This window comes from Lathyrus oleraceus, chromosome 5 (genome assembly GCF_024323335.1).
Source record: "Lathyrus oleraceus cultivar Zhongwan6 chromosome 5, CAAS_Psat_ZW6_1.0, whole genome shotgun sequence".
NCBI classification, from domain to species: domain Eukaryota; kingdom Viridiplantae; phylum Streptophyta; class Magnoliopsida; order Fabales; family Fabaceae; genus Lathyrus; species Lathyrus oleraceus.
Window position 1 is genome coordinate 3,408,314 of NC_066583.1, and position 72,089 is coordinate 3,480,402.

A 72,089-nucleotide genomic window follows, 5' to 3' on the forward strand; every position below is an offset into this window, starting at 1 on the left:
TGTGGCCGGTGCATTACATAATCCAAAAGGCATTCTTCGGTAAACAAAGATGCCTAAAGGACACGTAAAAGCTGTCTTCTCATGATCTGCCGGGTTCACTGAAATTTGATTATACCCCGAATATCCGTCCAAGAAACAGTAGAAATTTTTGCCGGCGAGCCTCTCCAACATTTGATCCATGAAGGGTAGTGGGAAATGATCTTTCCTTGTGGCTTGGTTCAACCTTCTATAGTCGATACACATTCTCCACCCTGTCACTGTTCTCGTCGGAATCAACTCATTTTTGTCGTTTTTAATCACCGTCATTCCGCCTTTCTTGGGGACCACTTGTACCGGACTCACCCATGCACTATCAGATATAGGATAAATCATTCCGGCTTCTAAAAGTTTGACAACTTCTTTCCGAACCACCTCTTTCATTGATGGATTCAGACGCCTCTGAGGTTGCGCAACTGGTTTGAAATTTTCCTCCATCATTATCTTGTGCATGCAATAGGCCGGACTAATACCCTTCAAATCGGATAACACCCACCCTATCGCACCTTGATTCTTTTTCAATACTTGAATCAACTTATCTTCCTCTTGCGTGGACAATGTGTTGCTTATAATCACTGGTTTAGTACACTCATCTCCAAGAAACACATACTTCAAGTGTGACGGAAGCATTTTCAATTCTAACTTTTGCTCTTCAGTTTCCTTCTTTGCATCTAAATCTTCCACTAATTCTTCTTGATAGGCCAGCTCACCACAAGATTCTAGCTCGTGCAACATCGCTTCGATCTCTCGTTCCTCATCGTTGGTTAACACATTGTATGCTCCGATAAGGGATCTTTCAAGAGGGTTAGAAATATGGATTTGATTCACGACCTCCACTACTTCCTCTTCACTTGCATCGATTCGGAAAGAATCATGCTTGTCGGTTGGATGTTTCATTGCTTCGAAAAGGTTAAAAGCCACCTCTTCATCTTGCACTCTCACCTTCATTAGCCCATCATCTATGTCGATCATCATCCGAGCTGTCTTCATAAAAGGTCTTCCAAGAATTAGGGGTACATCGCGGTCCTCATCCATCTCCACTATTACAAAGTCCACCAGAAACAAAAATTTGTCCACTTTCACAAGCATGTCCTGGGCGATTCCGTATGGTGAGGTTGTAGACTTGTCTGCTAGTTGGAGGGTCATTCTTGTTGATTTAATCTCCACATTTCCCAATCGTTTGACAATGGAAAGGGGGATTAAATTTATACTAGAGCCCAAATCTATCAAACCATTCCCAACGTATGTGCTTCCAATGGTTACTGGTAGAACAACCCGGCCCGGGTCGGACTCCTTCCTTGGTAGAGTCTTCTGGATGATGGCGCTACACCGTGCATCAAGAAGTATGGTCTCATCTTCCACGTGTCTCCTTTTCTTGGTAAGAATGTCCTTCATAAATTTAGCATACCGTGGCATTTGTTCTAATGCATCAGCAAATGGAATGTTGATTTGGAGTTGCTTGAAGATGTCCAAGAACCGTGCATAATGCCTGGCATTTTCCTTCCTTGATGGAGCATGTGGGTAGGGTAGATGTTGAGTTGGAATGACGCTCACTCCCTTCTCAGATTTCTTCTTTTTCTTTGATTCAGCATCTTTTTTTTCTTCTGGATCAGTCTGCACATCAGTGGGCAAAACCTGCTCTTTTCGCGGCGCGAAGGTGGTTCGCGGCGCGAAGGTGGTTCGCGGCGCGAACTAAGCATTTCCAGAATCATTTTCCCTTTCACCAACTATATCTGTTTCTTCCAGCATCCCATCAGTGGTGTTCTCTTCTACAATTTCTTCACCTTTTTCACTTTCCAACGCTTTACCGCTCCTTGTGACGACTGCTTTGCAATGTTCCTTTGGATTCGGTTGAGTGTTAGCAGAGAAAGAGGGCCCTGCGTTTTGTTCCGACAGTTGCTTCGCGAGTTGGCCTACTTGATTTTCCAGATTTTTAATTGCCGCTTCGTTACTCTTCTGATTTGCCATGGAAGCTTGCATGAATTGTTGAAGAGTGTCTTCTAGCTTGGAATTTCCTCCTTGCGACTGCTGTCCCTGAGAGTTTGGCTGTTGGTAAGGACTTTGCTGCTGAAAATTCTGATTGTTGAACCTTGACGGTTGATACCCTTGATTGTTTCTTGGTTGATAGCCTTGATTGTTAGGCTGTTGTCTTTGATAGCCCTGATTTTGATTGTTCACATAACTCACTTCTTCTTGGGGTGGAGGACAAAAACCAGTAGGGTGATCCCCTTGACATAATTCGCAACATGCTACCTGATGCTGAACTTGAAACCCTTGAATCTCTTTTATTTGCTGTGGAAGCTTGGCCATTTGTTGAGTAAGAAGCTCCACTTGTTGAGAGAGTAGCTTGTTTTGAGCAAGGATGGCATCATTGGTATTCAACTCTAGAACTCCAGGCTTACGTTGCGAAGGGCTACGATCATGTTGGCCTTGATGATCATTTCGGGCCATCCGTTCAATAATGACTTTGGCTTCTTCCGCAGTTTTTGATATAAGCGACCCACCCGCGGTGGCGTCCAGAAGTGTCTTATGAGTTGATTGGAGACCATTTAAAAAAATATGGATTTGAGTGAGCTCATCAAAACCATGTCCCTTACATTTCCTCAACATTGATTTGAATCTTTCCCAAGCTTCATTTAGAGACTCGTTGCCTCCTTGAGTGAATACCACAATAGCCGTTTTGGCTTCCATGAATCGGGATTGAGGGAAGTACCTTTCCAAGAACTTTTCTTCTAACAAATTCCAATCCGTCATCACTCTTGATTCTTGATCAAGGTACCACTCTTTTGCCTTTCCCACTAAGGAGTGTGGGAACATCCTCTTGAATAATGTTTCTTCACCCGCTTCGTCTATTCCCGTAGAACCCGCAATCTCATAGAATTTGATGAGATGGGTATATGGATCTTCGTGATCCATTCCGGTGAATGGATTTGCATAGAGAAGTTGGAGGATTCCGGTCTTCATCTCCGTATTTCTTCCTCCACGGGCAAATTGAGCATTCCTTCTTGGACTATTAGCGGACATTTCGGTACGATTATCCTCCGCCATGTTTCCGTCACAAGCCTCTACAACCACTTCTTCAATTGGAACAAGTGCGGAAGTAGATGCTTCTTCTCTCCGGTTCCTCTCTTCGGCTAGTTTCCTTCTTCTTCGTGTCTTGCTATTGAGCTTCCGAAGTGTTCTTTCAATTTCAGGATCGAATTGAAGTTGCTCCTCGGTTACTTTTCCTCGCATACACTAGAATCTACAAAACTAACAAACCAAGTGAAACAAAAGAGGTATAGTAATAAGTGTAACACAACTTAAAAACAAAGAATTATTGCAATGCTTGTAATATCGACACCAATCCCCGGCAACGACGCCAATTTGTTGAGTAGTATATCTTCGGCAAATATTTTTATATCGTATCCACAGAGATTGGGTAATATTACCGCCGTTCTATAATTCAAATGTTATAAGTTTAGAAAGTAACAGGGTTGTTTTGTTTGGAAAAATATCTTGTTAATAAATGTTAACAAAAACTATGAAATGGTTTTAGTCAAATATAAAAGCTTGGCAAGATTGGAGTTCACTATTTCAAATGTTTATGATTCCTTATGATAAATAAATAGATTCAAGATTATTGATGATGTTCAAATATCCTCTCAAAGTCATTTATGTCTAAATGATATCGTGATAATCACTATATTGATCCTTAGACGATCTCTCCACCTAACTATCAATATAGCAATCTTTAATGTTCAATATCAAAGAATAGTAATGAATAAATCTATCTCTACAACTTATTCACTACTTGAAAATCTGTTTTATGTCTAAACTCGAGTAATCTCTCTCGACAACTACTCAAATCTGGTTTTCAACTTAAAGCAAAAACAGTGTTCAATACATCAACAATCTTTATCTCATATATAAATCAAAGTGAATACATAAACAGATGAGAATAGCTACTACCTCCAATCTTGACAAAAGGGAGTTTAGCTCCTCATCACCATTGTTACAAAGCAGAAAGTTTTTTGTAGAAAAACTCTGTTTTTCTCCTTTACAAAAGCTCTCTAGAACAATGTATGAATGATAATCAATAATGTTTCAATGCCCTAGGTTAATGTATTTTGTCTCTACCAAAAAAGGTTGACATTTCCCTAATTGGACTTTGTCATCTAAAGCAGAAAAGCAATTCCCAAGCAGACATCAAAATGGCAATTAACTTTTCCTGCACAGCAGCACTTTTGACCCTTGGTCAGCTTGCTGGATTCGCAGCCTTCGCGGCGCGAAGGAAGTTCGCGGCGCGAACTGTTGCTTCTCCAGCTTCCTTGTTTGGCAAGCTTCCTCCAAAATGTATTGTTGCAATCCAAGGTCTTGCTTATCCACAATTCTACAAAACTAACATAAAATGTGAAATAACTATTCAAAACAAAATAAATTAAACCTAATTGCATTTATACAAAATAGTGAAGATAAAAGTGTGTAATTAAATCAAAACTTGGTAAAAGGGACCAATAAAATGGTATAAAAAGTAGTACAAATTGGTCCCTAACAAACATCCGAATCAATCTTTCTTTAATACTGTTTTCCAAGCCTGCTCCTATTTTGACTTCTCTCTTGTCCACTTCAGTACCCAGGTTTACAATTTCGATTGACTCTTCATGCGGCTGTATAGTCCTTTCTTCTTGCAGTACCAGTCTGGCAAGTTCTCCAGGTACTTCACAATCTTCCTCACTTCCATCCTCGGCTTGGTAGATCGGATTTTCAAAGTCATAATGGACAGTAGTAGAACTATTATCAACAGGATTCAGAGTGGGTATGGATCTGCAATTCGTAACGTGAGTGTGTGTAAGAAAACATAGCTTTTTCGGAAGATGACAGGAAAGATAAAGAGCACAATATTTGAATGCAAAAAGTCCATTGATTTATTGAATGTGAATATGCTTATGAAAATGACAAAACCCTTAACAAATTAGCTATTGTGCCCCGGGCATAGACACAATGCTTTAAGAAGTTCAATTGTAAAAATTAAAAAAATGCAACACTAAAACAGACAATAACAATTACTCCTGACTAAAGGAAATCGGGATAGTGTCTTCAGCCTTCCAATTATTGAGTCCGTCACCAATTGTTGGGAAAATCCAGCTATCCAGGTCGCAATCACTATCAGCATCTTCTACAACATTAATCTGATCTTTGACCACCCTTTCAGAGTTAAATCCCAGACCAGACTTATCAGACTTGTATGGTACGTTGATCAGTTGACCCCAACCAGTACGACCACCATTTTCAACCACGGCTTGAGCGTCCTTCAGAGAAATCATGGCAGGAGGAGCATGAATAACCTTGGGCACAAGGGGAGTCGGCTTAAGGGCAGGACTGGGCGGAGGGACCACTTCAAATGACTGAGAAGGAGTCTCGACGAACTCGCCATCCCTCTCGACGTATCTGAAGGCCTGCACACTACTGACAATATACTCTTCTTCTCCATACACAATGACGATTTTACCCTCTATTGGATACTTCAGCTTTTGATGGAGAGATGAAGCTACAGCACTTGCCCCATGGATCCAAGGTCGTCCCAGCAAGCATGAATAGGCAGGACGGATGTTCATCACGTGAAAGGTAGTATTGAAGACTTGAGGTCCTATCTTGATAGGGAGAACCACTTCACCATGGACAACACTTTTCGCACCGTCGTACGCACGCACCACAGTATCACTAGGTTTCAATTCGATGCTCTTACAGTCAAGCTTATCGAGTACAGCTTTCGGTAGCACATTCAAAGAAGAGCCATTATCGATCAACACATGAGCCAAGGTGATCCCCTTACACTCAATGGAGACGTGCAGAGCTTTATTGTGATTCTTTCCTGCTGGTGTCAGATCAGCATCGGAAAAGCCTAAGCCATTGTCAACAGTCAGGTTGGCCACATAGTTTTCGAACTGATCGACAGATGTCTCCTGAGGTACATGGGCAGTCTTCAAGAGTTTTATCAACGCTTTGGCATGAGATTCAGAAGATAATAACAAGGATAACATCGAGATCTTAGACGGAGTATGCCCCAGCTGTTCTACCACATCAAAATCACTCTTGCGGATGATTTTCAGCATTTCTTCCATTTCTTGTTTGGCAACATCTTCAGTAGTAACTTCGACGGGTGTTCCTGACCGAGAAGGGTTGACTGGTTCCTTGCCTCGAGTTTCAGGGGCGGGAGGCGAGATTTCCGGAGAGAAGATCCTTCCACTTCGAGTAACTTTACTAGTCCCAACAATGTCATTAGGATTAGCAACATTACCAACTTGCTTTATGCCATGGATGTAAACATCACCTCCATAATTCCACGGAATGGCCTTGCTTGAGGAATACGGTACTGGGCCAGGTGCAGTAATGATCAGAGGAGCTACCTTGGGCTCAACAATAATCTTCACAGGTACTCTAGTAGCGGTTATCCTCACTGGAACTTTGGACCTAGCAATCACAGATATTTCTTTAGTAGGGTTTTCCATCTTAGGAACCTTTTCGAAGAGAATTGTGTGATCATCCATCAGCCATTGAATACCATTCCTCAACTTCAAGCACTCGTTGGGTCGGAGTACACAGCGATCGCAACTTTCAGTACAACCTGGAAATAAACCAGCTTGCAATAAATTCTTCTTGATGATCAGGAGAGGAGATGTTAAATCAACTACATTAGAAATGTGAGATTTGCCAGCCACAGCATTAACAGTCTTGTCATGGTTAGGCATAGGTGCCGTGATGACATTAGGAGTCTCTGGAGGCTCAAATTCAATTTCCCCCGCATCGATCATATCCTGAACCTTATTCTTCAATGACCAACAATCGTTTGTATCATGCCCGGGGCTATCAGAGTGATATGCACACCTGGCGTTGGGATTATAACGAGAAGAAGTAGTGTTGGGATTCGTAGGAGGATCTCTGAGGGTAATCAAATTTGCCTTTAGCATGCCTTGCAGTGCATGTGCTAAAGTCATATTGATCTTGGTAAACTGCCTTCTTGGCTTGTCTTGTCTGTGCTGGAAGTTTTGAGATGGCGGTGCTGCGATCGTAACTGCTCCAATGGTAAGGTCACGATTTTTCTTGTTACGACCCTTTTGACCGTACACAGCATTTGATTCGTTCCTCCCCTGGTAGGACCTCTTGGTGCTTGCAGAGGTAGTCGCCTGTATCTTTCCACTTCGAATGCCGCTTTCAACACGTTCACCTGTCAGTATAAGTTCAATGAAACCCAATGAAGAACTTCCCAGTAGATGGCTGTAGAACGGGCCAGTCAATGTACTCATGAACATGTCCACTAATTCTCGATCAGTCATGGGGGGTTTAACTCTGCCAGCCAAATCTCTCCATTTTTTAGAATACTCTTTGAAGCTTTCTTTGGATCCCATAGTCATATTCTGCAACTGTAGCCGAGTATGCGCTAGTTCAGAGTTATACTGGTACTGTTTGTAGAAAGCCGTCGCTAAATCAGTCCAGGTGTGGATGTTAGAGCTCTCAAGCTGATAATATCATTCCAACTGTGTGCCAGATAGACTCTCTTGGAAGAAATGGATCCATAGTTTCCTATCAGTGGTATGCGGCTGAATCTTTCTCACATAAGCTCTCAGATGCATCTGAGGACAAGACGCACCATCGTACTTAGTGAAAGTGGGGATCTTGAATTTGCGAGGAATGACCATATCAGAGACCAGTCCCAAGCTTTCGAAATCCAAACCGGGCGCCTTCTGACCCTCCATAGCTAGCATACGTTCTTCCAGCAACTTGTACTTGCCATCTCTTGGAGAGTACTGTTCCTTCTCATAATCTTCATCGTCATCCTCAGAGTTGAAGAGATCGACATCCTCTTCTCCTGAATCATTTTCTGTCTCCTCTTCTTGATCCTTCGGAAGTTTAATCTTGACTCCCGCAGCCTGTCCTTTAAGCCTTCTTCCCAGGTTAATGTAACTCACAGGTTTCTTGTCTTTCTTCTTCTCGAGCAAGAGAGCCTTCAGTTCTTCCTGCCCCTTGGATAAGCTCAGCATCATCTCCTGGAATTGAGCATTATGAGCCTGGAGATCTTTGACAGTTTGTTCGAGGTCCATTTTTCTGTTTGGAAGGGAGATCGTGAGAATATTGATCTTTTAGAATACCTGTTATGCAATGTTATGTTATGCTATGCAATGTATGAAATGTTTTCAAGGACTTTTGGAATTTAACTTTGCGTAAACCACCCAAAAAGAGAGGAACTTTTTATTAATAATTTCTTTAATCAATGTTCATTACAAAAAGGAAACATAAAAATACAATGAAAGCTCAAGTCTCCCAGGGACGGCTTCTTTTTGGGCGAAGATATGTATTGAGTCTTCGTTCCTCATTAAGCTGGCTGGTGAGCTCTAACACTTTCTTCCTTTCGGCAACAAACTGAGTCTCAAAAGTATCCCTTTCCTCTCTCAACTGGATCCAGGATCTCTTTAATTCTTCAACATCGGTAGGCATATCAGGATAATGAATGATCTGAGGAGTACCTCCTTCAACTTCTGGTTCAACAATCAGCGGTCCGACTGCAAGGTATGGCATGACAAGTTCACGAGCTCTGGCTCGTACCCATCTGAGATAAGGTTCCATAGGAATAGAATTTTTCTGTCCTAAAGTACTTCTTTTCACCATGCCCCAGGCTCGTACAAACCTTTGCCGAAGGCCTTGGGAATCGATGTCATAGTCAAACACACTGCCTTGGATGATTACTTCATGTGGACCATCTCTTCGAGCATAACCAAACTGGCGTAGGGCTAAAGCTGGGTTATAAGTAATACCTCCTCTTATCCCCAGGAGTGGCACATTGGGGAACTCGCCACAACGGTCAATGATGGTAACCTTTTCCTTGAACTGAGGACACCAACAGATGTCTGAATGGGAGAGCGACATTATCCTTTGAGACCATTTCAAATTCTGCTCGTTCTTCAAGACTGATTGAGGAAGGTGCGAAATAAACCACCTAGACAACAACGGTATGCAGCACATGAGGGTCCCTTGCCTTTTCATAGTACGAGTGTGGAGGGAATGCAAAATGTCTCCAAGCACGGTAGGCACAGAGTTATGAGTGAGAAATATCTTAATAGCATTCATGTCTATGAATTGGTCTGGATTAGGAAATAACACCAAACCATAGATTAGTAATGCTAGGACGTCTTCGAAAGCATGGACATTCATAATCTTTAAGAATTCTCGGGCCTTATTTATCAGAAACTTGGCAAGTAAACCCTTAACTCCACTTCTTGTTACCCAATTAGCTTCAATGTCGGACTTTGTCATGTGTAAAGCTGCGGAAACTTCTTCAGACTTCGGAATCTTTTCTAAACCACCGAAAGGTATTTGATCAAGGATAGGTATCCCAAGCAGTCTGGAGAATTCTTCTAATGTGGGTACCAACTGATAATCTGGGAATGTGAAGCAATGATGTTTAGGGTCGAAGAACTGGAATAGAACTCTCATCATATCTTCTTTGAAACCAGTGGTAACCAAATTGAGAAGAGAACCATGTTTCTGGATGAACTGAGCATGATCGGGAAGTTCTGACACTAAATTCTTGAGTTGAGGAGAGATTGCTACAAGATTAATCCGGACAGTCTTCCTGGGAGCCATAGCCTTACAAAACAGAGCAAAGTTAAATCCTTAAGTCCTTGAAATGGTTAGTACAATGTTATGATGTTATGATGTTAAGTAAATAACACGCACAAGCAAGTCACACAACAATCATTCCTAAGTTTTGAAGCTTGCATGAGTTCCATAGGTAAGTACCCTCCCCACTGAAGTTTGGTTGGTTCAACCTGTCCTAGAATAGTAACCGGGTTCTAGAAGGATCTCAAATCATCGACCTTTCTTTAAGTCTACTTCAGTGCAACACCAAGTGGTTGACCAAAGCTTCCCTAAAGTCCAATCTCAAAGAGTGTAGTATCGAGTATCAACCAACCTCAGTCGGAACCGAAGTCAGTTATCTCACTACTTTCTAATGGCTAGGATGAGTCAATTAGGGTTCTAAAGGTCTGGTTAATACTTTGATGACACCACGCGGAAGCCAAATTTTTCCTCAAGTAAACATGAGAAACATCAGGACATCCAAAGTGTCACATTAACCGTAGCCATCATTTTAACCATTCCAGTATACGCCGGATAGTCGCGATGATCTTTTGCTACTTACCTAAGGTACACTAGATCCGGGTGTAGGATCTTTCACTCAAGCATAAAATACCCAAGCAAACCCTTAAAAGTAAATCAGACAATTTGAAGAAGTGATCTTGTTTTTTTTTTTTTAAGGTAACCTCTCTTTAATATTTCCCCAGCAGAGTCGCCAGTTCTGTCATACGGTGAACTGACTTGGGGTGTTTTGCTTTTAATCGCAATGTCGCGGATAGCAAGAGTCGCCACCGACTTTTCTTTTATCCAATAAGGAAAGGTGGAAAAGAACAGGAAAGACCTTAATTAGACTTTGGGTTCGGGAGGTACATTATACAAAGGGAAGGTGTTAGCACCCTTTGTATCCATGGTTATCCATGGGCTCTTAATTGCTTGATCACTTATGTTTGTCTGGAAAAAAGTGGTTGTGCATTGTTTAGAAAGTGTTTTGAAAAGAGAATTTAACTTTGTAATGATTCTTGTATGAATGTATACAAAGTGGTTATCTCGTTTAGTTTTGAAAGTTGTTTAGAAAAATATAACTCGGTAATGATTCTAGCATGAATGTATACCAAGTGGTGATTTTCTAAAAGATGTTTTGAAAAGGTGTGAGGTGTGAAAAGTATTTCGATTTGTGAGTAAGCAATTAAGAGTTATACCTTCCTAGGGTCTTTATGGGCATTTCCTATCCTTATGAGGGTAAAACCGTCCTTATTATTGAGAAATAAGTGGTTTTATCCTTTGGATGTAAAAGGGTCATCGTAGGGTCATCGATTGGTCATTGAAAGCAACGGTTGTAAGGATACCTTAGCATTCGAAGGGACTATCATCATTTAACCGTAGGCTACACCGAAGGGTCATCGAGGGACAAAATCATATATTCGAAGGCAACATCCAAGGGGCTATGATGATTTAATCGAAGGGTCTTAGCTAAGTGTATCCCCACATTCGCGGGACATGACCATAATACCGTAATACCGTAAAGCAACAGGGAGAGGTCCAAGATCACATATTCAAAGGCCGTATTTTACAATCAATTAGGTAATTAGGAGGAATCCCCCCATTAAAATTAATACATTAAGATCAATTAAGCAATTTAGGGTGGATCTTTGCCATAAAATTAATACATTAAAATCAATTGAGTAATTCAGGGTGAATCTCCACAAAGGTATCCCACAAATAAAGTGGAATACCTAACAAGCAATCTTTTTCTGGGATATGTGAACCTTTACAAAACTCAACAAAACATGTCAGAACACCAAATCAGGGTGCAATCGAGGATTACACCACAAAAAAAATCACAACAGTAAATAGGGTCGGGTGAATGATGCATGGCTATGATGAAACATGAGTGAAAAATCAGAACAAAAAAATCAGCTACTGTCACGTTCGCTCCTGCCTCGCCTAGCGAAGGCTTAGCGAATACTCGCTGCATGCTCGCTTAGCGATGTGCTAGCGAGCGGCTGCGGATTCTGGTTTTGATATCAGTACAATTTCAACCAATTTTATGCCTTATGGCTTTCATTACAGCAATTATATGGTTAATCATTTAAGGTATTCAGGTACATACTAAAATTCACATGCCAAACTTAAGATATTTTCATAAATTTAATCATAATGCCATATGCAAATTAAGAACATAAGGCAGTAATAGCAATGTAAAACCTGTTTGCAACTGAATTGCGACTTCGAATCGGCAAAAATCGGATTGAATTGGGCAGAGGTAAACCTTGATGCCGCCGAGTTCCTTCAGGGTTTGCCTCCCGTGAGTGTTAGAGTCTGCTTGCTAGGGTTCTCCTTTCTCCGTTTTCGTTCTCCCTTTTTCGTGACTGAAGTGTCGGTATTTATAGTGATTGTGGTGACCTAATGGGCTCAGAATGAAGCCCAAAAATTCTGATGTTCGCAAGCTTCGCTAGGCGAGCGTGTAGCGAAGGTTCGCTAGGCGAAGGAGTTGCTCGCCTAGCGAGCAGGCCAGTTTGGGCCATTTTCTGGATTGGGTCTGTAGTGAGCTGGGCTTTTGTTCCTTTAAGGTCAGTGCCTTGCAGAATAAGTTGGAGTGCTTCGAGAAATGTTTTGCAAGATTAATGGGCAAATTTTGGGGTATGACACATATGCAAGCATATAATGACTCGTCTGAGCCTGATTGCATTATTGACATACATTTCATGCACTGTGACACATTTTGTGAAACCTGCCTTGATCAGGAAGTCGTATATTCTCATTCCAAGCCCGTGGGGCTTGCTTCAAACCGTATAGAATCTTCCTTAATTTGTACACCTTCTGCTCTTGCCCTTTGATTTTGAATCCTAGTGGTTGACATGCATACAAAATTTCATCCAATGGTTCATTCATAAATTATGACTTTACATCTAATTGATGTATCTTTTATCCTTTATATGATGCAATTGACACAACGATTCTGATGGTTTCCAACCTTGCGATAGGTGCATATACTTCGTTGAATTCAATGTTAGGATTTTGTAGAAAGCCTTTTGCGCCTAGTTTGGCTCATTATAAAGCCTCTTTAGTGGGTGTTAGAACATCTATGGTAGGTGGAGAAACCCTTAACCTCCTTAGGATTGGGTATTGTAGATCTAAATTATGATGTTGTGTTATCACTTTTGATTGTATGATGAATTAAGGTGAAATTTGTGTATTATATGGATGTATATGTTGTTTTAATATTGTTGATCATGATATGCCATTGATTGATGTTTTGAAAGTTTCTAACCTTGATTGTGTTCTTGATGATTTAAAGATGATGATGTGTGATGATGTGTTGTAACATGACATTGACTCTTGAAAACCATGAGTAAGATGATGAATTAGGAAGTTATAACCATATAAAAATGAGTTTTTATTGATGGGTTTTCGTGGTATGAGTTTTTGGTGCATTTGGGAGTGTTTAAATGGTCAAAAGGCTGATTTTTAGAAAATTTTGAAGTATGTGTCGATATATAAATGTCATGTGTCGACCTATGAAGGTCATGAGTCGACACGTGCAAGCGGCACATGAGTCAGAATGTACAGGCTTTAAAAAGCAGCACATGTGTCGACCTGTAAGTTGTATGTGTCGATACATAGGCAAAAAAATTCTTTTATGTGTCGATCTATGGATCGTATGTGTTGACACATAAACTACTTTTTTGCTTAAAAACTTACTTTTTCAGTACAAAACCTTTTATAACGTATTTCAAAGGGCTTATAGGCTTCTTAAGGCTAAGTTACACTCATAGTAGTCAATTGTCAACCGTAGAGGGGTTTAAGATGATTTGTTTGGTTAATTAGTGAATCATTACAAAGAATGTGATGATGTGCTATTACTCTTGGGTAAAGTGATATGAATGAATTTCGTGTAATAATGTGTGACAAGTTGTTGTTGTTTGTTGATGTTAATAACATTAAAACATGAATGCATGATTGCATGAAGAATTATGTGATACTTGAATGATGAGATATATGTATGGGAATTCTTTGTGGTGAACCTTGATGTGTTAATGCATGTTAATTGAGAGTCATGCATCATGGTGTACGGACTTCAGTCCAGTTTTTATGAGCCTCGATCCTATGGTGATTGATCGGGTGCGAGTAGCTAATTCCTATAATGGGGGATTAGTGAAGCGTCACCTAAGGTGATGGTAGAGACTTTGGTATGATACGGTTCCAAGAGGGAATCGATCATATGGTGTGGATCATGGAGTAATATAAACTTGAGTGTTCATATTTGGTACCCCTCATACATGTCGGGTCGGTGTCGAGTGCATTGCATAAGTGTTGCATTATATTGATTTGTTGATGATGTATTACTGGATGAGAATACTTGATGTGTTAGTGTTGAACCAAAGTGCTTCAGTCCTCATCACTGCTGGTAGTGTCTTCATCATCACTTGTATAAAAACCTTATTTATTTGCATATTCTTCACCTGTTCCATCACCTTTCAAACTTCCTTCTTCTTCAGACAAGGCTTTTATCAACAATTTAATCTTGCTTTTCCTCTCTGTACAACTTTTGATAGTTTCATACAAGGTCTTACAGGTATCTTTTAGCTCAGCAAGGATGCATGTTCTAGTAGTAGGCTGGAAGATGTTTGTCCAGATGTCAAGACAATGTATGGAACATGTTTCCCAGTGAACAACCTATAATGCAATGAGAGAGGAGGGTACCTTTTGCAAATGTTATCAGAACTGATTAAGATACTTGGGTGTTGACTCAGAATAACACCACAAATCAATGAGGGAAAATCTATTGGCATCTTCACATCATAAGAGGCAACATGCTTCATAGTTTGATCAAAGACATATGATCCAAGATCAAAAATTAACTTGGTCCCTACAATATAAATAAACTCACCTAGTCCTGTAGCAATGTTGGAAGTGTGATTGGTTGGAATCCAATTAGCAGCCCCAATTCTGTGAAGTACAACATACTTCACACTCAAGGAATTTGCGGACAACTTCCCTTTCCTTAGTCATTCATTTACTTGTTTAGTAGTAATTTCTCTGCAGATAACATTGTTAGAGACTTCTACTTCACCTTGTTCTTCTTCATTTCTGCCTAAAAACCTATATTATTTCAGGAGAAAAATTCACACATCTTCCTCTGACATATACTTTTCTAAATTCCTTGCTCCGTGATAATGTGAAACTATAATTTTGTGTATGTTTTTATTGTATTATGCTGGTTTTGTTACCCTGTTTCAGGTATTTGTCAATGCAGAACTCACGTGCGAGAAAGAGATGAAGAAAATAGAAGAAATAAAGAAGTGGGGAAGAAAAGAATAAAAAGGCTGAAATTGCAGGTCTTGGGCCTATGGCGTTCGCCATGGGCTTGTGGTGTTTGCCACGTCACTTGAAGTTTAAGTACCATGGCGTTCTTCATGGCCCTAGGGTGTTCACCACAGGCATGCATTGCAGTTTTTCAACAGCTGCATAAACGTGGTCAAAGACTCCCCTATATTTTCTCAACCACTTCTACTTTTAGGTTAATTTCAGCTCCTCTTACCAGTATAAGAAGGCAACTTCAAAGAAAAAAAGGCATCCAAGTTTTATCGTGTAATTTTAATTCTTAGGCTTAAGCATAAATACTTGAAAAGTGATAGTTATTCCACATCAGGAGGCTATTGCACCGTAGTTCTTAAGTTAACTTGTTTCTTTGATCAAGGATGCTGACATCATTTATATTTCTAGTTCGAAATTTATACTCGAAGAATTCTCCGCAGTTTAATCCAGTTTTTATTATTCATCAGGTTCTTTTAATTACACATTTCTTCAGTTTCCGCTTTCATTTGGCCTAATTACATAATATTATTTGTATGCTTGTAATCTGAATTTTGATCATGATTGTGTTTATGTTTAATAATTATAACTGTATGATTAAATTTCAAACCATGTCTTTCTAAAGTCTTTGACATCGGTATGTAAGGACCGTCATTCCGACGGGATTCGGTAATGATTAATGTTAACTTTTATAAGCTATTTTTCTGGCTGTGGTTTCCAATTCTAATTTAAAAAGGTTTTTGCACGAGAGTGAAAAGTCATTAAGGCTATTAAGAGCGAGATTTTGAGATTTTAACCGGATAATGGTTTCTAGGCATTAATCCTAAACACAGCGAGAGCGCTTTAGGATTAATTAGGATTTATCAATTTCCAAAAATTACTTTTAATTCAGGTGGGTGAGTGAGAGCAAAACATTTTGGATTAAGAGATAGCCCGAGTCAATAACACGAGAGTTTGGGGCAAAGTCTTTTAATTTGATATTTCCTACTGAAAAGTGATTTACCTTATTTTATGCTAATTATTTACCGAATCCTCGAAGAATGATGTAATCTACATACCGATGCCTCCTTATTAAATATTTTTATTATATTATTATTTTCCCATTAAATTTGATTTCTAGTTCCCCTTAATCTAAAAAAGAAAACAATCATTAGCTTTACTTTTACATAGTAACTTTAGATAACGATAGTTTGGTTTTTGGTCCTTTGGGTTCGATATCTTTTTAAAACTATGCAATATGACTGTGTACTTGCAGTTAGACATTTCGATAGACATACTAAGTCGCGATCACTCCGCTTGTTATCACATTCCTTAGACATGTTCACACTATATTCTTTAACAAGCATTTCATAACACTTGCCAAATCCAGTTACAATTTTCATTAATCCACACTCTTGAATCAGACTCATCACCTATTTGCATTCAAAGGCATCTTTGCCCAGTTCCTTTTCTAGTGCAAATCTTCTTTGATAAACAAATTTCCATTTTTCAACATTCTCCATAGAGTGAAAGGAAATGTTGTCAATTGGAATTTCAGGAATATTTGCTGGAATCTTCTTCCCAGATGCTTGCTTCTAACAGTAGAAACAATGTCCTGAACATTGTGCTCGACATCATGGTCAAAATCACATATACTCAGAAGGAACTTCCTTCCTCTTAAGGGATTTTTTTAGAAACAGGAGTAACAACCTTGATCCATCTTTTTGTAGGGCTAACACTAACTCTTTTCCTGAGAGATTTGGAGGGTGTGCTGGAGGATTCAATAGCTTGACCTTTTCTATTATTCAATCTTTTAGCTATTCCTGGAGCAAGTCTTTGGCCGATGGGTACATCATCAAAGTTCAGATCCTTTATATTTACTATGTTAGTGGATTGATCCTTTTTCTCAATAGAGTTTTCATCTTTGTCAGCCAGGTCACTAGTCATCCCTTCCGATCCCTCTTTGTCTTTCAATTTTTCAAAAGACAGAGTAGGTACATTCACATCAAATTTATCCAGGGGGTTTCAGTAGAGTTATCAGGTTGGGGCAAAGATGTGGAGATATTCGGCACGACATTAGTCTTGGATTCAATACCCAACACTTGATAGATTAGTACACAAATATTCTTGTCTACATCGTCTCTATATGCAACGATCATGCTGAATTTACTTAAGGTAGTAACAGACCTAGATCTATTACTGGTTTTAGAGGCTTCAACATCTTCCATAACATTTGGCATAACAGGAAAATCTTTAGAAACACTAACATTAGGTTCAACACTAATGAGATCAAGATACATACTAGTCATAGAATGAGGTTTCTTAACAGCGGTATAGGGTTTAAGAGTTTTTACAATACCTAGTGGGTATGGTTGGGGTTTCTTCCTTCGTCATCTCAGAACACATATCGCTCCACAAGCCAATCTCTGTTTGATTTCAGATAGACATGCTGCCATTGAGAATGCTTACAATAGCCATGATAACGGATGGCATAATCCTCCTTCTACCCATGTCTATTGCATTAGACATATCACATAAAACTTCATGCGTGCAATCAAAGACAAGAACCTTCGCAAAAAAGTGGTGAATGCATGGTATGCTCTAACCCAACAGTCATTTCAACATTACCATGAAGAAATTAGATTGTCTAATGCAGAAGCAGTGATGCGGGTGGATAAAATACAATTAGAGCAGTGGACAAGGGCATTTGACAGATGTTGTCGATAGGGCCACATGACAACAAATCTTGTGGAATGCATGAACGACGTATTCAAAGGCATTAGAAATCTACCGATAACCGCATTGGTCAGAATAACCTATTTTAGGTTGTCATCTACCTTCGCAACCAAATGGGAAAGGTGGAGTGCAATGTTAATGTCAGGTCAATTATTCAGTGAATGTTGTATGAAAGGGATGAAAGAGGAAATTATTAAAGCTACCACACACGCGGTTACAATCTTTGACCGTCATAGGCAAAATTTCAATGTACAGGAAACAATGGACCATAATGTGGGAATGCCAAATTTATCCTATGCTGTCAGACTAAACAGAAGTTGGTGCGATTGTGGAAAGTTCCAGGCCTTCCATATTCCTTTCCCCCATGTCATTGCGGCATGCGCACATACTCTCCATGACGCTTACAATCATCCATCTGATGTTTACAAGGCCAATATCGTCATGCATGTGTATAACAAAAGCTTCCCAGTGCTAGTAATGGAGGAATACTGTCCTCCATATGAAGGGGACATAGTTTGACACAACGACGAGATGTGAAGAAAGAAAAAAGAACGGCCAAACAACACGTGTATTAGAACAGAAATGGATAGGATTGATAAAATGATAAGATTATGTAGTATATGTCATCAACCCGGACGCAATAAGAAAAAAATGTCCCAATCTAGGAGCAACCTCTGCGTCATAATTTAGTACCTCCTTTCAATTTTTGTAACCTTAGATTTTTATATATTAATAACTTTTTGTTACAACAAGGTTAACAACAAACATCACTCCAACATAAGCACACTTAAAACCGAACAAATCTAAATAAACAACACAAACAACAAATATCGAAACAAATGAAAATACTTAACCACAATATTTAAAAACAACATTTATAACTGATTACAACAATCAAATTGATGTCATCTGGTTCAAACATCATTTTCCTAACATCCTTATCAGTTTTTACTCGCACCCAACCAAATACACCACCGAGTCTCTCAATACTTCTAATTTTTTTGCCTTCTAGTATTTTTCCATCTAACCAACGAACCAGACCCCTCTTTAGTTGCTCGAAACGACATATGTTTCAAAAGAGCATCTCCATCGGAGGCTTCTCTCTCGAATAAATCACTTTCCATAGCGGTGACGAAGACAAAACATGTTTGCAATATGATGCAAAGAAATATGGAAAAATGAATCACACAACACCTCTATTTATACAAAAAAAAAATTACACATTACACTAAGGCGTCAGACCAATTGACGCCTCCTCTCATTTAGTATACATGAGCACCAATTGGATTGACAACACCATGTGCAGTAGCCAATTCAATTGACGCTCCTCTTAAAAATTAAGGGTAAGCACCAATTGATCTGACACCTACGCCTTAACATTTTTTTTTTGAAATTGGAGTAATTTGGTAAATTATTTGAAAACTGGACTATTTTGGATTTTCTTTTTGAAAATATGGGGTATTTAAGTAAAATATTCAGATATTTAGGTTAATTTTCAAAAAGGTATCATAATTTTGTATTTCTTTATTTATTGAAATAAGAGAAGAAGAAAATGTGTAGTATAGTTATTTCCTTCGAGTTTCTATCTTGTATGAAACAAACAAGATAATACCCTAATCTCTTTCTTCTAATTTTACTTCCATTCACTTTCATCGTTAACCAAACAAATGATCAGGTAAGCGTCCGTGATCAAGATCATAACTTCAAAATCACATCATGTCACACACGTGAAACATAACCTCTTTCACGCCCCCAAATTGCTGCAATTAATTAGTTATTAATCTTCTTTTTTGCGCCATTTTTCTCGATCATGTTTATGCACCATTCTCTACCTTCGATCTAAACTCCAAAATCATCCCCAACCGTTCATCTTAAACTCAACCATAATTCATCTCTCTTATTCTGCGCATAAACAGGTTCGCATTTTTTTCTGTTGTTATTAATTTACTCTATCCATTTAATTTCAGTTTATTTGATTTGATTTGATTTCTATGTTGCATAAGGTATCAATGTTTCCAATTTATTGTTTTAAAATGATTTCTGATTCTTTTTTATGTGTGTGGCAAATTTAGGTTTTTTTTATAAGGAATTAGGGATTTGTGATGGATAATGAGGGAGAAAAGAAGATGTTGGATGTTGGGGTGAATGAAGAGAGTGTTGGGAACTATAATGAGTTGAAAAATTTGGAAGGAAATGAGGTTTTCGAGGAGGCTTTAGACCCGGTTAAACATTTCAATGATCAGGTTGATGCTATTGTTGGTCAAGGCGATGTTGCTGATACTGTTGCTGCATTGCCTTTGGTTTTTGTTGATGAAATTCATGATAACGCAGATGAACTTGATAACTTTCATGAGGCAATTGAGGGTGCTGATGCGCGCGTCGAAAATTTGAAGGATGAAAAGGAAGTTGAAGTGATTGCTAGTGATTTTAGTGGTGGAAAGGAAATTGCTGATTTAAACAAGGATGGAAGCATGGTTTTTCGGGAGGCTAGAGACTTGGTGAATGGAAACTCTGGTTTATTGAGTTGGAAGGATGAAAATGAGGATCTTGAATTCATGACTCCCAAACAAGATGGTGGTATGCTATTCCGAAACAGGAGCACAGACAAGGTGGATTATGATGTTGCTGAGTTTCATACGGAATATGGATCCCATGAGGATATGAGAAACCAGGGTGCTGATGCCGGGTATTTGAGAGAGGGTGGTTTGGATCTCAATCTCATGGATGACAAAATAGAGGAACAGTGTAATGCTTCCGGTGACCCTTATGGTGAAATTCAAAATGATTCAGCTCATGGGGATTTAGAACCTAATGGTGAAATATTTATAGAAATGAATGATGAGACCATTGACACTGATATTAACCACGGGGATACGGATGGCAAAGAAATGGGAATATCTGATACTCAGAAGACTGAATGCAAAGATTATGGTAATGATGAAATTAAGGATGATGATGTTGGATCAAGTGCGGAGCATCCGGAAATTGGTGATACAGGAGGGTTTTCTTCGGTTGTAGATGAAAGAAATGTGATTGAAACTCCTGGAAGCTCATCCCTATCAGAATTTTTTTTTGCTACTGAGATGCCGGCTGTGCAGACTACTGTAACTAATTCAGAAGAAGAAAGCACGAATGTTGACCAGTCTAAGGTTTCTAATGAAGAAAGTCAAGGAAATACTGAAAACTTATCGGTTGTTGGGGAACCCATAAAGATACTTGAGAATAATACGATAGAGAAACAAATGAATCAGATCACCCAAGTACAGAATAGTGAGTTTGTTTCCTCATCTGGAAAATCTGTTGCTAATAGCACCACTCTTGTTCATCCTGCTGGCCTCGGATCTGCAGCTCCATTATTGAAACCTGCTCCCCGAGTAGTGCAGCAGGCGCGGGCGAATTATACTGTATCTAATACGCCGTCCCAAAAAGTGGAAGATTCCTCAACTATGGAGGCCGAGGAGTACGACGAGACTCGAGAAAAACTTCAAATGATTAGGGTTAGGTTTTTGCGGTTAGCTAATAGGTTCGGGCAGACTCCCCACAATGTTGTTGTAGCACAAGTTTTGTATAGATTAGGGCTGGCTGAACAGCTCAGAGGGAGGAATGGGGGCCGTGTTGGCGCTTTTAGCTTTGATCGTGCAAGTGCAATGGCCGAGCAACTCGAATCAGCGGGTCAAGAACCACTTGATTTCTCTTGTACAATAATGGTTATTGGAAAGACAGGAGTTGGAAAAAGTGCAACTATCAATTCTATCTTTGATGAAGTTAAATTTAATACTGATGCTTTTAATATGGGAACAAAAAAGGTTCAGGATGTTGTGGGAACAGTACAGGGCATTAAAGTCCGAGTCATTGATACACCAGGACTTCTACCTTCCTGGTCAGACCAGCGACATAATGAGAAGATCTTGAACTCTGTTAAGCGTTTTATTAAAAAATCACCACCGGATATTGTGCTGTATCTTGATAGAATAGATACGCCGAGCCGGGATTTTAGTGATATGCCGCTTTTACGCACGATTACTGACATTTTTGGACCATCCATATGGTTCAATGCTATCGTGGGATTGACTCATGCAGCATCTGCACCACCTGATGGCCCTAATGGTACTCCTTCCAGTTATGACATGTTTGTCACACAGCGCTCTCATGTTGTGCAGCAAGCCATTCGTCAAGCAGCTGGTGATATGCGCCTCATGAATCCTGTATCGTTGGTGGAGAACCACTCTGCATGCAGAATTGATACATCCGGCCAAAGAGTGTTGCCTAATGGTCTGATTTGGAAACCACATCTGTTACTCTTATCTTTTGCATCAAAAGTTCTGGCTGAAGCAAATGCTCTTCTTAAGTTACAAGATAGTCCACCGGAAAAGCATTACACAGCTCGCACAAGAGGGCCACCATTACCATATCTTCTTTCATCCCTTCTGCAGTCAAGACCGCCGTTAAAGTTGCCCGAGGAGCAATTCAGTGACGACGACAGTCTCGATGACGTTCTTGATGAGCCATCAGATTCTGGTGATGAAACAGACCCTGATGACTTACCGCCATTTAAACCTTTGACAAAGGCCCAGATCAGAAACCTTTCTAGAGCTCAGAAGAAAGCATATCTGGATGAGATTGAGTACCGAGAAAAGCTTTTTATGAAGAAACAACTAAAAGATGAGAAAAAGCAACGAAAGATAAAGAAGAAAATGGCAGAATCATTAAAAGATATGCCAAGTGATTATAGTGAAAACGCCGAGGAAGAAAGTGGGGATGCAGCTTCTGTTCCTATTCCCATGCCAGATATGTCCTTGCCCGCTTCCTTTGATTCTGAGACTCCCACTCATCGGTATCGTTTTCTTGATTCATCCAACCAGTGGCTTGTAAGACCTGTCCTAGAAACTCATGGTTGGGATCATGATGTGGGTTATGAAGGTTTAAATGTAGAAAGATTGTTTGTTCTTAAAAACAAGTTGCCCTTGTCTTTTAGTGGTCAAGTTACCAAGGATAAAAAGGATGCTAATGTTCAGATGGAAATAGCCAGTTCAGCTAAGTATGGAGAAGGGAAAGCAACTTCATTAGGTTTTGATATGCAGACCGTTGGAAAAGACTTGGCTTATACATTACGTAGTGAGACAAAATTTTGTAATTTTAGGAGAAATAAAGCAACTGCAGGTCTCTCATTTACTCTCTTGGGTGATGCGTTGTCAGCTGGAGTTAAAGTCGAAGACAAGTTGATTGCTAATAAGCAATTTGAGGTTGTTATTGCTGGCGGTGCAATGACAGGGCGTGATGATGTTGCTTATGGTGGCAGTTTGGAGGCCCGCTTGAGAGATAAAAATTACCCTCTAGGTCGCTCTTTATCAACGCTTGGGCTTTCTGTCATGGATTGGCATGGAGATCTTGCTGTTGGGTGCAATTTACAGTCACAAATTCCCATTGGACGGAATACAAACCTTGTTGCGCGAGGCAATTTGAACAATCGCGGGTCTGGGCAGATAAGCATTCGGTTAAATAGTTCAGAACAGCTTCAAATTGCTTTGATTGGTCTCATCCCTCTACTTAAGAAGATTGTTGGTTATTCTCAGCAACTGCAGTTTGAACAATGATGGCGGTGTTAAATCATGGGAGCTGCAACACCTGCACAGTAATAGGTAATTAATTTAAGATAACATCTCTTCCCAGAAGCTTTGAAACAAGAATGATGCTAAATTTTGTTTTCTTGTTTTCTAGACCAAAAATGTTCTATTACTTGATCATAGCCATTGTAGTCTCCCTTGTTAGGTAGTATCTTTTGGTATTCTTTACATTATGCCGCAGGACTCCAAGTAATGCATTTTTTTTGACTTATATCTTCATGTATATGCATATAGATTTTTAAATTGACAGTGTTGTCTTTTGCCCTGTATATTGTCAGAAGCACTCTCTTCCATGTTTATTTTTGCTGTCTTGTGGTCTGATTTTTCTTTTGTACCTTAAGGGTATATGTCTGGATTGATGATTTTGGATGGCTAAGTCTGTATTTTAGTATATGTTTGAGATTTTAATAAGGGTAATGCTAACTTGTGCCCCAAGGGCACATGTTAAGCCATTCATAAATAGAAAGTTTATATTGAAAAAAGTAATAAAAATATTAATTATAAAATTTTAATAATGACCATGTACAAGTTCCAAGAAAATATTTCTACAATTAGTTCTTAACATGTGCCCCTAGGGCACAAGATAGCATTATCCTTTTAATAAAATGGAAAGAATAACATGATAGATAAATAGATAATTATATAACATTTCAATTGCATTTAATTTATGTTTAGACACATTTTATAGCTTCCTTAGTATACAAAAGAAAAACAAGTCCTCGAAACATACCCTTAGGATCCGTTTTTTGGTTCTCCGCACATTACTGTTCGTGCCTTCGTGGTTTATTTCTTCCTAGAGATTTCTCTTCTGATTTTCTATTTTAAGTGTTCTTTCCTCAATTTCCTCTATTTTTTAGTTAAAATTGATTATTCTTTTTCCTCTTTCCTAGTATATTTCAGGAACAATTTTCAAGGAGCATTTGATTCGGTGGTGCCCATGACAATTCAATTTTGGATGTTAGCAGGACATCCGATATAGGCATAATCGTTTACTTTTATTCAGGCAATGCAACACTTTTGAGATTTTCATTCTTTAATATATGCATGAGTAATGCAGTGATTCATGACATGAACTCTTTTTTTTTTCCGTCTATTTCAGAAGTATATTTTGTTGTAGACTTGTCGCATGGTGCTATGGTATGATAACAAAATTTCAGAATAGATTTAATCATAAGTTCTCATACATATTTGTCCTTGTCATGAATGGCAGATATATTACAATCAGCTAATGCATCAGAACTATATTCTCTTTCCATATTCTTTATGTTCATAAAAATGATGCCCTTTAAAACTTGTGGCCTTTCAATTTTGATACAGAATTATATTCTATGGTTTTATCAGTTAGTCTATTTGTCACGAATGTCAGATGCTGATTAACATATTTGTATTAAATTTTCTGTTTACACACACATACTCATAGTACTTGGAAGTTATGTTATTTTGTCTTTGTTGTATTGTAATATGAAGAGAAATAGCTACCGAGACGAGACTACATGAAAGACATGCAGATGCTGAGTTTTGGATTATTTCTCACTTGACCTTTTTGTCTTGTGCAGCAGGCCATAGCTTGAGCTACAAATGTTTAAATTGGCTGGTTTTGGTATCATTTGAAAGTTAAAAGATAGAGCTATTATTGAATCATCATCCAATTCCAACGAGTGCTATGTCAAAATAAGTCTCATATTATAGTGAACTTGCCATTATAATCCCATGAGATTCTCTCATTTAAGACTTGTAGTACCTCTTTGAAAAGTTGTTTCAGAGAGAGCTTTAAATATGGACCGGAGAGACACGAAATCAGGGGTCTATATAAGGAGGATACAACACCAGACAAAATATGAATTTTGGGAATCATTGTGTGAATGTGGAATAGTTTTCTCTTTTTTCTTTGTAGTTTTGTTTTTACCAGAGATTGGATGATTGTTGTTAAAGCTTGTACATGGATGGAAGACTAGAGTCAATCTAAGAGACTCAAGAATTTTTGTTTGAATTCTGGATTCACTATTCATAATTGTTCATTTATATGCACATCTTTTTATACCTCTTTTATATTCAATTGTTATTTCAAATCAGATGTATGGGTTGTTTTAATAATTGAATTCGCCCTTGTGTCCAGGCATATTTGCTCATTTTTAAGTATAAGGATGCTTGTGATACACTCAAGAAATAATATGGGGTGATGAAAACACGAAAAAGGTGAAACTACGGTCATTGAGGTAATATTGGGATTGCTGACCAATCAAATGAAACTATACGATCATATAGTTGTGGTTACCCAAGAATTCAAGAAAATGAAATTATGAGAAGATTATTAAACAACAGAAGGTTGATCACATAGTTGTGGTTATCGAAGAATTCAAGTACCTGTCTAAAATGAAGCTCGAGGAATCACAAGCCTTTTAGAGGCTTATGAGATGAGGTTGAAGTTGAGAAATCCTAACATAATAACTTTTGTAAGCAAAGTTCTTCAAGAAGATGAAAGGAATTACAAGCCTCATTAGAGGCTCATGAGATGAGGTTGAAGTTGAGAAATTCTAATATAATGAGTTTTGCAAGCAAAGTTTTTCAAGAAGATGAAAGATGATGCGTCGAAGATCAGCAAAGGAAATAAAAGTGAAAATATAAATTGAAGGGGAATGATGAAGGCACTAGGAAGAGCACAAAGAAGCAATGAGAGTCAAACAAGAATGGTGCCTATAATAACAAGAAAGTCAAGAAAAAGGTTGACATAAGATTTCCCACATTCGCCTTGTCAGCCCCTGTGCATGTCTTCTCTAAAATTTAACACGTTCGTTTTTATGATTCGTAATCATCAACTTTCTCAAAGTTGTCACCATTCACACATTGATAGATAAAAAACAATGTCTTGAAATCTTTTTTTCTTTTATTCCTTATGTGTTTTTCGTTGTGCATCTCTCGCACCTTCAACAAGAGGATTCACATTGTGCTTAACCACTTAAAGAACATCTTGATAACCAAACAACACTTTCATTTATTTGCATCAATTGTCATAATTATTCGCATCAAGGATGCGTAGGATTGTAGAGATTCTTTCATTGGAGACAAAATTCATGTTGCACATCAGGTGTTTGGTGGATCGAACCAGCCTTTTGATGCCAAATATTAGAACTTTGAATCATCCAACCAATAAAAAATGAAGTGATTGAGTGTGAAGAGGGAAATAGAGACTTAGAGAGAAAGAAAGAGAATTAGAGAGAGCATAATTGAGGGTTATAATTTTTATTACATTGATTCATAATATCTTCAATATATAAAAACTAAAATTCGGTTATCATTGTTTTAACAAAACTAAAACATAACCGTGGTAATCGAATATTATGAATGCGTAATCAATTACACTCTTGAAAAAAACTTTATATTTTTAAATTCTTTGACATTTCAACACAATGTAACCAATTACACTATTGATAATCGATTATAACCCTTGAAGTATTGATTTTTCCCGTACCAAGTAATATGTTTGTATGGTTTTGGTTGAATTTAGATGTAGAATTATTAAGGGTGTAATTGCAATTATTAGAAATTGTCATGGGGAACACTCCACCTATTAAATTCCAAGAACTTAACTCTGAATTAAATTATTGATATTTGGGCGGGGCAATTATTTATTCACTAATCAAGTTGCACTCAAATTAAATCCATTGGAACTCCAACACCTATTCTATATTCAAAATTCCATCAACACACTATCATAAAAAACATGTTTATCGTCGATGATGTCTATGCAACACTTCCCACCGTCGATCTAAACTCTTCACTCATCCCTATCCGTTGATCTTTCTTACCCCTTATCCTGAATTCACTTGCTCAAGAACACAAACCAAGTAAAACAGTGTTAATCTCTTTTCATTTCAACCCAACCAAGACAGTGACAGAAACAGCTGTTCTTCTCTGCATAAACAGGTTCGCATGTTTGCTATTGTTTTTGTTATATCGTTTCAAATTTCAGTTTATTTCATCTATCATAATAAACCCTAGTAGATAATAACTTAGGCTCTTTCTGTTAATTGATTTTAAGGTTTATTATCATGTTTCTTTCTCCATTACTAGTTATTGTTTTGAAAAACTTGTTGATATCTTGTTCCTTTTTTGCGTGTGTGGAAAATCTAGGATTTTATAAGGACTTGGAGATTTGTGATGGATAATGGTGGGTATGATGAGGGGGAGAGGAAGAGGGTGGATGTTGGGGTGTCAAATGAGAGTATAGGAGGGTCTTACGAGGAGTTGAAGAGTTCTGAAGGAGATGAGGTTTTTGAGGAGGCGACTGACCCGTTAAAGGATTTCAATGACCGGGGTGATGCTGTTGCTGCTACTGTTAGTGTATTGCCTTCAGATTTGGTTGAAGAAATTCAGGATGATGATGCGGAAGAACTTGATAGTTTTCTAGAGGCAATTGGGGTTGGTGATGGGCGTGTCAAAGTGTCGGAGGATGAAGAAGCAGTTGAAGTGTTTGACTTGGTGAATGGATTCTCTGGTTTATCCCGTGAGAGATTTGAAAATGAGGATGTTGAATACGTTACTCCCAAACAAAATGGTGGTATGCTTTTTGAAAATGGGAGCGCGGACAAGGTGGATTATGATGCCGATGAGTTTCATACGTATTCTGGATCCAATGAGGAGATGAGAAACCTGGGTGCGGAGGACAAGGTGGATTATGATGCCGATGAGTTTCATACGTATTCTGGATCCAATGAGGAGATGAGAAACCAGGGTGCGGAGGCTGAGGATTTGAAAGAGGGTGGTTTGGATACAGAACTCCGAGATGATAAAATAATAGAGGAACAATGTAATGCTTCGGGTGGTCCTTATAGTGATATTCAAGATGATAAATTGCATATACATTCAGCTCACGGAGGTTTAGAAATGGAGGGTGAAACCCTTGGCTCTGATGTAGTCCATGAGGACAGAAATGGCGAAGAAATTGGAATATCTGATTGTCAGAGTATTGAATGCAAAGATTATAGTAATGATGAAGATAAGGGTGCTAGTGCTGAAACAGATTTAGGGCATCAGGAAACAGTTGGTGAAGTAGGAGGATCTTCTCCAGCTATGGAGGAGAGAACAGGGGTTGAAATTGCTGGAAGAACATCTCTATCAGAAAATCCTCTTGTCAATGAGGTAGTTCAGTCTACTGCATCTGCATTTGACGAACAAAGTATCAAGGATTACTCGTCTAAGATTTCTAATGAAGAAAACCAAGGAAATCATGAAACCTTATCTTCTGTTGAAGAATCTAAAAGGATACCAGAGAATAATGCAGAGAACAAGGAAACCAATCAGATTGCTGAAGAACAGAAACGTGAGCCTGTTTCCTCATCTGTTGCTGCTAGCACCCCTCTTGTTCGTCCCGCTGGCCTTGGATCTGCAGCTCCGTTGTTGGAACCGGCTGCCCGGGTGGTGCAGCAGCCTCGGGTGAACTATACTGTATCTGATACACAACCCCGAAAAACAGAAGACTACTCAATTGGGGAGGCTGATGAGTATGACGAGACTCGAGAAAAACTTCAAATGATTAGGGTTAAGTTTTTGCGGCTAGCTAATAGGCTTGGGCAGACACCCCACAATGTTGTTGTAGCACAAGTTCTGTATAGATTAGGACTGGCTGAGCAACTCAGAGGGAGGAATGGGGGCCGCATTGGCGCTTTTAGCTTTGATCGTGCAAGTGCAATGGCCGAGCAGCTTGAATCAGTTGGTCAAGAACCACTTGATTTCTCTTGTACAATAATGGTTCTTGGAAAGACAGGAGTTGGAAAAAGTGCAACAATCAATTCTATCTTTGACGAGGTTAAATTTAATACTGATGCTTTTCATACGGGAACAAAAAAGGTTCAGGATGTTGTAGGAACGGTACAGGGCATTAAAGTGCGGGTCATTGATACACCAGGACTTCTACCTTCTTGGTCAGACCAGCGGTATAATGAGAAGATCCTCCTCTCTGTGAAGCGCTTTATTAAGAATACTCCACCTGATATTGTGCTGTATCTTGATAGGTTAGATATGCAGAGCAGAGATCTTAGTGATATGCCACTCTTACGCACAATTACCGATGTTTTTGGACCATCCATATGGTTCAATGCTATCGTGGGTTTGACTCACGCAGCATCTGCCCCACCAGAAGGCCCTAATGGTACTCCTTCCAGTTATGACATGTTTGTCACACAGCGCTCTCATATTGTGCAGCAAGCCATTCGACAAGCAGCTGGTGATATGCGTCTCATGAATCCTATATCATTGGTGGAGAACCACTCTGCATGCAGAATTAATACGGCCGGCCAAAGAGTGTTGCCTAATGGGCAGGTTTGGAAACCTCATCTGTTGCTCTTATCTTTTGCGTCAAAAATTCTGGCTGAAGCAAATTCTCTACTTAAGTTACAAGATAGTCAACCTGAAAAACCTTACACAGCTCGTGCAAGAATGCAACCTTTACCATTTCTTCTCTCATCCCTTCTGCAGTCAAGACCGCAATTAAAGTTGCCAGAGGAGCAATTTAGTGACGAGGACAATCTCGATGATGATCTTGATGAACCATCAGATTCTGCTGATGAAACAGATCCTGATGACTTGCCACCATTTAAACCTTTAACAAAAGCCCAACTCAGAAACCTTTCTAGAGCTCAGAAGAAAGCATATCTGGATGAGGTTGAGTACCGAGAAAAACTCTTTATGAAGAAACAATTGAAGTATGAAAAAAAGCATCGGAAGATGATGAAGGAAATGGCCAAATCGGCGAAAGACCTGCCAAACGATTATGATGAAATTTTGGAGGAAGAAAGTGGCGGTGCAGCTTCTGTTCCTGTTCCCGTGCCAGATATGTCCTTGCCTGCTTCCTTTGACCCTGATTCTCCCACTCACCGGTATCGTGTTCTTGATTCCTCCAACCAGTGGCTTATAAGACCTGTCCTAGAAACTCATGGATGGGATCATGATGTGGGTTATGAAGGCTTAAATGTAGAAAGACTGTTTGTTCTTAAAGACAAGATACCCTTCTCTTTTAGTGGTCAGGTTTCGAAAGACAAAAAGGATGCTAGTGTTCAGATAGAAATGGCAAGTTCGGTTAAGTATGGAGAAGGGAAAGCAACATCGTTAGGTTTTGATATGCAGACTCTTGGGAAAGACTTAGCTTATACGTTACGTAGTGAGACAAAATTTTGTAACTTTAGGAGAAATAAGGGAACTGCTGGTGTTTCATTTACTCTCTTGGGTGATTCCTTGTCAGCTGGAATTAAATTCGAAGATAAGTTGATTGCTAATAAGCAATTCCAGTTGGTTATTGCTGGTGGTGCAATGACTGGGCGTGATGATGTTGCTTATGGTGGCAGCTTGGAGGCCCTGTTGAGAGATAAAAATCATCCTCTAGGACGCTCATTATCAACACTTGGGGTCTCCGTCATGGACTGGCATGGAGATCTGGCTGTTGGGTGCAATTTACAATCACAAATTCCCATTGGACGGTATACAAACCTTGTTGCGCGAGGCAATTTGAACAATCGTGGGGCTGGACAGATAAGCATCCGATTAAATAGTTCAGAACAACTTCAAATTGCTTTGATTGGCCTTATTCCTCTACTTAAGAGGGTTGTTGGTTATTCTCAACAATTGCAGTATGGACAATGATGACGGTGTTACAAAACGTGCGCTGCAGCACTTGCACAGTAGTAGGTAATTATTTATGTTGACATACATATCTTGCTTGATGCCATTAACAATAATGTTCTAAATTGTCTTTTCATATTTTCTATGCCAAAGTCAATGTCTCTAGTTCATCACTGAGTCTAACATTATAATCTGCATTCTGCATTTAAGGTTCAAAATCTGGGGAACCAAGGGATTAGGAACCTTATGTTTTTCTGTGTTGTTAGGGAGTTTGATTTCAGTATTGTGCTGATTGCAACTTTGGTACCACAAAACTATAAAGTTACAAGAAAAAGCTATTCTTGCATGATAAGATATTTTCAACTTATTGTCAGGTTTTGACTTCACCTATTTGAATTTGATATCTATTTTGTGAACTTTCCAGATAAGCATGATGCCGGCTGGAGCTTATAGTAATGACAGGTTGGCATAAGTTACAGAAGCTATAACAATTTTTTTGGAAAAGATTGAGGGCTAGGTTGGTTGCTGAAATCTGTATCATACTCACTACTCACGAGAAGTCGGTCACTACTTATCTCGTTGCTCCTTGGCTTTATGTTATTGAATATGCTAAAGATTTAGATGCGTTAGTTATTCAATGTGCGCAAGTTTATCAATACTGAGTGCGCAATTTAGCAGAGAATGATTAGTTTGTGGTTATTCATGTGTGCTGTTTTAGAATATCATTGCAATATGAAAGCACAAATATACTAAAGTCAGTAAATAACAGTGCTGTCAGCAAATCTAGTTCATTTTAAGTTGGGTTGATATTGTAGTGGATAAATCAAGCTTGGTGATGAAACTTTATACACATGGAGATGAACCAAATACTGAAATAAGGTGATCCAAATACTCTAGAATAAGAAAGCCAAAATGGTATTTGGCTCGATTTTGAAATAGTTGATTCATTTTTAGTGTCAAAGACCAATTTCAAGTGCAAGACTCGTATTTATCGGAGGAATGACAATTTAATCCTTCCAAAATGGGCACCCGTAAAATTATCTACAATGGATAAGGTAAAAACTTGCAAAAATGAATACAGACGTGTTAGGGTAATTATCCACAAAAAGAAACGGATATAGGTATGGATATGCGTACCTTGATATTCATCTTGTCTCGTACTCGCATAATATATATTTATATATTTTAGTTTATAATATTATATAAAAAAATATGTCTATCAATTTTAAAATATATATAATGTTTATTTATTTCAACAATAAATCTTTTGAAAACTTTTTATTTTTTTAAAAACGATATGATATTTTATAATTGATATATTTATTTAGTAGGAATGCGGATAACAGATATGGATGTGAGTACTTATTTACTCATATGGTACGGGTACGGGTGTTAGCTTTGGCGTCTAAATGGGTATGAGTTCGAGTACGGAGATTTTTTCAAATCACATCACGGATAAGGGGATGTGTGTCCAAATTTTGTCCATTGTCATCCCTAATTTATGGACTATATAAACAAGGATATCATCAAAATAAAATATATATTTTAAAAAAAAAGGTTGAAATACATTTTTCATCAAAGTTTGAAGTATTGTCGGTGAATTAGTTGATGACAAATTAACAAGTGTACTAATTATATCGAAGTAATAAAAATTTAAGTTCGTATTCATAGGGATTGGGCGATTTGAACAAGGAAAGTGACGTGATATTGAAATGTAAAATTAAAACATTAGGAAAATATCAGTTTGAGAAGATGATCAGATCTTATTCGAATTCTCTAATTTCATTGTTGATGACTGGGCTTATTTGTCTAAAATTGATGTTACAAAATTTTACGACAAATTAACAAGATCGTTATACCCAATTCCTTGATGTATAACTCACTAATTTGAACTACAATTTCCTAATCCCTTAGGCGAATTGAATAGTAAAATCAGACGATTTACCCCTAAATCAATTATATAGTTGAATAATTACTCTAATTCAGGTTGATAGAATTAATGTCAGTAATCCCTACTAAACTAAGATCAATTTGTGATTTCGTCACACAAAGAGCATTAAACAAAAGAGCAATTGAATAGAAAATATAATATCAACTTATGCAAATAACACAAAGCAAGTCATATTAGTCAACAAATCAATATTAAATTCATCTCTTAAGACCTAATCAAAAGTAAATTAACTATTCACAATAATAAAAGTCAATGCAATGAGTTTGGAAGAATAATAGATGAAACTCAATGATGAATCTATTCTCCAATGGCTGAAAACCCAATTTCCTTAGCACCTAGATCTCCTTATCGTCACTTTCTATCTTCAAAATCGTAACCTCGAAAAAATGTGAGTTTTTGTCTTTTAAAGATCAAACACCCGTTAAAAAACATCTCCCGAATCAAGCTCTACATCTATATAAAGTCAATATTGTAGTCCAGCATATCCTAAGTGAAGACCTCTATATAAAGTCAATATTGTAGTCCAACAAATCTCAAGTGAAGACTTAGGCTTCAAGGATGACCGATGGTTTGACCTCTCAACGATCAGATGATGATAATCAACATAAAGATATCTCAAGTCTTATCAAGAAGACTAAAAGTTCTTGTGTGGTGCTAAAATAAAAATAATGATGCAAAGAGTTGAAGTTTCAGAGAATGAAAGAGAGGAATTGTGAAAGCTCGTCTTGTCGTGCCTGTTTGAGTGACCGGCGTATTGTAAAAACAGAAGGGCATTTCTAGAAACATTATGTCTAAATCGCACACGCACATTAAAAATTCTCGAGAAACCTCTCATATTTTTAGCAAAATCACCAAAAAATGTTTTTAAAGTCTAATTAGTTGATTAATGGAGTGTTCAATTGAATATGAGATTTTTTCTAATTGTTTAATCGATTAGATCTTTTTCCTAATTGATTAGATGTTGCTTAATTGAGTTTATAATTGATTATGAGAGTCTCTCAATGATTAATAACGACTTTACATCAAAACCTTCCTTTTGGGGCTTCATCAATAAATTATTTGAGGTACCTATCGATTAGATGAGTTAACTAGCCCATGATTTTTTTTTTCAAATTTATACCACGCATTGGCTTATAAATAAAGAGCTTCTATCTCAATTTTTCACTTCTAAAAAATGTGAAAAACCTCAATTTTTATTTCTCTCACCACTTCTCTAAATCGATCATATTTTCTCACATATTTTAGTCATAGTGTTTCGAGAATGTTCTTGAGTCTAAGATGAGAGAAAATTTGTAAATTTAACTAGAGTGAATTTTATCTTGAGTAAATAATTTTTTTATAGAAAGTTGATATTTTTGGTTGTAAGCTACACCATTTAAAAGCGCTTGTTTGCATTAAAGAATTGTCTTAGAAAGTCTCTGTTTCGTTCGTGATTTTTCCATTGAAGAAAAATATATATTTTGATTTGTGAAGATCAGTTAGTGAAAATATCCACAATGATTATTAAGCTCATCCTAGTTAAAAGCTCTTTCGGTTTGAGATTAACCCGGCTAAATTTTCTTTTACTTTCTGAGTTCAGCTTTGTGTAAAAACTCAGTAGGTTCGAGATCAGTTCGGTAAAATTCTCGATTCGATTCGTGGTCAGCCTGTGTAAAATTCCGATTTGGTTTAGAGGATATCCATCTCAAAACTCTGTCTTGATTCGAGATCATCCTGCTCAAAATCTCTACTTTGTTTGGAGACAAAACGCTCTAAGTCTTGTTGGTGGACAAATCTTTCTAAAAGCTCTAAAATTTAGTGAATACTCTCAAGAATAATTCGTAGGGACATGAGTAGGTCTTTTTTTGTCAAAGTTGTATAATTTTATGGTGTTATTTCTCTTCCTTTAACTGTTTTATTTTCCTACTTATTTTCTTTCATTTGGATTTTTCGTTGCTGATTTATTCAAAATATTTTAAAAACTCTGATTTTTCAAATGATTTTTTTAAAACTAAAGCATTTCAAACCTCCACAATTCACCATTCCCTATTATGTATGGAGTTACACATGCAAAAGATCCCTATTTGCATCTAGTTTTCTAGCTATAACTAGTTTTGAAAAATAGTGAGCACTAAGTTGTTATAAACGTGTTTATGTGGTGTAATCTGAAAACCCTATTTGAAAATAGTGAGCACTAAGTTGTTGTAAACGTGTTTATGTGGTGTAATCTGAAAACCCTATTTGTTTGAAAGTTGGATATATTTGTCAAGGCTTATAAAGAAATATGAGATTTATCAAATTGAAAGGCACGGATAATGATAAAATTATTGCCTTTTACTATTGTTTATTCTTCTTTTGATTCTTCCATATCCAATTTTAAGACCACTATTTGAGAAATTTGGTGTTTTAGATGGTAACTTGGAGTAAAAGCCTCATCCCAAAACATACATGCTCGTCTATTCGACATTTCAACACCAATAAGAATGGTTAATGCTTGTTTTCAGGTATGAGTAGAAGATGGTTGATTGTTGGGGTTATGTTTTGAAAGGTTTATTGTTTATCATCTTAAGGGTTTTAGAGGTAAACAATTTAGAAGCTTCATGGAAAATTTTCTAAATTAGTAACTTAAGCTATTAGGGGGGGGGGGGGGGGGGTTTTCTCTAAATTTTAAAATGTGTTTAATTAAAAGCAAGCTTAAAAGATGTTTAATTAAAAGAAAGCTTAAAGGGTGTCTTCATACATGTTTTCAAATCTTATCATATCGTCTGTGATGTATTAGTTTCAGGTAAATATCAAATTTCTCATTCATATAGTTCAAATGCCACTATAGGACTAACCCGTTAAGATGAATGGAATCCAATCTGATCATGGAAATAGTTGGAGTTTGATCACGTTTATAGAGCCAATCTCAAACATTCTTGTCCTTGAATGGAGTAAACTTTGCCTTTGATATGCAAGTAATTTTGGTAATTTAGTTATGATACGAGAACCATCGTTATCATGATAATCATTAGAAGTTTGGGAGTTCTAGTCAGTTTAAACATGCAACATGATTCGAATAACATCCATTCAATAATGCGTTGGAGCTGAAGTTGTTAAATATACTCATCAAACAAAATGACTATACATCTCCGATGTCCGATACCAATTGTAAAAAGTTTGTTACTTTGAATTATTAGGGAAATTAAAATAATTCAAAATCTAACTCAAAAACTTCAATAAAGGATGACATTGGTTGAAATAGAACTCCATATATTTTTCTAATTAAATTTTTCTGATTAAATGAGATAGAGAAATAAATAATCATATAAATAACTCATTCCTTCAATCCTTCGATTGCAAAGACAATAGTACCCTCATATAAATGAAACAATTCTAAAACAAATATTTAAATTGGTGAGACAATTTTAAAATGGTCTCTTGTCTTTTTATTTCTACAAACACAAAGCTTGAAAGAATTAGATTGAAAATCAAATATATTTAATTTAAAAAACTAATTTTTGGTTAGGGAGTAGAGAGAAAAGGGGGAAAATTGAAAAACATTGGAAGAGAAGAAAATGGAGGGTGAAGTGAGGAATTGGTGTTTGGAATACCTCGTTAGAAACTCAACCATAGAAACCAACATCATCAACAAACTCATTTCTAGTATCTCACTCTCCAACACCGATTACCGCACCAAGAAAACAATCATCCTCAGAACCCTCGAAGACTCCTTGTCGGAAGCATTTATCCCAGAATGTATGCTCCAAATTCTCGAGGTACTAGAAAAACTACTACTTCGTTGCGACTCTTCAAATTCAATCAGTGCCGCCATGAAAGCCGCTTATTGTAGCATTGCCGTTGAATCTACTCTCAAGTATCTTGAAGCAGGAACATCAAACCCTAGCTACGGCAAAGCGGTGAAGAGGATATGGAAGGGTAGGGTTCATGATATGCAGAGTGAGGGAACTAGTTTTCTGTTATCTGATGAATTGAAAAAATGGAAATGTGAGATTGAGAATTCGCTTTTGGATGGGAAAGTTATGGAGAAGCTTGCTTCCATGCCGAATACTCGAAGAGACGCAATTAGAAAGGTGCAGGCTTTTTTGGCTGAAGCCTGGGACAATTTAGGTCCTTCTTTTCTTGAATCAGCAGCGAAGAATCAGTTGGATGCGAGTGTGGGTGTCTTGCAGATGAAGAAACAACAGGAGAAAGGTTTATTTTTTTCTATCTTGCACTTTGTGATTTTGTGAATTATCAAGAAAGTTGTTTGCTTTTTGGCACTTTTAGTCATTATGGTGTTTTTTTTCTTTCTCATTTTTAGGTTCTTTAATGGAAATTCGGAACGACAATGAGAAGCTTGAAGGGAAGTTTACTACTTCTGTTGATGTTGAGGAAGTGGATTTATCAACCTCTTGTAGCAAAGGCGAGTCTTTGCCGAATAACGAGGTCCCGAAGAATGGGGAATCTGTTAAATGTAGTTCTGTGGAGTTACAAAGCTTGGCCAAGGATCCGGGTTTGGTAATTGAGGACATGAATCAGGAGCCACAAATGGAAAATCGGAGTACGGATGCAAATGTACCCGACCCACAAGCTTGCCAGAGTAGTAATAATAATGAGGCTAATCTTAATGAGACAACCTCTGTTCATCAGAGTGATGCTCAGCACCCTAGCTTGATGAAACCAAATAGTACTGCCCGTACTCATGAGGTAACCTTGACTGTGTTTTGTAAATTTTGTTCTTCTGGTTTATTTCTTTTGACTCTTAAAAGACAATAGTTTGATGGAACAATATGGTGCTGCTACTGTGCTTGTTGTTAACAGTCATCTTAAGAATGTGTTTGAGTCTATTTCATCCCTACAAAACTGGCCTTTAGGGATGAGTTATGCTCAATCATATTTCTTAACATAGTATCAGAGTTAGGTTTAAGATCCGGTGGACCACCTGCTACAGGATTTCCGCTATCAGACCATCCACCATTTATTTTCAGGCTCCAGATGTCCAGTGCTGACTGTGAGGGTGTGAGTTATGAGTCCCACATCGGACAATATGCGGTCTGAACATGTGGACAATCCTCATCCTACAAGCCGGTTTTGTAGGAATGAGTTAAGGATTGACCACATTTCTTAGCACTCGTAACTTTTTGTTTTCTGGTGTCTTCATTTTAGGGGTTTCATCTTGTTCGACATTTCTTTTCATGTTTCATTTCCGTGGTTCTCATTTTTTGTTTGGATGTATCTTTAAACAAGTATATCATTAATTATCATTTATTTTCTGTAGTGGGATGATTCGATAGATGGCTTGCAAGGAGAAACATCCTATCAGGCTAGTAAATTTAGTTTGCCTAGTCCAAGGAGGAGGAAAGTTTCTCCTTTGAAGGAGTATGAACCAAAAAACATCACAAAAAGGAGAAGACCGAAAAAATGGAGTAAATTGGAAGAGGATACTCTAAGGACTGGAGTAAACAAGTATGCACTTGTTTTAACTAATCAAGTTACTATAAATTTTTGTTGTGTATTTCGTTGATACAGTTTTTTCGTATTTGGCCAGTTCCTCATCTCTCAACAGTCACATATCTTACCGTGTTATCATTCAAATGATTTTTCCCTAACTATTTCTGCTTCATTTGAGAATATAAATAGAATTAAATATACACTTTCACTACAATTTCATAATCTCATTTAGTCCTTTGTTTCTTCTTCAGATTTGGCAGAGGAAACTGGAAATTAATCCTCAACGCTTATACATTTGAAGAGAGAACTGAAGTAAGTCTAATTAAAAGGTATTGGTATTTTCTTTTTTCTACTTATGCCCTTAACGCCAATCAAATTTTGTTTATCAGGTTGATTTGAAGGACAAATGGAGAAACATGATGCGGTATGGAGGCCAATGAATCATTTGTACGTGCATAGTTCTTTTTTGCCGACTAGTTCACGCCCAAATGATGAACTAAAATTGAGATGTACATACATATTTTGAATCTGCGAGGTATGTTTCGGATGTATTTTTGTATACAATCCTAGTATTGTACTTCAAGAACATGAAAAAAGATAGTGTCTGATGCTGCTTTAGTAGGAAGTACTCCATGCAATTTTTGTCTCAGATGTATCTAACTTATTTTTGGTGCACTTATACCATTAATCATTTAATCCATTATCCTTTTTTTTTTAAAAAGGCAAAATAGTATATCACGATCCTTGTTAAAGCTTTGAGCCATTACAGTTTGTTATTTTCTTTTGCATCACTAGCTTTTCTGCATATGCTTAATGTGATGCATAAGATGAACTTTATATTGCCTTTTTGGTTGTTTTTCTTTTTCATCTCCATGTAGATCGAGTTCTTCTTCGAGGGTTGAGATGGTGTATAGAAGTTGAACTAGACACACTAAACGGCTATATACTTTGACACATGCTTTGTACCTACATCACGGATGATTCATCATCTCACTAGTAGATGTGATTAGTTCAGGTTTTCAATATTTGACCTTCTCTCGAATATGGGAATGTCATCCAGAGGTGTCATAGTCTAGACCCTCGCGGAGTCGAGCTGACCCACGACCCACGACCCACGACTCGCGATTACCTATTACTTTTCCCTAGCAGGATCAAACTAAGACATTAGTGGATCAGCCTAAAATCTTGTTTACTGATGTTAAAACTTCAAATATTCTTGCAATTTGTATACTATTGCTACAACTAAATTGCATTTAAGATAAGAAGTAATGTATGTATGATTATGAAAATGGGACTAACTATGTCTCATTTGTTACATATTCAAAACCATATATACAACACCAAATCTCCTTTATAGAATACATAAAAAAGTTATATATAATATCATTACATTAACACTCTAGCATGCATGTTTGGGTTAGCTTATTTTATAGTCAATATTTTCATTCAAAATATTTCTAAGTAAACTTTTCAAAATAATCATTTCCCAAACATGCTAGCAAAATGGCTATATCATATATATATATATAAATTAACTGCAAGAAGTGAATTTGCAAGTAACATTTCCAGCTTCACCAGAATTAGCCCTCATGAAGTGTAAAGCGGTAACAAGAACATCCCTAGTTGAGCCCATCAAAGCATAATTCATGTGTTGGATTACACCAAGTGGATGATAAGGGAATTGAATGCTGTTATAAGAGTTAAGAAGTGCAGTTATCCCTTCTCTTAAAAGAGTCCTATAAGGATCTCCTCTCCCTTTCAATCCATACCACAATGTAATGTCTGTTCCATATCTCCTTGCTGCAACCATTCCAAAAGCCACTGCTACTTTAGTGTCTCTGTTCACACCCCTCCAGTAGCATTCGTATTCCGGCATTAACCATGTCCTATCAAACAATTTACAAACATTAATATATAATCATATTATCGTTGGTTATGGTTAGTTGATCGGTTATATTATAAACTTACTGTGGTGGACATGCTGAAGCTCCTACGAAGATCACGGGTGGTAATGGACCTAATGGAGGTAACGGTGGAAGCTGCGGCATTGGAAGTAGCGGTGGAAGTGGCGGCATCGGTGGTAGGTTGAAATGAGGAGGTGAAGATATCCGCGGCGCGAATGTTGGTGGCGGCTGCAAAGATGGTGTTGGAGCTGGTTTGGGAGTTGTTGAGCAGTATTGCATAGGTTGAGGAGGCTGAGCAAGAAGAGCATCAACAACATACATTTCCATGTCAAACATCCTAAACATGAGTCTAGGATTTTGAGCAGGACCAGAAGCTTCACTACAACTCATCGATGATCCTCCTTGTCCATTATCACTTCCTGAGACATGTGCAGAACAACCAGATAAATCTGGTGCACCATCAAATCTCATTGTATAGCTTCCAAACCAATTTGTTGTTTCTTCTCTTGACATTGTTATTTCACCATTGCTGTCACTACATGACAGAGTCACTTTTGCACCTGCAGTACCAGAAAACAACAGGTTGTGGTTTGGTGGTGTCAAAGGCATTAACTCTGGTCAAAAGAGTTTACAACATAGTTACATAGGTATGTATTAATAACTTGATTGTGACCATAACTAGTTGGCGACAACTGTCTTTCCTCCATTTATTGAACAACCAATGAAAAAGCTGTAAAAAAAAATCTTGCACTTTTCACCTCACAACATGTGAGTATGTGAAAAAGTATTAGTTCATCTCAAGACACATAACAATTACTACAACAAAAGTGTTTTTTTTTCCAACTGTCAAAGTTGTGGATGTCTAAGTCGAGAAGTGTCTGTTATGGTCGACGGTGTATCAACGTTTGAAAGTTAGTTGAAATTCTAACAACTAATCATAGTATTATTTGAACTTATGATTGAGATGGCGACCTCAACTTCGGTTCGTTTTTTTCTTATTTTTGTCGAATCAAGACTTACCAGATCACAGTCTTAATCGTAAAGATCTTTACGGTTGAGACGGTGACCTCAGTTAAAATAACTCTAAACTTGTACTTACATGAGACACTTCTCCACCATAGTAGTGATCTCGTAACTTTAATGTTTAGTACTAATGGAGCATATAATATTAGTACTAATGAAAGAAAAATGATGTTGAAAAGGGGTTTAGATCTCACCATTAACAGGATAATCAAAAAGAGATCTCTGGCCATCTTTGCATTGGTCACAGATGACAGTTCCAGTGAGCATTGTATCTGCCTTTGTTCCATCAATGGTGACAGAAAGAATGAGACATGCTGCAAACAAGAGTTTCACAGGTAACTCCATGAATATTTGAAATCAAGTTGAGAAATGCAAAGAAAATGAGAACTGAGTGTGATAAAAAAATGCAATGAATGAACCATTACATAAATAGTTGAAAGCAAAAGAAGGAATGAACTCAAAATAGATGCACATTTCCTAACTCTCAACTGCCGCTTTTAATGCAGTACTGGTACAAATCACTTTTTCATGTGGGAACAAATTTAAACCAAAATAATAAGAAAGAAAATGGTACTAATTTTATTGAATTATCATTGTTAAATAATGATGTATATTTACTGTTTTAATAAATAAAAAGTAGATATAATAATTTGAAAATTACATGCATAATATTATTGATAAAATATGGTTAAAAATAGTAATTAATATTTGTTGAAAATTTAAAATAATTTTTATTTTTTTTAATACATAAATGTGACATGTTTTAGAATGGAAATAATGTCACATTTAACTACTAAGGATTAAATACTAATAATTTTTCATTAAAAAAATATATTTAATTTTAAAAAATATCTATAAGTTGTATCGGATGAAAACTACATAAAGTTACCGTTTCAAAAAATATTTAACTGACATTTTATTTAGAATTCAACGCATCCAGAATTTAACAAGTAAAAAACACTTGGATTTAGTTATTTTGAAATTCCATAACACTTCAAAAAACTAGATATTTTTTATTTCAATGTATAAAATTCTAATTAGACTCAATTCATAAAAATGATACTCAATATTTTTTTTTAGTATAGTTTATTTAAAGAAAATTGTCCCGTAGTAATAGTTGATCAATTAAAATTTCCAATACAATATTGTGATTTTTTTATTTATAAAAATAGCCATGTTTTAATTTTTTTCCTCCAAAATAACCACATTTTTAGATTAAATACCAAAGTAATCATATTTTAAACAAAATTTTTTTGTCCATAAGAGGAGTAGTCAGAGGGTATGACACACATTTTTTTAACATAGGCGCCATAGGGCATGACACATGCATTCATGACATGTCACTGCCTATGGTGCATGCATGCATCCTCTATGTGCATGCGCCAGCCAATTGTTACTATATTGTTTAGGTTTTTTTTATATATATAGTGCATCCTCTCCTTATCATTTTCACTCATCTTCTAATTCTTTCCTTCAATTTTTCTTCAAAATATCATCTTATATACACAAGAGAAATGCAATTTAATTTATTCGGCAGTAAAGCCTCCGATGAAGATCCAACTTTGGAACACGAAGAGGTTCAAACATATTTAGAGGAGCTTAATTCGTTGGTTAGATGGAGACATTGCAGACGGTGAAAAGACCAGAAGAATTCAAAGACTTGTTACAGTGTACAACGACAATGGAAAAAGTCCTTTCTGGGGCTCAGTTAAAACTGACACTGATTATCGTATTATGATGCATAGTTGTGAGGAATTTGTCCTGATGGTTGTAATTGCATATATGTTGTTTAGTCGTTATATTTGTTTGCCTTGTTGTTTAGTTGTTGTTTAAATTGTTGTAATCGAATATTGTGATATTTCTGAAATGAACGTTGTTTTCAATATCAAATAAAATGGTCACATAAAATGAATTACATGTAAAATGCAGGACTAAAAGTGGATTATCGAATTATGTTGTGGAGCTTGCTCCAACATTGGGACAATTTGTACGATTGTGTCCGGGCGGACGACATGAACTACATAATCTCACCACTTTGTTCGCTGTATCCATTTCGGTTCAAATATGCGTGCTGTTAGGACGACCATTTTTATTTCTTCACATCATTTTGCCAAACTATCTCCCCTTGATATGCAGACCAATAATTCTTATTTGCTACCACCGGAAAGCTATTGTTGTACACATTTCATAAGTTTATAACTTTATAAACAACAAATAGTAAGTTGGAAGGGTCCTGTCGAGCCTATGAACATGTCGTTATGACATGGGAGCAACACATACAGAAGGCTTGAAACTTTCCACAGTCGCACCAACCTCTATTTAGTTCGACTCGATAGTATCCCATTGGTCTCCCCTCATTGTGCTCAATTGCCTCATCTACATTGAACCAACCTTTACGATAATCAAACATTGTGACTACATGTGTGTTAGCTTTGCCAGCTTCCTCCTTAATGAATTTCATTGAAGTTTCACTTGCCCCGATTGTAACACTGGACTCCTTTGAACGTTTGGTCTCAAACAATGACCCTAACCGAAAATTGGTTGCTCTCACCAAAACGATTATCGGTAGGTTTCAGATTACTTTGAAGACATAGTTCATTGATTCCAAGAGATTTTTTATCATGTAACCCCATAGCTGACCATTGTCGAATGCCTTGGTCCACTTCTCCAATTGAATATTATCGATCCACCTTACTACATATGCATTTATCAATCTGATCTCTTTGCGGTAGTGTTTAAAGGAAGATTTTATTAATGCATACCATGCGTTCACAACTTTCTTCCGTAGAATATTGTCTTTGATCTCCCACATAAAATTTTGAGCGATGTGTCTAAGGAAGTAGACATGCGTAGAAGGAGGATCTTGCTAGATGTTATCAAGATTTTTATAAGCATTCTTAATAGATGGATGTCTCTCTAAAATCAAGCATAAGTTAGGCTGAGGAGCAACGCGTAATCGGGGATTTTTTAGAAAAAAACTCCATCCACCAATAGTCTCCCCTTCAACCAGAGCTAAGGCGATTGGAAAAATATTGTTGTTATCATCTTGTGCCACAACCATGAGTAGCGTTCCTTTACATTTCTCGTACAACCATGTTCCATCAATTTGTATAACAGGTTTACAAAATGCAAAACCTTTGATGCATGGTTCATACGCCCAGAAGATTTGGTGGAATATTCCATTTTCACTCACACAAGTCCTGCCTGGGGTATATGCTGGCAGGGTCCCCAAAATTGCAACACTCCCCAGAGCATGATGCTTAAGTGACACCAGGTATTGAGGAAGTTCTTTGTATGAATCCTCCTAATTTCCGAATACTCGTTCAACCGTCTTAGTCCTATCTATCCATGCCTTCCTGTACGAGGGAATATAATTGTATCATGTAACGATATGCGAGATTATTGTACCCACCTTCAATGACATATCCTTACTAATGACATACAAAGTTTCCTCGCATATTAACTGAGATATGGGTTTGGGATGGTCCTGCATCAAATTGGTGATTATGCAAGAGTGAGTTGGACCCATAAAACCAATCTCCCAAGAATCACCCCTCTTCCGGTATGATACTGTCAACTAGAACATGCAAAGCACATTACAACATAAGATCTTGTACCTTGTCACATTAGTGCGATTGACGGTATAATCAACTGAGATTTCCATGTGATAATTTTTTATAGCTCTCACACAGTCTTCTTTTGTGCGAAACCTGTCTCCCACTTTTAAAGATCCTTTCGTCTGCATATACGAATTGTAAAATATATCTAAGGATGGTTCGTCTATACCCAAGTTAGAGTTTGTCATGTGTTTAGGCGGACAATACACATGACCCGAAGGTAACGACTCTTGCTCGTGGTCGACAGTGTCATCGTTCACCATATGATCACCCAATATCTCATCTTCTTCTTTTTCCTCGTCAATAACATCGACTTCGGCTTGTTCGTCGTTGTTAGTTTCGCAAAAGACTTATGACAAATCAACAATCTAAGACAACTAATTTTGTTGTAGTAAAATATACAACTTAATATCGTTGAACCCGTAATGTTCATGACTAAGAAACATATTTTGAACATTTTCATCTCAGATCTTTAGCTGAAAAAACTTGACTTGGTTGTTGGCAAAAATAACCAGATTTTGTAGATGATTTGTGCCACCGGACCACATTGCAACTTATTTTCTATTCTCTCTTTCAAATGTGAAAATTTTGATCATCCATTTATTGTAAGCCGAGTAACATCAGTATTACGGAAATTAAAACCAGATAAGTTACATTCAAATGTCTCACCATTGATGTGAACGTTGATCATGTTTTGTGGTGAAGGAGCCATTTTTGTGAAATACAATGTATTTTAGTGTACTGGTGGTGATAATGCAGTGTGACTTGGTTCTAAAACGAATACGCATGCACTTAAATAGGATTCAAACAACAGAAAAAATGAACCCATGTGCCATAAGGTATGACACATGCTTTATTTTCTTCACAAAGGCGCCATAGGCAATGGCTTGTCACGTATTATGAACCATTGCATGCATGCTGTAACACCCGAGGTCGGAGAGGCCGAAGAGTGGTTACATGTGACACCCGAGGGCGAGGGAGTGGTTGTTTATGCATGAGGCATGACAATGAGACACTCCTAGCAGCTTCTAGGGGAAAAACCGAATTCACATCGGAATGAGAGGGATCCTGAGGCTATGCAGGTATGGGACTGCATGGTTGAGTGAAGGCTTATAAGGATTAATTGGTACTACCTATACCAACAAGATGCATCTTCTTTTCGGTAGCCCAATAGATAAGAACTCCATAGTTAAGCGTGCTTGACTTGGAGTAGTATTGGGATGGGTGACCTTCTGGGAAGTTTCCCGGGAAGCATGTGAGTGAGGATAAAACATGCTGAAAAGACCCGTGTTGGTTTGTGGGGTCAGTCGGTAATCCTGAAAGCAGTTTGGGCTGTTACAAATGGTATCAGAGCCTGGTTCCTCTCCCAGTACGATGTGGTTCGGGGACGAACCAAGCGGAAGTTGGTGGGCATGTAACACCCGAGGTCGGAGAGGCCGAAGAGTGGTTACATGTGACACCCGAGGGCGAGGGAGTGGTTGTTTATGCATGAGGCATGACAATGAGACACTCCTAGCAGCTTCTAGGGGAAAAACCGAATTCACATCGGAATGAGAGGGATCCTGAGGCTATGCAGGTATGGGACTGCATGGTTGAGTGAAGGCTTATAAGGATTAATTGGTACTACCTATACCAACAAGATGCATCTTCTTTTCGGTAGCCCAATAGATAAGAACTCCATAGTTAAGCGTGCTTGACTTGGAGTAGTATTGGGATGGGTGACCTTCTGGGAAGTTTCCCGGGAAGCATGTGAGTGAGGATAAAACATGCTGAAAAGACCCGTGTTGGTTTGTGGGGTCAGTCGGTAATCCTGAAAGCAGTTTGGGCTGTTACACATGCCACCCTAAGTCTAGCCTCCCTAGCCTTCTAGTCTGCCACACTGCTTTGCATGCATGGCCCTAGGAGTAACCACTTTGACTGTCGCATGTGTATTAAAATACACCCATGCGCCATTGGGTATGGCAAATTAGTTTTATGCTCCATGCAAAAACTTTCATGTGAATGCTTTGGCCCATCTATAAATGTGGATATCTCTCTCCTCATTTCCATCAAACACAATCAACATATACACTTTATCAGTAACAAACACTCAGAAGCATTCCAAAAGACGACTCTATTAACCATGGGTGAAACACATCGAGGAACTATCAACAACATTGCAGAGTTTGTAAGTTATTATTTTGAATGTATTAGTAAATTTGTCGTTAATACTTTTCCTAAATTATTTCCTTAATTAGTTTTTGTTGGGATCTAAAGAGATTTCGATGTCGTGTACATGAATATGTATCACACGATGAATTGATAAAACCATATTTACGAGCATGCAGTTTTGGTCATTTACTCAACATAGTCTCATACTCTATTGATTACAAATTTATCATCGCTTTGATAGAAATATGGAGACCCGAGACACACACATTTCACCTCCCGTTCGGTGAATATACTGTCATACTAGAGAACGTGTACATGTTGTTGGGTCTATCTATCGAAGGTAGAGTTGTTAATGGTAGAGTTAACCAAGATAACGCAATATGCGAAGAACTTTTGGGTGCCCCATTGTTTGAAGACATAACAGGGAGTCAAGGCATTAATTTGAAGTATCTTAAACAACATTATTCAAGTATAATCTTAACCGAAGATTCGACTGAGTATGAAAAAATAATTAAAATTCGATGTTATATTATGTTACTATTTGATAATTTTTTATTTCCTGAAACTACTGGTAATACGATAAATATTATGTATTTGTCGTTGTTAAGAAACATAAATAAAATATGAATATATAGTCGGGTTCAACTGTTTTATCCCATCTATATAGTTCTTTGTGTAAAAACGCACAAAAGGGTACTTGTTCTTTTTATTCTTGCGTTTTTTTGCTCCAAGCATGGGGTTGGTCGAGAATGCCGTCACTCGCCCCCGTTAACGAGAACAGATTCACATTTCCCTACGCAACAAAGTAAATTTATCTCATTATTTCCACTTGCTTACTTTATACTACAATTAACTGTAAATAATTTATTTTCATTCTTTTCGATTTAGGTGGTATGTTCTAGGGATGAGCTGTAACAAGTGTCTCAAACACACTATAACGGTCTATCGAAATCTTATAGATCACCTTTGACCAGACAACGTATTACAATTAAGCAACTCATTATTTCGTTAATTTAGTTTTAATATTACATAGTTGTAAATCTTCTAATGATATATTTTTCCTATACAGTTTATATGGAGGCCGTATCTAGATCTCGACCATGAGGTTAACCCCGAGGATGCTGCAGTTTGGACTGCAAAAACAACAATCATCAGGTTCACTATTGTGGAGATGCACCAGAGTGACCGTGTCAAACTGTAGTTCGGCATGCAGCAACAAATCCCAGACCCCCTAACTTGTTTGGGACAATGACATCAACTAAGAGTCGATGTCCAATGAAATTATTTCGATTGGAAAGAGTTTGCTAGGGAGATGTGTCGTCAATAGAAGCAACAACATCAACAGATAAAAAACAAACCTATCATGCAGGATGCTAGACCAACTTGAAATTATATGAATTGGTATAGGTCGGTTACAACGACGCAATTTGTGTCTGAACCAAGGTATTTGATCGACCAATGCCAACGAGTTTCGTCATCATACACCCAAAAAACAACCCCCGCCCAAAAAACAACTCCACACCATTACCAAACCCAAGAAAAATGTCAACCCACCCAAAACCAACAACCAAACTCGCAACATCGCCATACCAGATACACCCAACCACCAATCGAACATGATTACGAACCCACATACACCCAACCCCGCAACCAATTCATGCCACACACATAAACACAAAACCAAGAGCCTGAACCATACCACTAACAATCATATGCCGCCACCACATCTTACTATATCCCCGATGATGCATATGATTTCACCCCATCCCACAATAACCCCCAACCAATGTACACCTAAATATCACACCACAAAAGCATCCAAATACCACATTTCCAAAGCACCCAACAAACATATGCCTTTCAAACACCACAAGAATCATTGCTTCGTTCCAAAATAATTCAATGTCCTAATTCAACCAATCAGCCCGTCCACACATAACCTAACCAACACGGCCCAACTACAACATGGATATCAAACTCAATTACGGCAACACTAACAACTAGGGAGTTATGATCGAAGATTTGTTAGATGACACTAATATCCCAAGAACCTCGCACCAATCACCTTTGGCTCATGTGAATACTAGGAAACCCCAAACACCTCATGAAAATCGTGTGAGACCTCGAAGGCAAACAAATGCGTCGGGGTGTGAAACCAGTGGGCGTTACGATCGAATGAGTCATTAAATTTCTATCCAATCGTTGTGTAATTCTATTTTTGATGGAATATATTATAATTTGTTATTATTAAATAATTTATTTTATTGTTAAAATAATTAAAATAAAAAAACATTACAACACAGTAGACAATGCCTATGGCGCATGCTCTTAGAGGATACATGCATGTGCTACATGCAATGACATAACGTATAAGCATGCGCCATATCTTTAGCGTGTTTTCGTTTAAACAATGAGTGCAAGCGTCATGCCCCTGTCTACTACTCTTGTGAGCAATTTTTTAAAACATGGTTACTTTGAGATATGATTATTTTGGATTTTTTTAATAAAAAATATGTTTTGTTTTTAAATTTCATTATTGTTATATTTTTAAATTCATTTAATTAGTATTAGTTGTATTATTTTAAATTCAATATATTTTACTTTAAAGTAAATGTGATTCCACTAATGTACTTCTGTAAATGATTATTTAAGTATTTTCTAATTATTTAGAAACAATCAATTAAGTCATTTATTTATTTTTTATAGAAATTAAGCCATCTATTTTAGGAAAGAAGAAATATAGTAGTATAATTTTTATTCAAGTGATGGAGATAGTTCAGAGTTTAAAGTCAAATAAAAGAGACAAATAAAACGGTTGAATTGAATTTGATGGACAAATTAATTGGGTAGACTGTCTCTCACCCTTATTGCATTTTATTTTAGTTTATTCTCTTCAAGTAATTGTAATGACCCACACATTTCTGATGCATGCACGAGAACCGTAAACATATTTTAAATAATTATATTTATATTTATATTTTATTTTTGAATCTTTCATTTAAAAAAAATTGTAATCTCAAATGCATTTTTAAAGTACTCAAAATTTTATATTTTAAATTTTTAAAACCCAAAATGTAATTTAAAATGCCTTTTTAAAGTAATCAAATAGATTAAACAATTCAATTAAATTTCAATGAGAAACATCTATCTTTAATTAATTAATTAATTATTTAAATATTATCTCATTAATCAATTAATATACTCTAAAATTCTAGATCATAATCAGAGTAATAATCTTTTTAATTTTTGTTCTACAATTCAAAAAGTTACGCAATTGATAATCATCTTTTATTATATTTTTTCTGTTTTATAAAAAACTATCTTATTTATATTTTTTATATCTTAAAATAAACATTTTTTTAGAAATATAACATTTATTATTGTTTTTCATTATTATATCTTTATTTATTAATTTTTATTTTTTTTAACAATTCTATTAACTATAATAAATAAGATATATTAATAAATAATATTAATTTTATCACTAAATTTAATATATTTAATCATTTTTTTAAGAACACTGAAGAGATCAAATAAAATACTTATTATAAAACAGAAAAAATATTATTATAATATATTATAATATCTATCTATCTATTATTAATTTAATTTATTTTAAATCCTTCACATACACCACAATTATAATTATATTGTGTATAAATAATACGCCATTTAATTTATTTATAATTTTTTTAAAAAAATATTTATTAAATAATTAATATATTAAATTCTCATTATCAAATATATTCATTATTCAATAAATTTTAAAAATAATTTTTTTATATAAAGATCGAAGAAAGTAGTAAAAAAATCGGCATCCAAGAGACTATATAATAAAAAACTCAATTTTTTTATTTTAAATAAAAGTAATTTTAAAATAATACTTCCTCTATTTTTTTTAAATGTTATATTTTTATTTTTTACGTATATTAATAAAAAATAATAATTATTATTATTTTTTTATAATAATCTTTTTTTCTTCATATAATATCCTTAATTATTTATTATATTCATTTCATTTTAATTTTTTTTGTAATAAATATCGTAATAAAAGTGCAATTATTATTATCTTAATTTTATAAATAACAATTAAAATTTTCGGAGGAAATATTAAAATTGAGAGTTGAGATGAGAGTAATGAAAGTGAATCTAAAAGTGGAAACATGGTGGCGTGGCATCAGTTGATGGTTAGTCTTATTATGATTTGCCGTAAAGGTAGAGGGGAGAGAGACAGCAATTCATTAATGGTTATGGTGGGAACAAAATCCGACAGTCACAAAAAATACTACTAATTACACCTCCTAGTACTACTTCTTCCTGCTAACACTTTCTCTTTTCCAACCACATATGTCACATGTCATTCACTCAATGCCACCATTTGCTTTCAGCTACAACAAACAAGATTTTCTCATAGACTTTTAGGCCATAATCCCAAAGTAAACCTACCACCCAAACCCTATAGTTAAGCTAGTTATATTTATATACTACTAGTACTCTAATAAACATTATACTTCTCCTCACAATTATAAATAAAAAAACCTATTTCATAATTATTTTTTTTAAATTTTAAAAACAGAACAATATAATAAATCTGTAATTAGAAAGACTTGATTTATTTCTAACAACATCTAAGATAATGGTCCTAGGCGGCTCAATCTAAGAAAGAGACAAAGGGGAATTTAGAGCTAAAGAAGCTAATAAATCTGCATAATGGTTCTATTCTCTGAAAATATGAGAAATATGGAATCTAAATTTTTTAACTTTGACTAAACAATTGAGTCAGATGGTCCTAATATGCCAAGGAACCGCATAGGGGTCCTTAACCGCTAACAAAACAAAAGAAGAATACGTTTTCAGTCAAACGTTATTACAACCAAAGCTAGTAGCAAAATCAATGATCCTAATAACTCCAAAAAGCCCTACAATAATCGATGAAGAGAAGACAAGCTTCTCAGCAAAACAAAAAACAAAGTCGCCCAAATAATTTATGAACAGACCACCACAAGAGGCCCCGTTAGAGAAGAAGAGCCGTCTGTGTTGCACTTCAACCAATCAATAGTCAGGCACAACCACAAAACCTCAATAATCCTAGGCGTCTTAGGCGGATGCAGCTCAACATTAAAGACCTTGATAATGGTAAACTCATGAATTGAGGAGTTCTCCATTTTAGAAGTAATGTTGCATATGAAAGCAACCTCAATAAAGATTTGGTTAATGGTCTTATTCCAGTGCTTAAAGCCATTGTTGAATCTGATTTGATTACGGGCCAACCAAATGTTGCCGATGATGAGCATAATAGAAACCTGAATGATAACTATGCATTGAGGGGCTCCAATTCCTATCACAAATATCCAAGATGATAAAAATATTAGACACAAAAGTAAGCTTAATCATACTAAAAAACCAGTGAAAAATTTGTAAAGCAAAAGGGCAATGAAAGAAAAGATGCTCCGCTGATTCCTGATTGCAGTTACATAGGCTACACATCGACGGAGTGAAGCAACCTCTCAGGATAAGATTATCATCGGTAGGAAATCGATTATGCAACAACCTCCAAACAATGAATGCCTTAGAATGAGGAATATCAACATTCCAGATTTGGTTGGACTAATGATGAGTAGAAGAAGTATTTGACTTTAAGCTGTAAGCATCTTTAAGAGTTAAGTTCCCAGAACTAGAATGAATCCAAATCCTGCTATCAAGCATGCTATCAATAGGAATAGTAATTCTACCTGCAATCAAAGACAAGTTAGGAATTTTATTGATAATGTGAGTAGGAAGATTCCAAGAGCCATTATGTAAGAAATCAGAAACCAAATAATTGGTATCGATATCCTCAGGATCCTGTATCCTAGAAATCAGAGGAGGATCACACCAATGGTCAAGCCAAAAATTAGTGTTACAACCGTCATCCAGGATAGTTATAATGTTATTAGACACACCATCCACCTCACTCTTAATGCTGCTCCAAATGGACGAAGTAATATGGTACTTGATATGAATGTCACTCATGAGCACCCTAGCTTTTTATAGAAGAGCCCAACTCTCGATAGAATTTAGAAGATCCCAACAAAGCTTCATGTTGAAAGCATCATTAAGGGTAGTAATGTACCAGAGACCTAATCCCCTTGCTCCCGAGGCTTGCACACCTTAGCCCAAGCTACAATGACTAACTTAGACTTCTTAATGTCCCTAGACCAAATGAAATTCTTAATACTCTTCTCGAGATCTTTAATCAGAGATTTGGGCCAAGAGGAGATGGTGAAGCTATGAACGAGCATAAAGGCAATATAAGATTTAACCATTTGAATTATGTCCGCAAAACTCAAAAGAGACCCCTTCCACTTGGAAAGCTTAGATTTAACTTTATCCAGAATCGACCTGAGTTATCTAGGATTAGGCTTACCCTTAAAAATAAGAACACCAAAATAAGAAAAAGGGAGATGACCAATCTTAAAACCCAATTGATTAGCAATATGGTGCAATCTAACTTCATTAACAGAACCAGCAAAAATGAAGGATTTTTTTGGGTATTCACAATTTGACCTGAAGAAGCTGCACACATAGAGAAAAAGGCTAATAAGAGAATCAATAGTTCCTTTGTCGCCCCTACAAAAAATCATGATATCATCACCAAATAAATAATGAGAAGGCTCTTTAAGAACCCCAGGGCCAAGGATAAGCTTTATCTTTTTTGAATGACTAGATTAGATAAACTTATACTAAGAACTTCCTCATCTATGCAAAAAATATGAGGGGAGAGGAGATCACCCTGCCCCACCCCTCTACCACAATCAAAGAAACCATGAATCTTTCCATTGAATGAAACATAAATTTTTGCAAAGTTTTGAATGGTCCATATACACTTTGTAAAAACATCTAATTAATATAATCAAAATCTTTCTTATTATCTGCTTTCATGACCTAATTACCCCCATAGGACTTCTTGTGCATCAAGTTGACAACCTAAGAAGTAAGCCGTATACAGTCTTTGATGAATCTCCCTTGGATAAAACCCTTTTGCTCTTTGGAGATAATGGTTGGCATAATGAGAGCTAACATGTCAATAATAACCTTAGAAATAATTTTAAATTTAAAGTTAGATAAGACAATAGGTCTAAAAAGGTCAATAGAATCAGCATTGAAAGTTTTAGGAACGAGAATCAAAGCATTAGAATTGTAGTTAGGCATAATCCAACAGCAAGTAAAAACGTGTTTAACCGCGTCAATGATATCCTGATGAATAATGTCCCAATAGTACTGAAAGAACAAAGCTCCCAAGCCATCAGGGCCATGAGCCCTCTTTATTCATGTCGAAGACAACTTCTTTGATTTCAATGTTAGAAGGAATTCTGGTGAGCATCTAATTGGTTTCTAGACAGATGAGATTGAGAATGTTATCTTTAATGAGATCAATGTCAATAGTTGTTCCCCTAGAAGAAGCAAAGATATTTTTGTAATATTCAACCACATGAGATCTAAGAATATCCTGATGAGAAATGAGTTCCACATTAATGTTAAGAGTAGAAATATTATTAATAGAATTCTTGATCTTAGTAATTATGTAAAAATATTTAGTGTTTTTGTCTCTTTCCAAATTCCAATTTACTTTAGTTTTTTCTTTCCAGAATAAATTCTACTTATGAAGGGCATCCCTAGGTCTAGTCAAACAAATCTTTTCTTCAAATCTAAGAGCCTCAGTGTAATCATCAACCTGAATCAAACCATGCACAATGTTCAACTTCTCCTCTTCTTCGTTGACTACTTGGTGAAAAACTTCCAAAAAATGTATTTGTTCCAAATTTTTAGATTTTTATTAAGAAACTTGAGCTTCTCAGAGAGGATAAACATTAGGCAACCTAAAACTTTAGTCATCCAAGAGGTTTTGACAATATCTAAACAGAGAGGGTGAGTAGTCTACATATGCTTAATTTTAAATTGACAAGTGTAGCGGTAAGTTCATGATCATCAAGCTATGGATAAGCTAGACATCAATTAAACCAGAGTCGCCACCGCGCTTTTATTGTTTCCAAGGAAAAAGGGAAAAGTACGAACAAAACCCAAAAGATAAGAAGTTTTCAAATCAAAACTGATAAAATGCCAGAGATTAAAGGTAAGGGGGTTGGTTACATAGAGGGAAGATGTTAGCACCCAAAATATCCTAGGTACTCCTAGGGAGCCCTTTCTTGTGTGCATATGTGTTTTTGTACAAATGATGTTTGCAATAAATAGAGTGGAGGAATGAGAAAAAAATTTATTAATTATATTTTTGTGTTTGATAAGATCTTCAGACTTGTTCCTACGTACCAACATAAAATGAGGGATCAAAACCTTGTAGTTCGTGGTAACAATTTCAAAGTGAGTGCATTGCTTTTAACAAAATTTTAAGTTTAACAAAGACACAAAAGGCCTAAAAAGGTTTGAATAAGTGTTAGTTCTTTTTGGTTTTTGAAAATTTAAGTCAAGTATAGTTAGTTTTATTTGCAAGTTTGATTAAGAAAGTAAGTTTGAAAATGCAATGGCATAAGGCCAAAGTTTCTAATTTGTAATAAAGTCAAGGTTTAGAAAGAACAAGCAAAGAATATTTTAAAAGGAGGGAGATATTTTAAAATTAAAGAAGTGGGAGGAGATGAAGAGACTAATCGTAAGCAAAAATTTAAAAGTTAAGAGTTGAAAAGATCTGACAAATGGGTTGCAAATCAATAGACAAGAATGTCATATAGAAACCCAAATTTCCCTTGGACTTTAGAATCAAGCAATATCAATACACAAATAGCAAGATGAAGAGAAAGACATCAAATAAAGATAGCCACATCCAAGCTTAGCAACTCCATGATCTTCTTCCAAATTCCCATGTATCAGATGACTTCAAAGATGGCATTAGACACAGGTTCAAAGTAACAACTTCAAATATGATCATGTTGCAGATGAACTCAAATGGATCTCCCATATTGTATCAGATGAATGCTCACTTTACAAGCACTTGGTTTCATAAAAGTTGGCATTGGCCAAGTCCTTTGCATATGGAGTGTTGCCTAAATTCTAAGTCTAATAGTCTCACATCAAACCAACAATCCATACAACATGTTTTTTAGGGTTTTTTGTTCTTATTATGTACATTAAGGTCAAAAGACCACACAAACAAACAAGTATATACAAACACAGAATATCACAAATTATGGCCCAAGTGGGCAAAGTAAAAATGGCATTAAAATAAACAATTTGAATGGTATAAATAATGGCAAATGAATAAAAGCTCAAAATTTAAAGTGCATAAAAGCAAATGACTTGAAATTAAACGTTAGTTGTTAGTTGATTAGAAGTTAGTGTTGCTTTTGCTTTGTTTTGTTTAAGTCATTCTTTGGAGAACACTCAACCCACTTGTCACAAGTATGGATCCTTGAACCAAGACATCTTCCAAAGGAAGGAAAAATGCCATGTTTCCACACAATACCATGAAAGAGGGGAGACTAACAATTTCACTTACTAGAATGCTATGCCTTTTTGTGTCACAAATTTAGCGCTATGTTCAGCAATCGTAATTGGACTTATGTAGAAGTCACAACTATTTGAGGTCGGGCAATAGAATTTTGGTGTTAATGCATGTTAGAGACATAGTATGATGGACTATGCTCATGAGACATACCACACACAAAAAGAATATGCAAAAGGGTGGACCTAATCTCATCCACACTCATGTTGATTTTTCAATCAACTAGCCTTAGGATATGGAGATATCATAGGTCCATGACATGAATGAATAAAGAAGGGGAATGAGATGAAGAGGGAGGGGAAATGGAATCAACACAATTTGGTCAAAGGAAGTTTTGTTTTACCAAATTGAGATCATTAATTCATTTTGGGAGATGAAATTCATTTTGGGAGATGAAATGGTCATGAGATTTATCATAGGTCAAACAAGGTCAAAAGACCTTGGAGAAAAAATTTCATCATTTTTGGAAACTTAAAACTATTTTTAAACAATTAAAAATATTCACAAAATCAATTAAATTATGAAAAATATTAATAATGATCCAAAAAATAATTTTAATTCAGAAAATGAAAGAGGATTTTTTTTTTGGTGAAACTCATATTTTTTGGATCAATATTAAAATTAATATGAATTAATGAAAATAACAAATAAAATGAAAATCAAATAATCAGAAAAAACGTGGACCACTTGATCTCCCTCATTAATTGAGGTGGCAGATCAAGTGGCCACAAACGCGCATTCCATGATAGAATCGATTCAGCGCACCACATGAGTGGTAATCAAAACCAACGCTCATGATTAAAACAGTTTGAATAGATCATGTGGCTCTGGACCTTGCCAACTCACCACCGGAGCAAACCTCCGGTCACCTTCTCAGGCGAGCCTCACTAGACTGGTCCAATCATAACCATCACTAAAATAAAAAAGAAGGACATGATTTTGAAGTAAAAATGACACTGAGCACGAATCTGACCTCAATTTATCCTAACTCCAAGTATTTTGAGAGATGCATGGAGTTGAAATTTGAGGTGTATGATTTGAGTTTCTTCGATTTGACCTCAAAGCAACTCAATCTTCTTGCCTACATTGGTAGGACTTCAGACAACCAAGGAACCAAGAGAATTATAGAGATTTGAGTGAGAATCAAAGAGATGAAAAATTCTGGAAAATACCTTCAATGCAGTTCAGAATTCGATTGCTCTTGCTTTGATTCTTGCTTGATCTTACTCAGGAAGCTTACAGAAGTAGACTAGAATCAACCAAAGGCTATGGATCCCCGGAGTTTTGAATCTCAAAACAGTGAGATTCAAACTCAATTTTTAAAGAAAATTCTCAAGATTATCCTCTCAAATGGAATGGTTTGGGATCTTGGAGCAAAGCTGGCGCAAAGGGATCCCTAATTCTGAACCTAGAGGCTTCTATTTATAGCTGAATCACATGTTATTTGCACCTTCAAATTGAACTTCCAAATTTGGAAATGGATGATGCATGCTTGCATGGGCGTGTACAGGCCCAATCACTCTTTTAGGTCTATAATCAAGTGTGAATGAGTCTGAAATCAACTTGGAATGCAAGGAAAATGTGTACAGCTGTTTGAACTTTTGATTTTGCCAAATGATGATGCCATCTTCAAGCCATGCGTAGACTATCCAAATCTTGTCCAAAATGGATGAAATTGGACTTTTTGGAAAGGCTTGATCAAGAGGAACAACTCTTATGTTGAACACTTTTCCATTTTAAACTTGTATCATGGTGAATTTTTAAGTGGAAGTTTGGAAATTTTAACATATCAAATTTTTTTTGAAGTGTCAAGCCATATGTTCACTAATTCCACCTTGGATAACTTTTTGTGTGAGCTTCAAATGAGAAAGGTGTCTTCATCAACGTTGTATATCTTTCAAAGTAATCCAAAATGGTAACAAATTTGACCTTATTTGGATTTGAAATGAATAAGTTATGCATTTTTGAAGTTGAGGAAAATCACTTGTTCAATGGTATTGGTCCAAAATGACCTATAATGTATCCTCATATCACATGATCATAAAAGTTGAATTAGATATCCCTCAAAACATAAACGTTTAAGTAGACACCTTGAATTTGATTTTGAAACTTGTAAATATTTCATCTCATAAAATATGAGCAAGTTATGGCCTTGGGAAGTTGACCTCCAAATTAGGGTTTAGACAAATGACCTATAATCTTTCACCATAAAAAATGACTTTACAAGCAAAACTAGCTCTATACCTAAACATGAAAGTTGTTTGGAATGTCATTTAGAGTAACTTTTCTTTTGGAATCATTTTCATATGATAAAAATTGTAGGAGACAGGGTCTAGGAGACCCCAGTTTTGATCAGATGGAATCCTCTGGTCAACCACCATGAACAAATTTACTAACTTGCCATTCTCTTGACTTTTGGGACTCATGGGAGATCATTTATGCATAGGATGATGGAATTTGAAGTATCCCTTGAAGTATTTGATCAATTGTTGAATAAGCTTGGTGAAGAAGTTACACAAGATACCCAGATAAACTAGGGTTCCAAGGCAAGCCAATTTTAAACTCTTGATGACTTCTTGAAAAAAATAACATGTAAAGATCATAGGACTCATATATGATGTCTAAAGCCATTGTAGACCAATTCTTGATTGAGATCTTAGCCATGAGGGTCTTAAACCCTAGATATGAGCTTGATGGATCAAAAGGTGATCATGTGACTTACCTACAAAAGAAGTAGACAAATGCAAAGACATATTTTTAGTATTTTAGTTATTAAAGATGATAAAATACAAAGTAAGATACAATCACATGGTGCTTAGTGATCTCTCCCAATGCAAACCCAATGAGTGAGGGGTAATGAGGATGCCAAGGTATGATCCCAATGCTAATGCATATGATGAGATAACATGAGGGATCTTAGGGTCAAAATTGGAGTCTTACAACTGCCCCTATTTAAGGACATTCTAACTGAGGAGGAGAAGGTTAAAATCTTCGTATCGACTCAATAGAATGGGCTTAAATAACAACATGTAGGAACATATTTTGGTCCTTAAGAGACCTCGTGATGCATATGATATGAGTGTTAAAAGAAACCTTTGTGGGGAAATATTGCCACAAAGGAAAAGAATTCAGAGAGACCGAAGATCCGCAGGAGCGTAATGCATTCCATAAGGAAAACTCACTGGGGAGACAAAGACTCTGAGGGGAGTAAATGGCTATGCGTAGGTCAGGCTACGACTTAAAAACTACTAGGGAACACGAGGGATTCCATGAAAAATGGAAAGACTCAGCCCGGGGGACAAAAGGAACATCTGCAGGGGAAACGGGTAGATCAGAACAAAGCTGAAATACTTGAACCATACATGAACAACGATTTCACTACGGAGCACACACTCAACTCGATTGGGGAAGAAAAAAATACCTTCAACATAGAAGGAGCAGAGATATATTATCCACTACCAATTACTGGGTATGGAGATAACAAAATCTGACAGGGAGGACATTCGTTATCGGTTAGGGTAAACATATCAAGGATGACTCGCTGAGGGTCGCCAGGAGGTATATTCATTACCGGTTACTGGGTAATAATAAACTTGCTGGGGAAAAGCTAAAAATAGGCTTTATAACTACCGGCTACTGGGCAGAAGACCAAAAGTAGAGAATATCCGTCACTGGTTAGAGTGAACATATCAAGGATAGACTCAGAGTTAAGAAAATTCGTCATCGGTTAAGATGAACATATCAAGGATAGACTTGCCTGAGGATGTTGAGGAGGATACCCATCATCGGTTAAGATGAACATATCAAGGATAAACCGCCTGAACAAAAAATAGGAATTACATCTATCGAATGCTGGATAGAATACCAAAAAGAGAATATCCGTCATTGATTAGAGTGAACATATCAAGGATAGACTCCGGGGGAAGAATAAGAATTATATCTATTAGTTTACTGGATAGAAAACCACAAAAGAATATCCGTCACTGGTTAGAGTGAACTTATCAAGGATAAACTCTGCAAATGGAAGAAAAGCAGGATTTACAACTACCGGTTACTGGGCAGAAGACCGCAAAGAGAAGGAAACCCGTCATCGGTTAGGATGAACATATCAAGGATTAACTCTCTGGGAAACAAAATAGGGATTACAACTACCTTCTTACTGGGTAGAATACCAAAAAGAGAATATCCGTTACCGGTTAGGATGAACATATCAAGGATAGACTCAGAGTAGGGGAAAAAAATATCCGTCATCGGTTAGGATGAACATATCAAGGATATACTTCCTGGGAAACGTGAAAACGAATTCGATGGGAATAAAAGGGGTTACTTTTTCCGGGTATTGGGAGAGAAGTAACAAAACTGCCAACTAAGAAGAATATTACCAGTTATGGGGTAATGAACTCTCAGGGGAACAAAGGCATCTATCTAGGTAAGATCTAGAAAAAAACGGTCAATCAAGACTCAACCCAATGAGGATTTAACTCAAAGGGAGTGGTTCCATCCAAATAATCAACTGGGGAGGAAACTGAAATAACAATCATCCATGAGGAAATAACTCAGTGGGGAAAGGAGAAAGGTTAAAGTCTTTCTACTTAAGGGGGCCGACACTCTACAATTGAAGGAGGACAGACACACCAAACTCGTATGAGGATGAAGTACCACCATAGCTGAGGACAAAAATCACAAGATGTAATAATGCAGTAATGGAGTTATATGGGTGTATATGTATATGTATATGTATATATGATGCTTATGCTGACAAAACAATCACAAAGGATACAAAAATATCGCTGATCTGAATCATTGACGCAACTCCTAGCCAATCCACTAAAGAGGGAAACAACTGCCGGAGAAAAGTTCAAACATATCACAGGCTCGACCCTAGCTGGGGAGGAAAGGAGGAAATCTGCTGAGGAAGCTGCTATCAACTCTGCAGGGAGTTTTAGGTCGACACCATATCAAATGGGAAACAACCCTGTAGGGGATAAACACAAATAGCTGCTTAGAAACCAGGATGAAACTCTGACTGAGAACGAATCTGATGGCAACTTGCGGGGAATCAAAATTCTGCAAAAATTTGTTAGAATGAAGTGTCTGCAAATTTGTTAGAATGAAGGACCTTGGAGAAAAAATTTCATAATTTTTGGACATTTAAAAATATTTTTAAACTATTAAAAACAAATGCAAAATCAATTAATTCATGAAAAATATTAATAATGATCCAAAAAATAATTTTAATTCAAAATATGAAAGAGAAAAATATTTGAATTTTTTTGGTGAAAGTCCCATATTTTTTGGATCAATATTAAATTTAATATGAATTATTGAAAATAGTGCAAATAAAATGAAAATTAAAATATCAGAAAAACGTGGACCACTTGATCTCCCTCATTAATTGAGGTGGCAGATCAAGTGGATCAAAACACGCGTTCCACCGTGCAATCAAGTCAGCACGCAACAGGCATGATAATCAAAAGGAACGCACGAGATTAAAACAAATTACATGGATCCTGTGGCTGTGAGACATGCCAGCGCATGGCCGGAGTTGTAGCTCCGGTCTTCTTCTCCGATGGACCTCACCGGACTGGTCCACCATCAACCATCACCAAAATTAAAAACAAGGACATGATTTCAAAGTAAAAATGGCACTGAGCTCGAATCTGGCCTCAATTCACTCTAACTCCAAGTATATTAAGAGATACATGGAGTTGAAATTTGAGGTACATGAACTGAGTTACTTCGATTTGGCCTTAAAGCAACTTAATCTTCTTGCCTACATTGGTAGGACTTCAGACAACCAAAGAATCAATAGAATTGAGCAAGAATTTGAGAGAACCGAAGAGTTCAATTTTTTTGGAAAATACCTTCAATGGAGGTCTGGATTCAACTGATCTTGATCTTGCTTGTGCTTGGTCTCACTCCACTTGCTTGCAGAAGAAGGATTGGATGCTTACAAGACTGTGGATTCCTGGAGATTTGAATTTCAAAACAGTGGAAATTCAACCTCAAATTCAAAAGAATTTCTTAGGTTTATCCTTTGCAATTGGAGCTCTATTTATAGCTGAAATCATTGATATTTGCACACTTGAAATCACTTTCCAATTTTGGCAAAATGGTGATACATGGGTGCATGGCGCGTGTACAGGCCCATGAGATCATTTCAATAATTCCACAAATGAATGTTGGATAGTCTGAATTGAGCTTGGATTGCAAGGCAAGTGTGCATTTGAATTTGAAGTTTGATCCTTGTCAAATGATGTCACCATGTTCATGCCATGTGCAAGCTATGCATTTCTAGTCCAAAATGAATGAATTTGAGCTCTTTGGAAAGGTGAGATCAAGAGGAACAACTTTCATGTTAAACACTTTTTTCATTTGGAGCTTAGAACTTGGAGAAATTTGAGGTGGAAGTTTGGAAAATTTTGACATATCAAAATTTTTCTAAGTGTCAAGCCATATGTCTCAATGTTCCACCTTGCTTAACTTTTTATATGAGCTCCAAATGAGAAAATTGTCTTCATCAAAGTTGTAGATCTCTCAAAGACCTTAAAAATTGTCACCAATTTCATGTCATTTGGATTTAAAATGATAGAGTTATGCATTTTTGAAGTTTGGAAAAATCACTTGATCAATGGTATAGGTCAAAAGTGACCTATAATGTAACCTCATATCACATGCTCAAAAAAGTTGAATTATCTCCCACTCCAAACATCAAAGTTAAAGTAGACACATTGAATTTGATTTTGAAACTTGGAAATATTTCATCTCATAAAAATTGAGCAAGTTATGGCCTTGGGAAGTTGACTTTCAAATTAGGGTTTAGACAAAATGACCTATAATGTTTCAACATAGAAAATGATTTTCCAAGCAAATCTAGCTCTAGGTCTCAACATGAAAGTTGTTTGAAATGTAATTTAGAGTAAGTTTTATCTTGAAATCATTTTCATATGGTGAAAATTATAGGAGATAGGGTCTAGGGAGACCCAGTTTTGATTAGATGAATTCATCTGGCCAACCACCATCAACCAACTTGCTAACTTCCAATTCTCTTGACTTTCTTGGCTCATGGTAGATTATATATGCATAATATGATGAACTTTGAAGTGTCCCTTGAGAAATTTGATCAATTGGTGAGATAGCTTGTTGGAGAAGTTACTCAAGATACCCAGTCAAACTAGGGTTTCCAAGTTAAATCACCCTCAAACTCTTGAATAGAAATTGATCAATATAATATGTAGAGAACATTGGGACTCATATATGATGTCCATTACCATTCTTGAATCAATTCTTGGTTGTGCTCTTTGTTCATGAGGGTCTCAAACCCTAGATCTGAACTTGATGAATCAATGGAATCATGCCCTTCCTACAAAAGAGTTAGACAAATGCAAAGACATATTTTTGGTATTTTGGTTAGTGAAATGATAAAATACAAGTATGATATAATCACAAAGTGCTTGGTGATATTTCCCAAAACAAACCCAATGAAAGAGGGGTGAGGAGGATGCCAAGATATGATCCCAATGCTAATGCTTATAATGGAATTGCATGAGGGATCTTAGGGTCAAAATTGGGGTCTTAAAATATGCTATGGCAAAGAAGATGTTGAGAGCAGGTTACTATTGGCTGACAATGGAATCTGACTGTTGCAAGTTTGTGAAGAAATGCCATAAGTGTCAAATATATGCAGATAATATTCATGTTCCCCCGACACTATTGAATGTTATTTCCTCTCTATGGCCCTTCTCCATGTGGGGTATTGATATGATTGGCATGATTGAGCCCAAAGTTTCAAGAGGACATCGTTTTATCTTGGTGGTTATTGACTACTTCACAAAGTGGATTGAAGCGGCATCGTACGCAAATGTAACCAAGCAGGTTGTTGTAAGGTTTATCAAGAATCAGATTATATGTCGTTATGGTGTGCCAAGTAAGATCATTACTGATAATGGATCTAACTTGAACAATAACATGGTGGAAGATCTTTGCAAAGACTTCAAAATTGCACATTTTAATTCTTCACCCTACAGACCAACGATGAATGGGGTTGTTGAAGCTGCAAACAAGAACATCAAGAAGATCATTCAAAAAATGGTTGTGACGTACAAGGATTGACATGAGATGTTCCCATTTGCTTTGCATGGGTACCGTACATCCGTTCGCACTTCAACAGGGGCAACCACTTTCTCTCTTATTTATGGCATGGAAGTTATGCTCCCCGTGGAGGTTGAGATCCCATCATTGCATGTCTTGATGGAATCCAAGTTGGTAGAAGCTGAATGGTTCCAGCCAGATATGACCAGTTGAGCTTAATTGAAGAGAAGAGATTGACTGCCATGTGTCATGGTCAGTTATATCAACAAAGACTGAAGAAAGCATTTGATAAGAAGGTCAGGCCTTGAGTTTTTAGAGAAGGTGACCTTGTGCTCAAGAAAATTCTATCTTTCAAACCTGATGCTAGGGGAAAATGGACTCCTAATTATGAAGGCTCATATGTTGTTAAGAGATCCTTCTCAGGCGGTGCTTTAATTCTTACAACTATGGATGGTGAAGAGTTCACTTGTCCTCTGAATGCCGATGCAGTCAAGAAATACTTCTCCTAAAAAGAAAAAGAATAGCTCACTAAGTTGAAAACCCGAAATGGCGGCTTAGGCAAAAATGAGCGTCTCGGTGGATTGAAAACCCGAAAGGGCAATCCAAGAAAAAGTTAGAGACATAAAACATAAAATTTATCCCGATAAATTTGAGTATCCCACCTTGGGGAAATCTAGGCAAAACTTAGGGATTATGGCAAGTAACTACATTCGGTTGGTCCTGATCATTGGAGGCAGTTTTGAGCCAGTTATTTGATTCTGATTCATTATTTTCAACCGAAGCCAAGAGCACAATGGACATTGAAGTTGGTAGGGATAGTAGTGATCATTGTATTAAATGTAGCCCTTTTCCATGTAAATTACCATTTTCAACTTTTGTAAAGATCTATGGAGTCTTTTCATTTACATACTACCATCCTATTAAATAAAGTTGAACTTTTTATCCAATTGTTTCTACTCTTATTTATTTTCAGTTAAACAAAATTGAATTTTTAAGATGATAATTTTGAAATAAATTAATAAATAAAGATTATTTTTCTTAAGAATATAAAAGCAATTACTTTAAGAATAATCGATTTCAGCAAGGAATATCAACAGTAGTCTGAGAACAGGTAAGTCTTTAAATGCAAAGCCTTGTTGGTCTTCCCCAAGCATTGGTTTGGTTAGCAGTTCACCATTTATCCCCAGTAGAGTTGAGTTGGCGATCAATCCCTTTTACAAACCATTTCCCCCAGCTGAGTAGTAGGGTCTCACCCTTAGCAAATGGCTCAGACCCCGTACAGAGTTTTATCTCCTGTATTCCCCGCAGAGTTAAATCCTCAACATATATTTTCTCTCTCTCCTCAGCCAGGATTGAGTTATTCAAAGTCAGATGATTTGTGTTCATCCCCAGCATTTTGCTCCAGTTGGTGTTTCCATCTTGTTGAGATTAGCCGAGTGTTGCAACAACGATTCAAATATGTGATATTTGTATCCTTTGGATTTGTTTTTGTCAGCATAATTATAATCATATACATATGTATTCATGCATAAAGAACAACATCAGATATTTTCATTATACATGTTATTAAATTTGATTCCTTATTTCTGATCCCCTGCTACAATGATATTATTCCCCATACAGGATTGGTGTGTCTGTCCTCCTTCAATTATAGAGTGTCAGCCCCTTTAAGCAGAAAAAGTTTAACCTTTCTTATTTCCCCACTGAGTTATTTCCTCGTGGATGATTAGTGCTTCAGTTTCCTCCCTAGTTAACTATATGGATGGAATCACTCCCCTCGAGTTATATCTTCAGTGGGTCGAGTCATTATTTGACCGTTTCTTTCTAGTTACTACCTAGATGGATATTTTGGTCCCTTGAGAGTTTATTGCCCAGTAACTGGTAATATTCTTCTCAATTTTTGAGTATGTTACTTTTTCCCAATACCCGGTAAAAATGTAGTCTACTTCCTTTGCTTTCCCCGACGGATTCGTTTTTACGTTTCCCCAAGCAGTATATCCTTGATATGTTCATCCTAACCGATGACGGATATTCTTCCTTTGTGGTTTTCTACCTACTAAGAAGGTAGTTGTAATCCCTATTTCATTCCCCAGAGAGTTAATCCTTGATATGTTCATCTTAAGCGATGGCGGGTTTTCTCCTCTTTTCGGTCTTCTGCCCAGTAACCGGTAGTTGTAAATCTTGCTTTCCCCTGCTGAGTCTATCCTTGATATGTTCATCTTAATCAGTGACGGATATTATTTCTTTGGTATTCTATCCAGTAGCTGATAGATATAATTCCTATTTTTCCCGGTAGTATATCCTTGATATGTTCATCCTATCCGATGATGAATATTCTTCCTTCGAGTTTATCCTTGATATGTTCACTGTAACAAGTGACAGGTATTCTCTCTTTGGTCTTCTTCCCAGTAACAGGTAGTTGTAAACCCTATTTTCCCCAGCAGGTTATTCTTAACCAGTAACAGTTAATGAACATACCTCTTTCTCCTCAGCAAGTCATCCTTAATATGTTTACCCTAATCGGTAACGGATGTCCCTCTGTAAGAGTACATTATCTTCCTACCCAGTAACCGGTAATAGATGATATACTTCTGGTACTCCTACGTTAAAGTTTATCCTTCCCCAGCTGAGTTTGAATGCGTATTTCCTCAGTAAAGTCGCCAATCCCCTGTTTGGTTCACGTATTTTAGTTTTGTTCTTATTTACCCGTTTCCCTTGCAGATTTCCCTTATCCCCAACCAAGTCCTTCCATTGATTTATTTTCATGGAATTCCTCTCTGTTAGTGTAAGCCCTAGAGGCCAATACATTTTGGTACTTGTATCGAATTATTTATTAATAATAAAAGGCATTCTCTTTATTATGGTTGATTAATAAAGTCCCTGGAATAGATAGTCCGTTTAATGTATTAAGTGTGACTTAATCATGAGAACACATTAAACATAAGGACACTATTCCTAAAGTATCCATAGTCGAGCTTTAGTGTGAAGTGGGATAACATTAAAGCATTAAGACTATTATGTTTGTAGACTGATGATCACATCTCACGGATCATGGGTAAAGAGTTATCAAGTCTTAAACATAGGTATGAATATTAGGAGTAATATTTATACCGGATTGACCCGCTATGAGAATACTATATAAAAAGTTATGCAAGGTGTCATAAGTTATTCTCATGGTGATAATAGTGTATTCCACTCTTCGACCTGAAACCACTATGGACCCTAGATGTAGAGTCGAGTGCTTTATTGCTGATCCAACGTTGTCCGTAACTGGATAACCATAAAGACAGTTGATGGGTACTCCACAAAGCATGCTGAGGGACATGAGTGACCTAGATGGAATTTGCCCATCCTGCATAACAGGATAAATGTCTATGGGCCCAATATTGAACTGGACAAGGATGACACGGTCTATGCCTTGTGTTCAATATAGACATAAGGGCAAAAGGGTAATTATACACATAAGTATTATCACAGAAGGTTTTGTCAGATCACATGACATTTTCGTGTCTTGGGTAGCAGTGATGTGTTTCTAGATACCGCTCACTGTTTATTATGTTAAATGCGTGATTTAATATAATTGCCAATGTCACGAAAACCTACAGGGTCACACACAAAGAACAGATTGATGAGAGATAGAGTAACTAAGGAATACCGTAAGGTACGGTGCCCTTAAGTGAATTATAGAACATCGTAAGGTACGGTGTACTTGAGTAGAATACGAAATATGGTAAGGTACCATGGGCTTAAGTGATTTTGGGCATATTATAAGATATGGGCCAAAATACACTTAAGTGGGCTTTTTAGCTTGAAGCCCACACAAGTGGTTCTATAAATAGAACCCTTGTGCAGAAGCATTCATAGCGGTTGCATTATTTTTGTTTTCTCTCACTCTCTCTCTCTCACTCAAAGCCTTCATTCGTACCAGCTAACACTGAGATTGAAGGAATCCGTTCGTGTGGACTGAGTAGAGACGTTGTCATCGTTCAACGTTCGTGATCGCTTCGTGGATCTGCATCAAAGGTTTTGATCGTCACAAGAGATCTGCACCAAAGGTTTCAATCGTCACAAGAGGTAAATATTCTATCACTGATCATGACCATTCGTAAGGATCTCTAAAGGAGAAAATTTTAATTTCCGCTGCGTTTTGGACCGCAATTCTCCTTCACTCTCGTGTCTCCAGCTGTTTTCAAGTCGTAGCCTGGCCTACGCACAACTGTTTATCCCCTAGAGTCTCTATCTTCGTAGTGAGTTTTCTTTGTGGAATGCATTATGCTCCTGTGGAATGCATTATGCTCCTGTGGACTTTCAGTCTCTCTAGATTCTTTTACTTTGTGGCAATATTTTCTCCACAGAGATTGTTTTTAATATTTCATATCATATGCATCATGAGGTCTCTTAGGGACCAAAGTTTGTTTCTATTGTTGTTATTTAACTCCATTCTACTGATTTGACACGAAGATTTTAACCTTCACATCCTCAATTAGAATGTCCTTAAATAGGGGCAGTTGTAAGACCCCAATTTTGACCCTAAGATCCCTCATGCTATCCCATCATATGTATTAGCTTTGGGATCACACATTGGCATCCTCCTTACCCCTCATTCATTGGGTTTGCATTGGGTGAGGTCACCAAGCACATTTGATTGTATCATACTTTTTTTTTCATTATTTACTAACGAAAATTCCAAAAAATATGTCAATATATAGTTTGTTGCTTTTGTAGGTAGTGTGTATGATCACCCATGCTCCATCAAGCTCATATCTAGGGTTTAAGACCCTCAATGCAAGGAGACTAATCAATAGATGGTTCACATTGACTCTATACATCATATATGGATCCCCATGATCTTCACATATCATTTTGATCAAGAACTCATCAAGAGTTTGAAGATTGTTTGCCATGGAAGCCCTAATTCATTTGGGTATCTTGTGTAACTTCCTCAGTAAGTTTCTTCAACATTTGATCAAATATTTCAAGGTATAATTCATTATACATCATCTTATACATATATTATCCTCCATGAGTCCCAAATATCAAGAGAATGTCAAGTTTGCAAGTTGGTTCATGGTGGTTGACCAGAGAAAGCCAACTGATCAAAACTGGGGTTCACTAGACCCTATATCCTACAATTTTTGTCATATGAAAATTATTCCAAGAGAAACGTTACTCCTTATAACATTATAAACAAATTTTATGTTGAAGTCAAGAGCTAGTTTTTCTTGGAAAGTCATTTTTGTGGTGAAAGATTATAGGTCATTTTGTCTAAACCCTAGTTAGAAGGTCAACTTCCAAGGACCATACGTTACTCAAATTTTATGAGATGAAATCCATTCAAGTTCCATGATAAAATTCAAGATGTGATTTTCAACTTTGATGTTTGAAATAAGTTCAAATTCAACTTTCAAATGCATGTGACAAGAGAAAACATTATAGGTCATTTTGGGCCATTACCATTGAACAAGTGATTTTCCTCAACTTCTAAAATGCATAACTCCTTCATGATAAATCCAAAAGAGGTCCTATTTGTGACCAAATTGAAGTGGTTTGAAAGAGCTACAACTTTGGTGAATGAACATTTTCCATTTGAAGTCCGTAGCAAAAGTTATTCAAGGTGGAAGAAGTGAACATTTGACTTGGTACTTAGAAAATTTTCAAATATGTTTGATTTTTCAAACTTCCATCTCAAAATTCATCATGATCCAAGCTTCAAATGGAAAAGTGTTCAACATGAAAGTTGTTCCCCTTAATCTCACCTTTTCGAAAAGTTCAAGATCATCTCATTTGGCTAAGAAATGAAGGACTTGCAAATGGGTTTTTCTCAAAGGTCCATTTGGATAAATTTCACCTTCACTTTCCAATATCAAATGCATGACCACATGACATGATTTCAGCATTGTACACAAGAAATTTTGGACCTGAATACATCACTTGATGAGCCTATGACACGCCCATGCAAGCATGCAATACAAATTGCTAAATTTGGCAAAATTTGGAAGTGTGTGGAAATGAATTGCATTGGTTATAAATACAACCCTTATGACTCAGAATTGAGGACCTCATGCCCAAACTTTGAACCTGCAATCCAAACCCTCACCATTAAAGGATAATCTTGAAGGTTTTCATTTGAAAATCGAGCTTCAAATCTCATTCTGTTTTGAGATTAAAACTCCATGAGTCCAAGCTTTTCCTTGCCTCAATTCCTCTCCTACAAGCTTCTGAAGTCAAGCCAAGGTCAATTGGAAGCAAGATCAAGCAAGTTTGAAGCTCACTCAAAGGTGATTATCCAGAATTTTCATCTCTTCGATTCTCTCTCTTCACTATTCTTTATGATTTTTGGTTGACTGAAGTCCTACCAATGTAGACAACAAGATTGAGTTTCTTTGAGGTCAAATCGAAGTAACTCAGTTCATGATCCTCAAAATTCAAATCCCTGTATCTCTTGATATACTTGGAATTGGAGAAAATTGAGGCCAGTTTCGAGTTGTTGATCATTTTTACTTTAAATCCATGTCCTTGTTTTTCATTTCCATGGTGGTTTTTGGAGTTGAATGATGGGGAAGACGATTGTATTTTAGATTTAGGATTCTATGATTATGAGAATATAACTAAAAGAGGAAAATGAAATAAGTATAATTCATTTGAAATGTTCTAAATTTGATCAACATTTATAATATTTTAAAAAATGATTTTAATGACGTGGATATTTTATTTTTAAAATTGGTCAACATTTTCTTTGGCACGTGACAAATGGACGTATCATATATACAAAATTTGGGAGAGGATAAAAAGACCTAATATTATTGAAAACAATGGACCTAAAATCTTGTTTTCTTTAAAAGGGACTAAAAATTAAAAAAAATTAGAAAGAAAAACCAAATATACATTTAAGCCTATATTTTAATACTTTGAACGATGTAATTTGTAAAATTGTAAAGAAAAAGAAAAGAAAAAAAGAGACTAAATATATTTACGCCTATATTTTAATACTTAGAACGATGTAATTTGTAAAGTCGCCTGAATTACTAGACTATCACATTCATTCTTCTTTTGGTTATTTTGATTGGATGCACTAAACAAATTTGATTGATCTGAAGAAATGTCTGTATGTTGAATCATATAGATAAAGAAAAGTAGGAGTATAAAAATGTTTGAGAAATAATATTTCATAGTTGAAACATGACGATTTAAATTAATGCTTTATATGGAGAATTAGATTTCATTTTCTTTTTGCCAAAGCAAAAGAAATTCTATGAGATAAGGCAAGCACACAGAAAGAGCAAGAATTATCTATTATTTGTATTTTTAAATTAAAGCACCGAGTTTCAACCAAAGATAGTAGTAGAACAAACACTAACACAAAAGCAAAACAGTACAGAAATTAAACAAACGAAAACAAAAACAGATAATAACTATAGCTGAAACATCATCATGCATGTTATGTTTTATAAGCTCAGAGTTGGCCGCAATCTGCAATAACCACCGGCTTCGAGGTCTTCCCGGAGCTGGACCCCACTTTCTCAATCTCCT

The 72,089-nt window shown here is 36.6% G+C and overlaps 6 protein-coding genes across 8 annotated transcripts in view; 3 read left to right on the forward strand and 3 right to left on the reverse strand.

Moving 5' to 3' along the window:
* The first annotated feature begins 19,346 nt into the window (after positions 1–19,346).
* LOC127081270 (translocase of chloroplast 120, chloroplastic) lies at positions 19,347–25,331 on the forward strand. 2 transcript variants are annotated; one of them, XR_007788080.1, is made up of 4 exons: positions 19,350–19,595; positions 19,752–23,318; positions 24,194–24,306; positions 24,860–25,331. XR_007788080.1 is itself a non-coding variant. In XM_051021539.1 (3 exons), exon 2 carries the CDS (start codon positions 19,782–19,784, stop codon positions 23,271–23,273), a length of 3,492 nt encoding a protein of 1,163 aa, XP_050877496.1. In that variant the 5' UTR covers positions 19,347–19,595; positions 19,752–19,781; the 3' UTR covers positions 23,274–23,318; positions 24,860–25,331. The 2 variants fall into 2 exon arrangements, 1 of the variants encoding a protein (XP_050877496.1); XM_051021539.1 differs by lacking the exon at positions 24,194–24,306 and having other exon boundaries at positions 19,347–19,595.
* A 1,637-nt stretch (positions 25,332–26,968) lies between these two features.
* Positions 26,969–31,724, forward strand: LOC127081271 (translocase of chloroplast 120, chloroplastic). Of its 2 annotated transcripts, XM_051021542.1 has the most exons (4): positions 26,969–27,227; positions 27,435–27,893; positions 27,972–30,983; positions 31,342–31,724. In XM_051021542.1, exons 2-3 carry the CDS (start codon positions 27,462–27,464, stop codon positions 30,936–30,938), a joined length of 3,399 nt encoding a protein of 1,132 aa, XP_050877499.1. In that variant the 5' UTR covers positions 26,969–27,227; positions 27,435–27,461; the 3' UTR covers positions 30,939–30,983; positions 31,342–31,724. The 2 variants fall into 2 exon arrangements, with proteins under 2 accessions (XP_050877499.1, XP_050877498.1); XM_051021541.1 differs by having other exon boundaries at positions 26,972–27,227; positions 27,435–30,983.
* A 4,577-nt stretch (positions 31,725–36,301) lies between these two features.
* On the forward strand, positions 36,302–38,992 carry LOC127081272 (uncharacterized). Its single transcript, XM_051021543.1, has 5 exons — positions 36,302–37,041; positions 37,151–37,536; positions 38,108–38,295; positions 38,532–38,592; positions 38,670–38,992. Exons 1-5 carry the CDS (start codon positions 36,405–36,407, stop codon positions 38,718–38,720), a joined length of 1,323 nt encoding a protein of 440 aa, XP_050877500.1. The 5' UTR covers positions 36,302–36,404; the 3' UTR covers positions 38,721–38,992.
* Positions 38,993–39,532: 540 nt separating this feature from the next.
* LOC127081273 (uncharacterized) lies at positions 39,533–41,665 on the reverse strand. Its single transcript, XM_051021544.1, has 3 exons — positions 41,402–41,665; positions 40,249–40,744; positions 39,533–40,166 (listed from the first exon to the last, which is right to left on the reverse strand). The coding sequence occupies exons 1-3, from the start codon at positions 41,550–41,552 to the stop codon at positions 39,812–39,814; spliced, it is 1,002 nt and encodes a 333-aa protein (XP_050877501.1). The 5' UTR covers positions 41,553–41,665; the 3' UTR covers positions 39,533–39,811.
* A 10,917-nt stretch (positions 41,666–52,582) lies between these two features.
* LOC127087846 (uncharacterized) lies at positions 52,583–52,987 on the reverse strand. Its single transcript, XM_051028763.1, has one exon. The coding sequence runs from the start codon at positions 52,985–52,987 to the stop codon at positions 52,583–52,585; it is 405 nt and encodes a 134-aa protein (XP_050884720.1).
* An 18,845-nt stretch (positions 52,988–71,832) lies between these two features.
* LOC127081274 (peptidyl-prolyl cis-trans isomerase 1) overlaps positions 71,833–72,089 on the reverse strand; it is a 4,603-nt gene continuing 4,346 nt past the window's right edge. The window contains exon 2 of the mRNA XM_051021545.1: positions 71,833–72,089. This exon is cut by the window's right edge and continues 434 nt beyond it. Coding sequence (XP_050877502.1) covers positions 72,013–72,089 — 77 coding nt within the window. The 3' untranslated portion in view covers positions 71,833–72,012.

Bases quoted from the DNA above. Each gene is read 5' to 3' on its own strand.
- LOC127081271 (XM_051021541.1), top strand. From the start codon at position 27,462: ATGGATAATGGTGGGTATGATGAGGGGGAGAGGAAGAGGGTGGATGTT.
- LOC127081270 (XM_051021539.1), top strand. From the start codon at position 19,782: ATGGATAATGAGGGAGAAAAGAAGATGTTGGATGTTGGGGTGAATGAA.
- LOC127081273 (XM_051021544.1), bottom strand. From the start codon at position 41,552: ATGGAGTTACCTGTGAAACTCTTGTTTGCAGCATGTCTCATTCTTTCT. The intron at 40,745-41,401 runs GTGAGATCTAAA...CTGGTACTGCAG, and splicing joins TTTTGATTATCCTGTTAATG to GTGCAAAAGTGACTCTGTCA. The intron at 40,167-40,248 runs GTAAGTTTATAA...ATTGTTTGATAG, and splicing joins GCTTCAGCATGTCCACCACA to GACATGGTTAATGCCGGAAT.
- LOC127081272 (XM_051021543.1), top strand. From the start codon at position 36,405: ATGGAGGGTGAAGTGAGGAATTGGTGTTTGGAATACCTCGTTAGAAAC. The intron at 37,042-37,150 runs GTTTATTTTTTT...TCTCATTTTTAG, and splicing joins GAAGAAACAACAGGAGAAAG to GTTCTTTAATGGAAATTCGG. The intron at 38,296-38,531 runs GTATGCACTTGT...TTTCTTCTTCAG, and splicing joins CTAAGGACTGGAGTAAACAA to ATTTGGCAGAGGAAACTGGA.
- LOC127087846 (XM_051028763.1), bottom strand. From the start codon at position 52,987: ATGAGTGACATTCATATCAAGTACCATATTACTTCGTCCATTTGGAGC.